This window comes from Euprymna scolopes, chromosome 32, assembly GCF_053919585.1.
Source record: "Euprymna scolopes isolate OS-2025 chromosome 32, ASM5391958v1, whole genome shotgun sequence".
Taxonomy (NCBI): Eukaryota; Metazoa; Mollusca; class Cephalopoda; order Sepiida; family Sepiolidae; genus Euprymna; species Euprymna scolopes.
This window is the reverse complement of record NC_136513.1, coordinates 20,263,824-20,324,771: the sequence shown is the minus strand read 5'-3', so window position 1 is coordinate 20,324,771 and position 60,948 is coordinate 20,263,824. Positions and strand designations below refer to the sequence as shown.

General features: G+C 35.7%; 1 protein-coding gene and 1 non-coding gene across 2 annotated transcripts; one reads left to right on the top strand and one right to left on the bottom strand.

Annotated features, from left to right (window-relative positions):
* Nucleotides 1-1,404: 1,404 nt before the first annotated feature.
* On the bottom strand, nt 1,405-28,157 carry LOC145256242 (signal recognition particle 14 kDa protein-like). Its single transcript, XM_080114891.1, has 5 exons — nt 28,003-28,157; nt 18,182-18,254; nt 11,753-11,871; nt 5,928-5,960; nt 1,405-1,674 (listed from the first exon to the last, which is right to left on the bottom strand). The coding sequence occupies exons 1-5, from the start codon at nt 28,024-28,026 to the stop codon at nt 1,579-1,581; spliced, it is 345 nt and encodes a 114-aa protein (XP_079971017.1). The 5' UTR covers nt 28,027-28,157; the 3' UTR covers nt 1,405-1,578.
* LOC145256609 (U2 spliceosomal RNA) lies at nt 5,656-5,851 on the top strand. The gene has a single exon (XR_013864005.1). It is a non-coding gene; the product is annotated as a U2 spliceosomal RNA (small nuclear RNA).
* Nucleotides 28,158-60,948: the final 32,791 nt, after the last annotated feature.

Genomic DNA, 60,948 nt, shown 5'->3' with positions numbered 1-60,948 from the left:
TTCTGATTCTCTCCTCTGATCTTAAGTATGCAGTACAATGGAGAAAAATTGGCTGGTTATTTTCAATGCATCTAAAACCAAGCTTCTATCTTTTTACATCATCAACGTTCTGATCCCCATCTGGCATCAATTGAAATGAATGGCTCTCGTTTTGGGGAGGCCTCATGTTTTGACAAGCTTCTGGGCTTGACCATTACTCCTGATCTTAAATGGAAGACATACATCAAATCCTTTGGAAAAATGGTGGGATCCTTCTATCGATCCAGTAGAGTGATACCTGCTGATACAATTCTCTGCCTATATAAGAGCCAAGTATGTCCAAGGATGGAGTATTGCTGTCACATCTGGGCAGGAGCTGCTTGTAGTTTTACATTACAAATTACCCCCCTCCCCACCTAAAAACGCTGACCAAGCAAACGAGTCAATGATTACTCATCCCTCATACAATTATTTTATTACAAAATTAAGTTTTACCATAATGAATTTCAGTTCATTCATAACATACATCAACCATTTTATTCTTGTGTTAAATTGTTAAAAAAAAAAAAAAAAAAAATTTTTTTACTAGCATGCTGACCCGACGTTGCCTGGAATTGAATTGAATGCTGATCAACGAATGTTTCACATACCCTTGTCATTGAAATTGGTGAAATCGCCCATTTTTCAATTAAATTGATTGATTACCTGCTTTAGCTGAGGACCCATCATGATGCACCAGGAGGAAGCTCACATGCCTCTTGCTATGACTTATTTCACAATACACTGTAGTCTACATTGCACTGTAGAGAATCTACTTCTGACTTTATAAAATTTATATATATAATGGCCTGAATTAAAGTTTAAAATGAAAAAGTCAAGTATCATGCTCCAATTGTGCTCTAAACAGAAACATTCATTTGGAATGCGCCCTTGTCATATTAAAGAACCTACTGTTAATTTTATATGTCGAACCTTTCGGTTTGTGTGGTAATAAAACTTCTTAAATGCACTTGTGATGTTAGGCTGTATAAGGTGTTAACTTTGGTTAAAATCGCCAGTTCTTTCTTTTTTCCAGATTATTTCAATTATAGATACTTATCGAAGACATTCTGACACAAAACCTATTTAAGAACACTGCCAAACACATGGAGTTCCTTCCTGTAGAATTTCAGAAAAATTGGCCCTGTTGTTTTAGAGTTCATAGGGAACAAACTCAAAGTTTATATAATAGTAGAAAAGAGATTAAGATATTGAGGATAAAAGTTTTGCATTTTGAGTGAAAAAAAAAATTCTTTCTGGTTAATTTACTTTGTTATTCTTGCTATTTTCTCAATTTTTCATTGGCAACACCAGTAGACAAGTCTTACACATTTTTAAATCGGAAAAAAATTTTTTTTTCTCTCAAGAATCAATTAAAAAAGAAAATGAAAACTTGTCAATATTTATTAAATATTGTAAAAATAAAAGAAAAACCAAAAAAGTTTAATGAATAAGGATTTCTGAATATTTAAAAAAGATTTTTCGAAAAAAAAAAGAAAAAAAAAAAAGAAAAATGTAAATCAAAGTCTGGAAGAATGTTTTGTTTGTTGAACTTTATATTTATTGAGTTGCCTTAGATTTTGACTTTCCTTTTGCTGTCTTTTTATCCCGTTTCTTCAAACCGTCCATGTTGCCTTTCAAGACACTTGTGTAAGCCTAGGCAAAAAGAAAAAAAAACGTGAAAAGTTAGTCACATCAATAAAAGAGAGGGGGTTACCCCCACCACCCTTTTAAATACATCTTTTGAAACACATCTTAAATGTATATATATATTATAAAATTATTAAAAAAGGAAAAAAAAAAAAAAAAATTTCAATTAAGCCATGGTCATAAAACCGTTAGTTATAGACAGAGTCTACTAAGCTAATAAGGGAATACATAAACCTTAGGAACATCACGATAGTTAGTCAATACAGAACTCTGTAAATGTGACCGTGATACATGTTCATTCACACAATTCTAAGGCAACATGTTTAAGACCGCAGAACACAATGCGAAAGGAGATCGCTGGTACATCTGAGCAAAGACCAGTGTGACTATGCAGAGGGTTTAACGTGAATTTAAATTGTTGCAGGTTTGGTCTGTTCAGCCGCAGCACAGAGTGGTATTTAAGCATTGCAGTGCGGCAAGAACCATAGAAGTAACTGTTACATTCCAGCGAGTAGACAGCAGAACTAATTCAAACAGATTATATACTCCTGAAGGAACAGGGTTGCGACAGGGAATATGTAGTATATATCTGATGGTTTGACGCTGTAGATGTTCAAAAGAATCAGAGATCACCCTGCCAACTCCCGCGAATAATAGAGGCCCGTATTCCAAGCAGGGGAGAAATCATTGTCTTGTAAATCCAAGGCAGCAAATGTCATTCATGAGGAATTTGTTAGCTCAGGATACGCAACACGTAAAGCTCCTTATTAACCCTGTTTGATATATAAGACAAGTGGTCGTCAAACTTAAGATTGCTAGATCTCCCAGATAGTTATATTTCCAGAATGGTACAAATGTGTTGTGAATCCAAATCCCATGGACAGGAGATATCTAGAGGACAATAGCACAAATGTTTTTGTTGGGTTGAACACCATGCCCCAGTCCCCTGCCCACTCAGATGCAAAAACAAGCAGCAATTGCAGGTATACTGATGCTATGTAAGAGTCTGGGCGACACAGAAATGTGTCATTGGCATAAGAGCTTGAAGACAGCCAAGTTGTTAGTTAAAATGAGATGTTGCACTGCTCATTAATGTCAGTAGGTTATTGATGAAGAGCAAAAATAATGGCGCAATAACACTTCTCTGTGGCATCCCAACTGAGACAGGAAGCTCGTCCGACAACCAGCCAGTGATCAAAATAGCCTGTGGCCGATCAAACAGATAGTTGCAGATCCAAGAGAAAAGCTTCTCTCAGATGCCAAATGAGAGTAGTTTTTGCTGCAGGCCCAGTTAAGAAATGGTTCCAAATGCATTGGCAAGATCTAAAAATACAGAAATTGTGCAGTTCTTAGCCTCACATTCTGAAGCCAAGTGCAAATAAAGACAGCTTGTTTCGCGGCAGAGTGCTATTTTAGAAAACTGAGATGGATGAATGAACTTATTTTATATGAGATGTGAAGTAAGGTAGATGTTTTTACAATGTGCTCCATAACCTTGCCAAGAGATCAGAGAAATTGGGCAATAGCTAGATAACTTTGATCTGTTATCTATGCGTTTGTAGACCAGAACCACGGTGGAGGTCTTCCATAGAAGAGGCATGTACCCAAATACAAATGACAGATTAAACAAACGAGCCAGAGGCTTCGATAATGAGTGAGCACACCGACTGAGCAGAATATTGGAATATTATCTGGCCCTATACTCTTTCCAATGTCAAGTTTATTCAGTTCCGCAAAAACAATGTCTGGCGTAAACTGAATATCAATAAGGACGAACCTATTGATGCATTTATACAATGACTGAAAATGGCAAAACTACTAGATGATCATATGACACCATCTTAAAAACAGTCTGAAGGAAGAAAGGAGCTAACTCAAAATAATTCAAACTTGAGATTTTTAAAAAGCCATTCTTAACATATGGAGAAATTGAAAAATGCCAAATGACTTTAGAAAAATAAAACTGATCAATTTACGTGATTGGTGGACATATCTTCTTTCCATCAATGGTTACATGGATCATACAGATTTTTCATTACTTTTTTTTTTTTTTTTTTATATATAAGATTTTTTTTTTTGTAAATTTTAGAAATTTATTAAAAAAATTTTTAATTAACAAATTTTTTTAAATAAAGTGTAGAAAAAAACAAAACAAAAACCATTTAAATACATCTACAATTTCTTTTTTATCTCTATCAGATGCCAAACATTCACTCACCAACTCCAACCAAGAGATCTTTTTAAGATTTTGACTGTTCCTTTAAGTGCAATTGTTTGAATCTCTTGCACTTGGTTCTCCAGGTATATTTATATATAACTGGAATGATAGATCCTAAGATTCCAGTTTCTTTTCAGGTTAAACATAAGACCTTGATATTTTGTTATTTTTTTCCTTTCAGCTTTTTTAAAATCAAAATAGTTTTATTTATAAAACTTTTTACAACGAATATAAAAACATTGCAAGCGTTCCTATTTACTTACCTCCCCATATGGACCAAGTTAGACACAAGGTCAGTTTTTAATGTAGAGAAAATTCAGAAGACAAAAAAGGTATATTTTAGTTTCACGTATGGCCCAAAGGTGACTTTTTTTTTTTCTTTTACATTGTGTCCTCAGTGATCGGGAGATCCTATTTATTAAAAAGAAAGATAGAAAGTAATAACATACTACAAATATTAAATTAGTATGTATATATATATATATATACTAATTTAATATTTGTAGTATGTTATCAGCTATTCTCCATTTTAATAAAAAGGATCTTGCAAATTTCATAGCCTTTCATAATCTAATAAATTCTACCACTGTATTACAAGTGAAGATCACTTTTCCGGAGAGGTATTAGAGCAGACCCCATTGGAAACCATTTGTTCGGTGCCTATTTTCACTGAGAAAGCCAAGTTCCATACGGCTAATGAAGAAATACAGAAGGGTTTGGAGCCACATTCGTTAAAACTTGAGGAACGTATTGTTCAAGAAAATGGTTTCCTTATAGGATGGTTGTTGTTGGTCGCCGAGTCGTTCACCCTGGATCGGTTGGTCCGGCTCCATCCAACAAATTCACTGCATCCTGTATAATAGCCGACCAAGCGCAGCGGTCAGAGGCTGTTTCTGCTACAAAACACGAGCCATTCGTGGTTCCATTGGCTGAGCCTGTGTAGGCAGGGGCCAAGGATGATTTCAGTATCCCGTTTCATCGTCTTGAGTTGGCATTCGCAGTGTTTCTTAGTCTGATGATTGTGTTAGGTTGATGACTTCATGAATGAGGCCACCTGGGTTTCAGCAAAGCGCATGGCCAAACCAGAAAGACAAGTCTACTTGTTTGAAAACCCTTCTCCGAAGTTTGTCATTTCATATAAGCAGAAGACTTCCAGCACAAACCAATGAAAAACAGATTCCTATGACAACCTCTACACAGCCTAATCCAGCTCTAAAAGGAATGAATACTTTCTCATCTACAATGAGTTTTCCAAAAATAATGTCTCTTATTTCTATTCTTCCATCAAAAGGAGCCAAAAGGGGATTGTAAGTTGCATTTTAATGATGACAACTTATACATTCATTTCTCTGTTGCAGATATTGATGGTTAGACTTTAAGAAAGCAACATTGTCATGGATGCAAGTCAGAAGCAGAGACGTATCATTAGATTCCTTCATGCAGAAAATTTTAGTCAATCAACATTCGCTGGCGCCTGTTGAACGTTTATGAAGCCAATGCAGTTGATGTCAGCAAAGTTAGGAGATAAGAGTTGCTGATTGAAGAGTGGTGACAGATGTGATTGACAAAGTGTGCTCCAGACTCCCATGCACAGCCATCATACCATTGTTGGCAAAAGTGCATTGAGAATGGTGATGACTATGTAGAAAAATAAATTATGAGCACAAATAGATCACTAATTCTAATGGTACCACTCCAGTCTTCGTAGCTCTTCAAGGTTTTAATTTGAGTTACAAAAATTACATGCATTATTTATGAACAATCCTTATATATCCTCTTGGCCTTTTGGCGAAGAACAAAGTGTAGTATCTGTTCTGATACTACACTACACTTTTTCTGTCCTGGGTCGGCGGAGGGGGGGGGGGGGGGAAAGAAATCTTTCTAGACCGAGACAATTATTTTTGTCCCTATCAAGAGTGCATTTTTTGGGGGGAGCTGGATTTTCCCCACATTAAAAAACCAATTTTGTGTCTAACACTGCTCTTATGCGGAAACAAGTAAATAGGAACCCTCATATATCCTGCCATACTCGGAGACTTACCATTTGAAACCTGTTCACATCTCTTTGGTTGATCTGAAAAAGAAAGAAATATAAAATCAATAAAAGTGATTTTATCCTCAGATGGTAGTTACTGATGATCAGAAAACGTAATGATATTGTCGCTTATTATTTAGAACTAGCAGAGTGCCTCGAGGTGCGTGTTGAGCGAAAAAAATGGTAGTAGGCAGGCTTTAACCCGTACCGTGAAGGAAGAAAAGAATGTGAAAAAAGTGATGTCTTTGCTATTGAATCCATCGCCAAACCGGAAATGACAAAGGTTTAAATTAAGGCTAGTCAAGTGAAAAAAAAGGAATGATTTTCGAAAATATCAGAAAAAAAAAAAAAAAAAACTACACCTCCCTACAGAAAAATGCCCAGTTGAAGATGAAAGAATTAATTTTTTTTTTAGCCAAATTTTCAATATTTGTCATCCGAAGGGTCAAGCTTCAAAACGATACCCATCTTGTGAAAATCCGTCACGTCTGTCGAAAGTTTTAGGCAGACATACAAACATACATACATACATTAAAACAGGCAGGTGAGATTTATATTGTAGACTAGCCTGGGTGTTTGGAGGTGTGTGTTGAACAAAAGAAAGTCATAATAGGCAGGCAGGCTTGAACCGCGAAGGAGAAAAATAATGTGAAAAAAAAGCGTGACGTCTTTGCTGTTGCGCTCATCGCCAAACATACACATACATTTAAACAGGCAGGTGAGATTTATATTATAGATTATGTAATAAAATTGACAGGCTAGCACAAAAGAAATACCCAGGAGAAAGAAAAACAAACCAAGCATGCAGGGCCTCCCTCCATGAGTGAAAATTTATTTTTACCATGACTAATGTTTGCGCCAAATTTAAAAAAAAAAAGAAAGAAAAGTGCGAACAAACGAATTACTAAGTCGATAAGTCCAGTCTCCTTTAACGGGGGACCAAAGAAAGGGTTAAAAAAGGAAATGAAGGAGACTTAATTGCTCACAGAATTCATAAATAATGTCAAGGCAGAATGACTCTTGATAACTCAGAAGATTTAAGTAGTCATTTTTGTTTATTTTGCTACCAAATTATGAACTGATCATCAGATTCTCAAAATGATTTAAAGTTCTTGCAAAGAGAGTGACACTTGATACTTCAGAAAGATAAAGTTGCTGATTTGTCCTTTAACTGTTATCCAAAATCCAAATTATGAACTGACCATGATCCGCAATAGGACTCAATTGACCAGATTCTCAAAATAATGTCAAGCAGGTTTATATACCGCTCCAGAAGATATCTCACTGCTGATGCAATTCTCTATCTATATAAGCCAAGTACGGCCAAGGATGGAGTACTGCTACCACATCTGGGAAGGAGCTACTAAAAACAGCTTATACAGAGTACAAAATAGACTTTGTGGCTGAGTGGAGGATGTCCTTTTCTCTTCCTTGCAACCTCTCTCTCACAGAAGAGACGTTGAGAGCCTGTTTTTGTTTTAGTGTTACTTCCATGGCAAGTGCTCCTCTGAGCTCCAATCTCTACCCCCCCTTGCCAATCTTTCACGATAAACACCAGTCTAGCTGAAACCACTGTCAAAAATTTTCTCCACTCTTTATCTGTGCCAAAACCAAAACGTACATTCCATGAACAAAGCTTCTTTCTTAGAAGTGCACGCCTGTGGAACTTTCTTTCATTTGCCTGTTTCCCACCTGACTACAACTTGGATGTCTTCAAGTCCAACATAAACAAATTCCTGATGAACCGCCCCCTTAAGTTAGACACTTTAACAAATCTCTAATACTAACGACTGCTACGATACTATCTCATTGATTGCTGTACACGCAATAACGCTTATCCCTGAGTGGCTTCTGGGCCTTGATAAGTGGTGACTACCATGTAAAAAAAAGAAAAAAAAAAAAAAGAAAAAATATAACTTGAAAAAAAGATTTAAATGAAGAATTATGATTAGGAGGGCTGGCCCAAAATGGGAGGAGAAACCTTCCATTCATGGTAATGAAGAGAGGTTAAAAAAATGTAGAAAAAGGGAGGCGACCCTATTGGCTCCTTTGATAATGTATTTCCCCACAGTTAAAAAGTGTACAATATTATCAATATTGTGTTGTCGAGAATTGAATTCGATTGGTGGTCACCTCACAGGAATTCTCAATATAAGTCTGCGCATCGAAACAGAGAGAGCCAGTCGGACAAGAGAGCCTCTCTTCACGTTATTAAAAGTCTGATCAGCAAACTGAAGTTCAATAACTGAACTTGTAAATCACCCACTTTCTTCCCACTCTAGGCCACAACACTCAGAGACTGCCCTGCAGATTTAGGGTTATTGATCAAACTTGAAAACCGTCCAGACTTTAAGGAGAACCGTTCACACAAGAATAATAAGGGCCTAAGTTGATGACCACAGAGTGTATAATTTTTCTACAAATAATTTTTATGTTATCTAAAATGACCAGCTGTTGAAGTGTTATTCTTTCTTTTGGATTAAAATAACCTTTGCTCCCCAGCGATACAGACTTTGGTGACCAGTGCCGGATGATTTACCCTCCTGATCTTTGATCATATTCCAAAAATCATGTAAATTGATCAAGTAGTTTTTTTTTATTCAAGAAAATCAAATTTTATAAGGAGCTAAATGGTAGGTGCCATATTTTTCTTTAGAATGCATTAAGATTCAAGGGTGGACAAGTCAATCCGATTATAGAGATTTCTTCCTTCTCTAGAAATCATCAATAGCAGCCAAATAATATTAATCGCTAAAAAAATTGGTAGATTTGATTTGGCGCTTCTTAAGATATAGATGACAAATCGATTTTTTAAATATGTTGTTTTAAGCAAAAATAATATGTACTGTCATGTCGAAAATAGTAATATATCCAAAAATTATGAAAATTCATCGAGTAGAATTGCTATTGCATTTTTAGTAAAAAAAAAAAGTCTAGTGCTATAGACAACAAATATTGCAGCCATCAACTAAAATATTCGTTTCTGAGTTATGTCCACTGTATGTAAACTCCTGTTTATTTTATAACGACTAAGAAAAATGCAATTTTACCCAATTGTATGTAAAAATTACTTTTAACTTTCTACTCAATGATTTTTCTTAATTTTTGGATACATTATTTTTAACATGACAATCAAGTATGTAATTTTATTTTTGTTTGAAACGATATCTTTTTAAAAATCCATCTGCTGACTGTATCTTAACAAGTACCTTTGATTTTTTTAAAAATCAAAAACATCTTTTCGTGATGAGTACATAAAGACATAAAGTTTTTTTGTCTGCATGTTTTTTTTTTTTTTAATAAGTGTAATTCTAAATAAACACCATTTTTTTTTTTTTTTTTTTTTTTTTTAAATCTGTTCAATCTAAGATGATCTCTGCTTTATTAACCAAGGAAAGAAAAAATATGAAGAGTACTGATGTATTTGAGAAATCTCAAATTACTGGACTCAAAAACTTCAGTTCACATATTTTTTAAATGGTCTAATCTTAAAAAAAAAAAAAAAAAAAAAAAAAAAAAAAAAAAACTAGTCTGAAATTACCAGGCTCTATTTTATCAATGGATTTTAAAATGAATAAAAAAAAAAACCTGTTAATAAATAGTTATAAACACATCTTTAACTTAGTATTTTCTTTTATATGAAAATCTGTTTCCTGATTGTCAGGTTCCTTAGGGTTTTTACATTTTAATTATTATAATTGCAGAAAAAAAAAAAAAAAAAAAAAAAGCAGCAACTTTTTTTCAACAAACAATTTAAAACATCTTTAATTAAATATAATTTTATTTAATTTTTTTTTAATATCAAAATTCGTTTCCTGATTAATCAGTACTAAAATGGATGACTATTAAGAAATACCAGGTACTGCATGTGTTCTCCATTTATTTCGGCATTGTTTCTAGTTGTCTCGGGCTTCTTGCCATTGGAATCAAACTAGATTCCGATCCGTCAAAGAAAAGACGGTGGCTGGGTGCATAACCTGTTAAGTTTTGAGACATTTGTGTTGAACAAAGATGGCGGCGTAGTTCAGATCAGTAACCAAGATGGCAGCCAAGAATCAAATGCGGTCCGTCGCGTAGCAAATGGCGAACTGATTGAATCCAAAATTTGACGATTTTTATAATAATTTGGCGATGTTTTGATTGGTTGTTTAGCACAGCCGTTGGTTATAAAAATGATTGGCGAATCCATTCGTCTCATACCCCCCATCACAAGTCAAAAACATTTTACACAACTTAAGAGATTAAGGATTTCGAAACACTTTCTTCACAATTTAGTGCATGTCATGCATTATCCTTCTAGGATCATCAGGTGGTCCTGGTCATTCTGACAGACCAGCATCAGATTATTTTATTTTGACCGATATAGTATAGGATGTTGATTAATATTGGATAAAATAGAAATTGATGCATTGATTGTGCAACTAATCTAAGAGAAGAAAAAATCTTTTTTTTTTTTTTACCCAGCGATGATATAGATGGTTTTCTGTAATCATTCTTTTGTAGACCGTTATCCTCATTTTCATAGTTGTTTCACCACGTTTCAGCCAACTCATCCTCTGGCCTTCTTCAGGTGATTAGGAAGAGCTATGTGAAAAAACACATCTGCTCTCCTTTAAATCCAAACATCAGACCAACTAATTCTGCCATGGAGAATTCATGTTCATTACATCACTTCTCAAATGTATCAATTTAAATTCTTAATTTCTAGTGGATTTTAGGTGGGGTGGGGGCATAATATACGCACAACCTCGCATTTTAACATTCAAATATTTCCGATCAGCATTGAATTTCATCTACAGTCAATCCACACCGATTAAGAAAGATTCCCTGAATTTAAATATCTTAAAACCTCTTAATCTTTAACCTCAAATCTTCATTTTCTAGAATCAAAATTATGTAAGGGATTTTGATTAATATTGGAAGGAGAATTCTAGATATAAGGTTTAGTATCAAATTAAACCTTGATTTTAAGCTTCCTGAAGTGGAGTAAAACTTCTGCTGAGGAAATTACTTTTACCCATTGTAGAAGAGGTACATACACTTTTTTTTTTTTTTCAAATTTGTTAACTTATTCTCATCTTTTATAGTTTTTAACAACGTTTTTACCAATTATTCCTTTGGCCTTCGTCAGGTCATTAACCGCGACGGGATAGGAATGCGGACTCTCCAAGTGTATCTTTAGTAATTCCCATTTTCCATAGTTGTCGTATCACCACGTATTGGCCGACTAAGCCTCTGGCCGGCTTTGGGTAAGATTGAAACCGCTATCTTCAGACAATGCTCACCAGGAACTGTAGAAATTCAACATCTATCTACAGCAAAAGGCGATCAAGGTTGGATTTTTTGGTATCTGATCTTCCATTGTCAGGTCTCTACCGAATGGTATATATTATTTAAACATTGGAATTCTTTTGAGATGAGTAATTTGTATTTATTTTATTTTTTATTTGGGAACTATTATCCTCATCTTTTATAGTTTTTTTTTTTTTCATTAAAAATTATATATCTCAAAAGAATTCCAATATTTAAATAAGTTTTTTTTGTTTTTAAATTTTCACACCTTTCTGTTGATATGAGAACAATTAAGATCTCGCGAAATGCTGAGGTTTTGTTTAGCATATATTCTTTTTCTATTTTTTAAATAAGTGTAATTCTAAATAAACATAATTGTAACAAATTTCCAAACAGTTGAATATATATTTGAATTTGTATTATAGAAAGACTAAAATAAGAATCTGAAGATTGACATCTTTTTTCTGCTCGTCTGAAAAAAAAAAAAAAAAATAAATAAAAAATAAATAAATAAAACAAATAAATAATGTTGCACTTACCACTGTCGAGATTTTCTTACTACCTAACGTAGCTCTTAGAAGACATTTATATTCAAGCGTTTCATGAGATGATTGTCCAGGTTTTTCTGTTTTGGGTTTTGGCTTTGTTCGACCATCATCTTCAAAAATAAAGATGGAAAGAAATATTTGAATGAATAAGATAATATAAAAAAAAATTAGTTTTGTTCAAAGATAATAATTAGGCATTTCAAGATCCCTCAGCTGGTTTTAAATTAGAGAGCGGATTGAAGAGTATTAGTGTTGCGGGGGCGGTCAAAAGGGTATTAGTGTTGCAAGGCGGTCAAAAGGGTATTAGTGTTGCAAGGCAGTCAAAAGGGTATTAGTGTTGCAAGGCGGTCAAAGGGTATTAGTGTTGCGGGGGCGGTCAAAAGGGTATTAGTGTTGCGGGGGCGGTCAAAAGGGTATTAGTGTTGCGGGGGCGGTCAAAAGGGTATTAGTGTTGCGGGGGCGGTCAAAGGGTATTAGTGTTGCGGGGGCGGTCAAAGGGTATTAGTGTTGCGGGGCGGTCAAAGGGTATTAGTGTTGCGGGGCGGTCAAAGGGTATTAGTGTTATGTGCATCGGCCTACACATTGTGCCAGGCCAAATTGTTTGTTGACGCAACCAGCCAATTCTACAATGAAGCCCTCCAAAGCAAAACAAATCCTATTTATAAATAAACAAATCTATATATATATCTATAAAAGTGAGAATGTATGTGTCAGGACACTTCTCAACCTATATACTCAACAAATTTTTGATCTACAAACTTAAAATTTGAGCATTCAGATATGTGGAAAACTTTTTAATCGGTTTTAATTTGGAATAAAGGGTTGCTAAGGGGTCAAAATTGAAAAATTGGTACTTTGGGGTCATCGGATTTTTATCTGTCAACTATTTCACAAAGTTTGAAAATGCGTTTTACAGAACGTGGCAAGCTGGTCTAATGGTTATTGTACTTGACTCACTGTCATTATATTTTGGTTTCGATCCTAGCTCTAGTATTTTTTTGTTTTACTTACAAGAAGTGAACTGTTTAGAAAAAAATATAATAGTTACATATCTCAGTTACTTTCTGTTGTTTTTGTTTTAAAGGAATTTAGTGTTACGTTTAATACTGGGCAATGCCAGGTACATTTAGTAATCTATCTAATATTCTGCTTGTTCCTTTCTTAGTCCGTACATTATGCTTAAAAAAAAAGACAATTTTTGAAAGAGTTTGGCTTAGTATTTTATAGAATACAATTTTTGAATGTTAAACTGCTTCCAAAATTGTTTCCTATACAATACTAGGCCAAACTGCTTTAAAAAAAAAAAAAAAGAAAAAAAAGTCAAATTCACAAAATTTAGCCATAAAAAGGCCAACATGACAACCGTAGATAATATGAGAGCGACCTCCCTTTGATGTAGCTTTATTTTTAAATATCAAAATAATATACGGTCATTGTTGTAATTGTGTCCAAAAAGAACTTGTAATTCAGGCATGCAGTGATTCTTTAAAGTCAGCGAAATGTTATGTAAAAAAGGAGCATTCGAAAGAAACAAGGGGGGGGGAGGGGAAGAACATTGTCTGCCAAGAGGTGTTAGACTGAAGGAGTAAATTAAAGATCGTCTCTTACAATGCGAGTTTATTTGTATTGAACTATGTAGCACAATATTACTTTCTGAGTATTTATTAGTACTCATTAATTTATTTCGTTTGAGTCAGTTCGATATTTAAAATACAATGGGCACAATTTTCATAGAAATGTTAAACTCATATTTGCTACATGTTATTGGTTTTTCTGTCCAAAAAACTAAGTTTTTGCACTATTCAGAAAAATCAGTTTTATCAAAACATTTGTTGATTAAATATATTTCATTCCGGGGAATTTTCATGGGTCCTGCTAGTGTTTATTATTTTGGATAACTCCAAACAGACTCACATTCCTATTACAGAGTCCCTTGGCTTGAGAGCCTCAAAGGGAGCAACCCAACCTAGATAGACACACTGACTCAACTGACCGGTCGCTCTCATTAAGACGAATAGACCTACACCATTCTTTTTTTTAGAAAATTGGCTATAACTGCTACCCCTTCCATTCTCCTTAGAGCTCTTCATCCTTGACCGATTCTGATCTTTCAGGCTGACAACAGCATATTCTTTTTATTGTTTTGACTCTAGAGTATATATCCGACACAGACACAGTTAATCAACTGAGAACCACACCACTCTATATAAAAGCATATAAGATATCAATGGATACACACGAGAGAGTAAAAACAATGAAGAGAATATGCTGTTGTCCTAGCCCTAGTGATCAGTATTTCAACCACACACAGATTGATCAGAAGACTGTCTCCATTGATAAGCATTTTATCTGGAGTCCATCTGGAAAAATTACTTTCCTCCACATCAACGGTCGATATCAGACTGACATTGCCATTAAATGAGGCACTTACTTTTTCAGACAAAGAGAATATCTCTTGGGTGGTCTAACTCTGGCCAGAGATATTTTCAGCTCTTTGTGCCACCTCCTTTTGGCCAAGCAACCATCATTGCAATTCTTGCCATTCACAATGTTACACAGTGCATCTTCATGAGTGACAAATATGGCAAGAAATAAACACTGCTTGGACATTCAAGGTTGATAAGAATTACTTCCTAAATATTTCTTAGTTTTACCCAAATTGTCAGTGCGTCACAAGTGAGGGCACTTTGATCAACAGGCAATTAACCTGCTCCCCTACATTTGTTGAGGTACAGGCTTCTAGGATTGAGAATATTGATTGAAACCGGACCTAAGATTGCATCGGCATCTTCTGGCAGTTTAAGGTAAGCTACCGCAAAAAACTGTGCTGATGAGCTGATCAGCAGACACCGTTTTCGTTAATAGGAAGAAAAATTTTTTTTTAAACACTTAAAAATTTGTTTCCATAGAAACAATTTTGTCAGATGATAAAATTGTTTCCATCAAAAAAAATTTTTTTTTTTTCTTTCATTATTATAAAAAAACAAGGCCGATAGCCATTAGTCGCGTGCTCTCGTGTAATGAATGAATGCACGAATGCAGGATTGACATGAAATTCTTAAAGATAAACTAAAATGACCGAAAAATGGGCTGAAATGACTTAAATAAAAAGTAAATGACTTAGAATGACTTTAATTAACTTAAGGATGAATTGAAGGACCTTAAGAATGACTTGAATGCTTAAAAAATAACTGGAATCCTTCAAAAACAACTTGAATGATCTGGAGAATGACTTGAATGACTTTGAGACTGACTGGTTGTAAAGTGGGTGATCATTTTACCTTAAAAAAATACAGAAAAGTGATCCCCCACTTTATATCACAATAAGTACAGCATGTAGTAAGAACATACTACACTTTGATCTTGGCCTTTTGGCCAAGAAAAGCTTAAAAAGCTAAGAACAGCATCTACTAACAACAGACCTTTGATCTTAACCAAAAAGGCCAAGCACAAAAGTGTTACGGACTGAGCGACTTATAATCGCTTGCATACGACCAACAAACAAAAAAAACTTCTTAGATACTTTCTAAAAATCTACCAAAAATATCCAATGTTTCATAGCATAGCCATAACAATTATATCAATATTTAACAAAGAGAACAAAGCATTTTGCAGATTTGTGATAAAAAAAAAGGGAAAAAAGAAAGAAAAGGAAAACAAGACAATAATCCAAATAACAAATCCTAAAACAATAGATTTATTTAATCCCAGGCAATTTTCTATAGATTGCCATATTGATTATAATCTGGATTATTTAAATTATTCGGACTACTAGTCACATCTTGTTAATGTTTTTAATGCCAGTATTATGGGGGGGGGGGTTGAAGGTTCAATTCTTACTACACAAACAAGAACAGGTTAACACCTGTCTGAAAAAACCCCCCAAAAAACTCAGGCGTGATAGTTTCAGGTAACATAAACTGAAATAAATACATTGAAGATATTGCCAAAAAGGTAGGCTTCCTCTATCAGGCAGGAAACTTATCACGTGCCAGTATCCTATATCTTTATACAGCCAAACAGTTGTCTGTGCATAGGGTATTGATGCCACATGTCAGCTAGTACACTGACCATATATGGTTTCCTTTTGGATAGAGTGCAAACAAGAATTTCTAACATAGATCTCACACTGTCTGTCACAGTCCTAGTTGCATCACTGTTTTACAAGTACTTCTGCAGAAAGTGCTCCAATAAACTAACTATCCATCTATAGCCTTGAGCCCCTTAGGGCTTTTTGTAGATGCTTTTGTAGCAACCGAGATTTTTTTACGGGGTGAGGGTGCTGGCCCCACGCCTAACCTTCCCAGAAGGTACATACAGCGCCTAGCCTTCCCAAATGGTCACCCATCTGGTACTGACCAGGCTCAATGTTACTTAACTTCAGTTATCTGGCGAGAACCGGTGTGTCAACGTGATTGTGCCACACATGAGCTAATTATACTTGACTGTATTCACCCCTGTGAATGGAAAGGAAGAGGGAGTCTAGCCACTTCCAGAGGAAATCACTGCATCTGGCCAATTGGTCGCCGAGTCCTTGACATATATCAGACATTTCTAGTTCCAGTGATGAACACCAGAAATGTAAGGCCCAGTCACCATCTCCAAGTCTATCATCACAGTCCCTAGCAATGTCTTTAATTGGTCACCTTGATACTTCTTCCATTCGATAGGTGTGATTGGGGGGCTTGCAGAGAACATGACTAAACAAGCAAAATAAGTACATAACTAAAAATATTGCATTTTGTTTTGTTTAAATAAATAACTAAAAATATTGCATTTTGTTTTGTTTAAATAAATAACTAAAAAAAAGAGGATGCTTTAATCTTTATCATTAAAGTAAAAGTAAAACAAAAAAACATGAGCCGGGCATTAAAACAATGTTTTGATTCTGTGCTTATTGAGAATTAAACCTATTAAAAAAACTTGCAGAAAAATATTTGATATACGTCCTCGTCACGGAACGGAACGGAAATATCATATTTCAAAAATCACGTAAATTGACCAAGTACATTTTTATTTCTGAATTTTTGAGTTGAGGATTGGTTATATACATTTGGATTCATCGGACTACTGTTCTCATCTTGAGTGTGATTTTCAGAACGTTTCAGTCAATATAACCTCCGATCTTCTTCGAGTGTATCTTGTCGGGAATGTTTCTGTCGAACTCGGGAATTTGGACGGAATTTCGAGCGGAACCCTTTATTTACTTCACGAGGGTAGCGTGCTCTTGTTCCGTCTGCCATGACTGGATAGAGGTCCTAAGTAATTCGTAAATGTATTTTTCGGTCGCCACCACTGAGGATTGAACCTTCAACTTTTAAGAGAATATCACTTTTACAATTGATTTTTCCCAGTACTGCGCCACAGGTCTAAATTCCCGAGTTTGACAGAAACATTACCGTACATTAAGTACATAACTAAAAATATTGCATTTTGTTTTGTTTAAATAAATAACTAAAAAAAAAAAAAATTGAATATTTTTTTTGTATAAATATATAACTAAAAACATTTCAATTTCTAAACCTAAAAAAAAAAAAAATTTATATATATATATATATATATATATATATATATATATATATATATATATATATATATAAATAATTTTTTCTTTGAGTTCCAGAGATCCTATTTATTCATGTCTTTACAAGGGCAGAGTTAGTAAGACACAAAATTGGCTTTAAATGTAAGGAGGAAAAAAAATCTAGCCGCCAAAAAAGGAGCATTCTGGATTGTGACAAAATGAAAAAATTGCCTCAGCAAATAAAAGATTGAGCAATTTGATTCTAACCAAAAAGTTGAGAATGAATTTCAGAGTTAGGATGTCTGAACCTAAAATATTTCAGTTATTACTAACTGTCGTTTAAGTTTAAATAGAATTATAGTGTGTGGTAGGATGCAATTTTGGTGGTCGGTAATAAAAATACTAACAAAATAAAAATCTTAGAATGTTATTACCACACCTTGATTAACAATCTTATTTCAGCTCTCCATTGTGTGCGTTGGTGAACAACTTTCTATACCTTTGTTGTACTGATAAACTTATTTCTCCTTTTCTATATAAATAAAACAGTAGATGCATGTATGCATGTGAGTAATGTGTAAATATTTAACCGATAAACACTTAACCTAATAATCACATAATATTGAAATTAACAATCCTTTTTTAATTCCCCTTTGTATGTATTGGTAAGCAACTTCCTATATCTTTGTTTTGCTGATAAACCTTTTTATACCCCACTTTTTTTTTTTTTTTTTTTTTTTTTTTTAAATACTTAACACTTTTGTGGGGGGGAGCAGACATTTATAGAACAACAAAAGATGAAATTCATTTTTTATTATCTCCTGCCCAAGTCTGACAGAAGGTTGCTGATTCATCTTACTGTCTATATTGCATAATATAAGAAAATATCTACTTACATCTTTTCATGGTAATATTTAAAGAACCTGATGTCTTTGATCTCCGGAACAAACGGGTCAGTTCACTAAGGAACTGGAAAAAAAAAAAAAAAAAAAAAAAGTTAAAAGAAAAAGAGAGAAAAAAAAGAAAAAAAAAAAGGACATATATATTCGCAGAATACCCGCCATCGCCCCCGTACTGGACGAGAGAGGTGAAAATATATACTAGAAGAATACTCGGCATTGCCCAGGATTCAATAAGGAAGATGTTAATATATACTAGCAGAATACACGGCATTGTCGGGGATTGGATGAGATAGGTTGAAATAGCAATAGACATGAAAAAATTTAAATGGCTTAAATATTTCAATATTGGTATATATAGAAAGAGCTTGATACAATTAAAATCAAGGAAGTTATGACTATTTTTATGCCCTGCGTGTTTGGATATTTTCCCTCTTTAAGACCATATGCATTTTGTCACATTTTTTGCACTACCTTTTCAGTAAAAATGCTATATCTTTGTTAAAACACAAGACTAAGCAATGAAATTTGTCATATAAGTGTATTTTTGTGCAAGGAAACTGAATATGCTCTTGAAAATCTCCAGAAATGAGTGGTTTCCAAATAATCTGTAGTAAATGCACATAAATATGCTGCGATTGTTTAAAAATGCCATGTATTCATTAAAAGAAAAGTTAGAGAACTCAAAGTTGAATTGTAATGCATTTTATGTGCCAAAAACTGAAATCGAAATCTAGGATTGGTTAAAAATGAATATATTGCAATATTTCTTTGGTATTATTGTAGATTAATACCTTCTGTTACCCCTCCCCATCTGACCACCTCTTGAAAATGTGATTCTACCTTTATAGACAATTGCATGTGAAAAACTTGAAAAACTTTAATAAAAGATAAACAAAAATTATTTTAGAATTTTATGTAAAATGATTTCTCATTTTGAATCATTCGAGCCCCTCTCTAATCATGAAGGTGCGTTTAAGTTACTATACGGATACGAGCATTTTAGGCCAGTTAGAGTGGGGGTTGGTTTCACATAAATGTAAAATAATACAATTTCAAGACGATCCTAGCGTTTTAGGACAGTTGAACAATCTTTTTTTGGGAGGGGATTAATCATGTGCACTTTAAAACGTTTTTTATGCTTTTTTTTTACGTTTATATGGGCTCACAGAGGAAGTTTTAGTGGGGAGCTCTGCCACTTGTACTTAACGTTATTGTTAAGGCTAAAGGTTTTAGGAGGAGGCTTGCCACTCGTACGTAGGATTAGACATAGAATTAAGCGAGTTTTTTTTTAAGACGGTGTTTGATACCCATTGTGAAACTTTACAAGAATTATAACAAACAGACAAAAATAAATGTTATTTAAAAAAGTGACGTGCCTCTAACTGAAAACATGATGCTTGGAAAAATATCAAGTATTTAAATTCTATTTAAATATAAAAAAAGAAACAAGTTTTTGCTAAAGCTGACAAATTGTTAAAAATTTTGAATTAATGTTATTTTGATTTTTAATTACATTTCATGTCTTTTCCTATCGTTGTTATTTTTTAACTGAGCACCTCCTACAAATATTTAAATATTGATTATTTTTTTTTTAATTTTATTTTTAATAATCGGGTAGATTAGTTTCCATTCGATAATAATTCACTGAAAACATTTTTTAAGGGACGAAAATTAGAAGTGTGTGTACCGTTCGTACACGTGAACCAAAACTTCATATTAAACATAGTAAAAAGATTGTTTTATTTAATAGTGAGTGTCCGAAGAAAATTATTTTTCAAAACTTTCAATACTCATCATTTTGAAATCTTTTTTTTAACAACAAAAAAACGAGTGGTCAAATGAATTTCGGACACTCGAAACTATTAAAAATGACATCACTTTTGGCTAATTTCCAAATTTCATTAAAAAATTCTTAACAGAAACACTGTACGAATGTTTAGAAATCGGGGGGGGGGGGGGTCGTTACAAAATCTTACCGAAAATGCCGTTTTATGATGTTCACATTTTTATCACTTTATTTGCTTAAAACTCTAAAAATATATAATGTATGTTATTGACTAATTCATTTGAAAGTATATTCATTTCTGAACAAAACTGGTATTTTGAAGACTTAAAGTGCTTTGGTTTTTAAAATATGACTATTTTAGCAGAAACACATTGAAATCTGTGATTATCCAAAACTTTTTAACGGCCATGTGTATTGCTAGTTGAAATTTATATTAGCAGATTACCAGACGTAGCCCAGTATTGGATGGACAAGGTTGAAATATGTACTAGCAGTACACCAGGCGTGGAAATATGAACTAGAAAGGTGGAAATATATACTAGAAGAATACCTGGCGATGCCCGGGATTGGATAAGATAGGTGAAAACATAGATGATTACCCAGCGTCGAAATTAGTAACATATCCAAGAATTATGAAAAAAAATGATGAAATGGGAGTTATCGGATTGATGTGTTTGTAATGAAATAATCAGCCCAGACAATATATCAAAGTTATTATTTTCAAAAGTAAAAGGGAGGGGGGGGGATAATGTGGGTTACAATTATGAAAAATAATTATCAAAATTAGTAACATATCCAAGAATCATGAAAAATGATGAAATGTGTGTTGATTGGTGAATTTGTAATGAAATAATCAGCGCAGACAATATATCAAAGCTATTATTTTAGTAAGAGGGGGCGCGATAGCACGGGTTAAAATTATGAAAAATGATTTTCAAGATTAGTAACATATCTAAGAATTATTAAAAATTCTAAAATGCAAGTTATCAGATTGGTGTGTTTGTAATAAACAATCAGCCTAGAGAATATAGCAAAGTTATTTTAGTAAGGAGAAAATGGAAATGTGGGTGAAAATTATGAGAAATGGTTGTAATTAGTAACATATCCAAGAATTATGAAAAATAATGAAATGGGAGTTGATTGGTATGTTTGTAATGAAATAATCAGCGCAGACAATATATCAAAGTTATTATTTTAGTAAGGGGAAGGAGCGATAATGTGGGTTAAAATTATGAAAAATGATAGTCGAAATTAGTAACATATCAAAGTATTATGAAAAATGAAGAAATGTGAGTTAATTGATTGACGTGTCAATGCATTTCTGTAGTTATTTGGAAAACCTGCCGAGTTCAAGAAATGTTATTACATAAAAATATTGTGTCGATCGTCGAGAGGTAAAGAACACAGTAATGTGGAATTTTGTAGTGAAGCAAGGATCCCCTAATCCTTAAACTTAACATATTTGCGTATTTGTTTGTAAAACCTGCTGAGTAATCTTCCAAAAATGACGTCTTTTTTCAAAAAAGATTTGTTGTCGGTAGTAGGGAATGAAAATGAAACAGTAATGTGGAATTTGATAATGAAGCAAGGGTTGTCTAATCACTAACTGTGTCAATGTATTTACGCATTAATTTTAAAATCCTGCTGAAGAGTCTTTAAAAAAAAAAAAAAAAATTACAATCTTTCTTACAATTATAGTGCCGATAGTGAGGAAGGAAAGAAATCCGGTAATGTTGAAATCTATGGTGAAGCAATGGTTACCTAATCATCAACCAAGACAATGTTTTTATGTATTAATTTGGAAATCCTAATGATCCATCTTCTAAAAATTATTTCAGTTTTCTTAAAATTATGGTATCCTAAGTGGGAAAAGAAATTATTTTACATATGTTGTACAATAACTGTCGAGAGTATGTGAAACTGTTTCATATATTTAAATTACCCGTCCGAAGGTAAGTAAAATTATTTTAAATATGTGTTGTATATTACCTGTTCTCACAAAAGGTAAAATTATTTCATATACATGCTGTAAATTACCTATCTTAAGTAAAGTACAATTATTTCATACGTGTAATGCCTGTCCTAGGATAGGTAAAATATTCTTTTGCTCGAAATAGAAAATGATACATAGACATTAAAGTTTCTCTCTCCTAAGAATAACAAATATGTTCAAAATACACTTTAATTTTCTCATCGTTTATACGGTCTCGAGCAACACCGGGTAGTCCCGCTAGTACATATAAAAATTATTTTTCTCTTATAATCTTTTTTAAAGCTTTTAGTTGAATAGTATTTTGAAAAAATTTTTTTTTTTTTTTTTTTTTTTTTTTTTTACTCTCGTCGATTTTTCTCATTAATCTTGTCAGTAATTTTGATAATGTCTCCACTTATCCTTTTGAAAACTAATAAAATTTTGTACCACTAAACACACACACACAAACATCTCAAACAATGCATTAGATAGGAATTCTCTCCCTAATTAGCCAAGTTTTAATGTCTACTAGCAGGTGTGGAGAGGTTTTATTGTATAGGTATTGATCAGCAGAGATCTAAAAAAAAAAGTAGTAAGCAGGCAGGCAGGCTCAAACCTGTAATGCTAAGAGGAAAAGGAAGTGTGAATGGTTTAGTCTCGTGACATGTTTTTGGGTGCAATCAGCCAGAAGCGAAACCGAAAGCAAAAAAAGCATGGATATTGAGCAAACAAAATCCCTATCAAAAAAATAAATACCCGCAAGTACCTGTGCGAGCGCAAAGAAAGAAAGAAAGAAAAAAATTAGCCGTAGTAGCCAGGCTGAAACGTGTAATGCTAAGAGGAAAAGGAGGTTGGAAAAAAAAAGAAAAGAAACCGTTTAGTTGTCTTGCCCATGTGACTTGTGATGTCACGGGCATTTGAAATAATGTTTTATGCATACGTCGATGTTGCGAGGCATGAATGACTTTGCAAAAATGTTGATGAAAAAAGTGACCCCTCCTTGTACAAAACGGCTAAGTTGATGGTGAAAGAATGAATGTGTTTTGCCAATTTTTGCATATTTGTCGGTCAAAGGACTGAGCTTTCAAATGATACCAGTTTTGTCAGTGTTGGTCGCATATGCCAAAAGCTTTTAGCGGACATATGCACAAACGGACAGGTGAGATTTATATAGCAGACTAGCAGAGGTACCCGGTGTTGCCAGGGTGTGTCAAGGTGGTGTAGTAAGGAACCCAGTGCGTTTGATATAAATTGTATTTTTTTAATGAGTTACAGTGTTAACTACTCTGGATTTACTAGTTGGTCAATTACACTATAAAGGTGCTGGAATATCTCCCTACCCAATGATTTTTTGTGTTATAAAGTCCAAGGTTTTTTTTCTTAATGTACAATGACATTTTGAAAAAAAAAAATTGCAAAACAAAATATACTCTCTCTGAAAAACAAAACTAGCTGATAAAACTTGGAAAACTTCTGGGGAACTAATTGCTTTAATATAATCCAAGAAAAAACACAGGATATTTTGTATATCTATATATCTATAAAAGTGAACGTGTCTGTCTGTCTGTCTGTACATTTCCCTACGCAATAACTCTGTCAATTTTTAGTTTATAGACTCGAAATTTGAAATACCGGGTACTGAGATTTGGGAAAATCGATGTGACTGGTGTCAGCCAGAAATTTGGCTGTTAAGGGGTCAAATTTCAACGATTTGACCTTTAAGAACTCTACCAAACTCCTCCGACAATTTTGCGTCTAGACACTTGAAATTTTAGATATAGGTTCCTTGAACCTGGATCTAACTTAATAAAGTGATTTCAGCCCGAAACTAAATTTTAAGGGGTCATAATAGGGGTCAAAGTTTTAAAAAATTAACCATTTTTTTGTTTTTTTGCACAGCATACGCCTCCAAACACCCGAGCAACGCCGGGCACCCCTGCTAGTTTGTAATATTTCTTATGTAGGGTAGGAAGTTAAAAAATAGGGTTTTTCTTTTTCTTTGGAGATTTTTTTTTTGTTTCGAAAATTTCAGAGAGCTAAGTTTGGCGGACCTGAACGAGCTTTTCCCTCCCTGCCGTAAAATTAATTCTTTTTTACTTTTTATTTTTTTTCTGCAGATTATTATTGTTAACAAACTTTTATATCAGCAAAAAAAGGTCAATGTGCACTGGTTGTCCAACCTCCAAAAGGTGTTTATTCCGAAAGCCGTTCTTAACATGGGGAGGTTGGCAGTGCTTATTCAGAAAAGCATTTTCTTATTTTCAACCCCCCCCGTAATCAACTTCTTAAAAGGTAAGTCTTTGGGTGGCCCACAGTGTACTTCAATTGTAACGTTTGAATTTAATCTGAAAAAAATAATTTAAAAGTACATGGTACGAAAAATGCAGAAACATTTTTTTAATTTATTTTTTTACAAAAACATTTAAATTATCTCATTTTACACCACAGCGGACATGTGAAACCTTAAGGAGAGTAGTGCTGGTTGACAACAAAGTGGGGTTTCAATTTATTAGAACGCTATAATTGAAAAGTGATCCCCCCATGTTAAAAGTCATTAAATAAACTTTAAAAAATTTTCTGCTAATACAAAAGTTAAGTCTTATCGACGATAATCCGCAGGAAAAAAAAAAAAAAAAAAAAAAAAAAAATTAGTTACGATGAGGGTTGGAGGAGGAGGGGGGGGGGGTCATTCAGGTCCGACCAAAGTCTAAAATCTAGCTATTTTCCGTATATTTCTTTTCCCTGATCTAGCGGATTTTAAAAATCTCAGTTGGCAACATTGGTAACCAGTGATGAATTTTAAAGATGGCAGACAGAGACACCATATTCTGTTAGTCATAAAATTTGATTTTCTCATAAAAAGTCAATTTACATGATTTTTTTTTTTTTTTTTTTTTTTTAGATATTACATCCTAGTCCCATGATGGATACACATGCATGCATCATAACGATTTTTTTTTTTTACAATTTATTTATTTTGAAATAGGTTTTATTATAAATAAGCAACTTTGTTCATGTTTTTGTGGACCAAAAAGAATTTTGGAAAACTCACCACTCCACTGGAGTGGCACTCCAGTAGCCCGTGAGAAACGGTGAGATTTATATTTAGAACAATGTACGTGTACGGGTACGGGTAAGATGACCCTTCGCATGTACACCTGGCCATATGTTAATTTTGAATTCATCGAAAGAAACGACTTTATCGAGTAGGATATTTATCACACTCTTGGAATTGTAAATTTTCAATTAAAATTTTTAACGATAAAAATGCCCCCTTCCTCTCAAAAAAAAAAAAAAAAAAAAAAAATCCACAGCAAAAATAATTCTTGGAAAAAAATCTAAGCTATAGTTTCTTTTTCGTGTCATCAACAAATGCATCGTACAATTTTACAGAAATCTTTAAAATGAAAAAAAAAAAGAAGATTACTAGTCCATATTTTCTTGTCTACAAATGAAGGCAAAGTTCATTCAATGGTTTCTCCCCTGTCAAACTTTCACAAAAAGTACTCGCCACTACTAACACGTTCCCCTAATCTTTATCAGTGCCTAAATCTAAATGCACATTCCATGAACAAAGCTTTTTTCCTAGACCTGCCCGTCCCGTGAAACTGTTCCACTGGCCTACTCCCTAGCTAACTACAACATGGTCGTCTTCAAGTCCAATGTAAACAAGTTCTTGTTGAGCCGTACTCTTAAATTCAATTCTGCCCAATTCCCACTAAAAACGATCACCGAATTGTCTCACTGACTATCTCACACTCGTTAACCCTAATCCTCGAGTAGCCTCCAGCCCTTAATAAGTTGGGGGTTTGTATTACTATACACAGAGGTACGAAAAAGTTGTAACAAATATATAACAAATAAATGTTACCGTGACATTTATTGGGTGGATTTCTATCATTGTTTGTTTTATTTCTTATTTTGAAGTGATTATCGAGTCTTCAAAGACATCGCTATCATCTTTTCTTCTCCAGTAGCGTTCAACGTCACCAGTTTTTCGAATCGATTAAACATTTTACATTAAATAAAAACACTAAAAACTTATCCAGTTAGGTAGAAAATTCACTTATCTTGCCTTTGGTAACATTTATTTGTCACATATTGTTTTTTTTGACAACTTTTTTTGTATCTCTGTGTATAATAACAAACCTATAAGTGGTAACCCTTGTCAAAAAAAAAAAAAAAAAAAGGTGGGCTTTTTATGGGATGGGGCATATCCACCTCCCCAAAATGGGAAACCCTGGGTGGAGATAAAGAAAATCGGGTTTGTATTACTGTACACAGATTCGAAAAAGTTGTCAAAAAACAAATATATGACAAATATTATCAAAGGCAAGATAAGTTACTTTTCTACCAAACTAGATATATTTTTCGTGTTTTTATTCAATGTAATATGTTTATTCAGCTCGAAAACCATACAGTGTTTAGCGATGTAATTGGAACATTCAAGATGGCGTCTTATTCTCTCTTTAACACGGTAAGTGTGGGGAAAGATGTTATAAATAAAAAACCGGATAAAATACTGTTAAAAACTCGCTCAATATATGTCACCGTGACATAGGTTGACATATATTCGGTGTGTTTTTAATAGTATTTTGTATAGTTTTTTATTTATAACACCTTTTTCCATACTTACGGTGTTAAAGAGGGTGTGAGACGCCATCTTGAATTTTCGAATACATCGGTAAACACTGTTTTTCGAGCTGAATAAATATGTTACATTGAGTAAAAAACACAAAAAATATATCCAGTTAGATAGAAAAGTAACTTATCTTGCCTTTGATAACATTTATTTGTTATATATTTGTTTTTTGACAACTTTTTCGAATCTATGTGTGCAGTAATACAAAACCAGAAAATCAATATAGTAACTTAAACGCACCTTCATGATTAGAGAGGGGCAGCGAATGGTGGAGATAATGCCTAGGTTAATAGCCTACTCATCTTTCTAAAACTATACACTTTGATTTTAGCCTAAAAGTGGTTCCTATTTATTTTTCTCGCAACTAAAGCAAAGCTAGAAAAGTTGTTTGATAATACTGCCGAAACACATTTCACTGGAAATAAAATACACGACTAAAATAGAAATTTACCCAAGAAGCAGTAAACACGTATGTTTAAAATAAAACGGTTCGTATAACTTAAATCTAAAAATTAGTAATTATATCCTTGGGTCTACAACAACAACAGAAATGATTATAAAACGTGTGCGTGTGTAATATATAAGAAAAGGTGGTACGTATGCAGAATACGGACCGTGCTGAAATAACGTTATTATTTAGAAACTCATTCTGAACATAGGGAGGGGAGAGAGTTCTGTAACTATTATGTACTTTCACTTAATTTGATAAACAAACTATTCAGTAAAAATCGAATTTAACTTGAAAATCCTATCTTAAAAAAAAAAAAAAAGTACAGTCGGTATTTTGCATAAGTACCGAAAACGGTCAATGTGGCCTGATTGTCCCGCTGAAGATTTACCTGCAAAGAGTTACTTTTTAGGGGTACTACCCAAACCTTTCCATGTTAAGAACGGTTTTCGGAATAAACACCCCCTCAACCAGCCAATTTTAAGAACGGCTTTCAGAATAAACACCCTTTGCAGGTAAGTCTTTAGTGGAACACCCAAGCTCCATTTTACCCCGAAAAGTTAACACGGTGTTAAAGGTTAGGGGGGGGAAGAGGGGGGATAGTAGTCATGCAGACATAGGGTTTCTCGTTTGAGTCATATATATATATATATATATATTTTAATTTAACGAACATGTTTAAATAAAAAGGGGAAATAATATACAAAAATGGAATAAAAGAAAATTAAATTGCACCAATTATTAATTTTTAAATAATAAATTATGCTGGTGAATAAAAAAAAAACACGTGAGTTTTGTGCAGTAAGTAAGACTATGAAACGAGGTTTTTGTAGCTCGCCAGACGTAAATCTTATTCAAACAATTAGCATATTTTAAAAGTGACATAGAAGATTGTCGTGTGGTGTATTAACAACATAAAAACATGACGAATACTGGATTAAAAATATAAAAACGAAGCCGTACTGACCGTCTCATTCTCAAGAAGCACCATATTGTTCGCGTAAACGAACTCTTTAAAGAAATGAAACCAATTTTAGGATTAACGTCTTGTTTCCGCCTTCGTAAAGGGGAGGTAACTCTCATTCGATAACGTGAGCTTTGCTTTTTCACAAATACACCGGTTTTCAGAATATCCCCCTTGTGGCAAATGTGTATTTCGAATTTGTGAAAACTCGTCTCAGGAAAACTCGGCCCCGGAAAACTCGTCCCGTTTCGCTAGGTAGGAAAACTGGTCCCTTATTGAATAAATATCGATTGAAAACACATTTTATGATCGTTCTTGAAGGAGATAGTTTTTTTTTTAAATAGACTATAGCAGTAGCACCCCCATAATATTTAAAAAAAAATATTTTTACTTGTTTAATGTTTTTTTTTTTTTTTTTTTTTTTTTTAAATAAAATCGATTTTCTAAGTGTCCGTTTTCTACCTAACTGGCTAAGTTCTTAGTGGTTTCACTTATTTTAAAGCGTTTATTATGTTCATAAACGAGACCGCATTTTTTTTTATATTAATATAAAAAGAATTTACTTATTTACTGTTATTTATAAAAGGGTAAAATCGATTTTTCGGATAACCTTTACGGAGATGGTCCCAACGTCCGCCTCGTTCTGAGTTCGGGGAGAGGCCGTCTGACGTAGGCGATGTCGAGGCAGAAAATTACCCCTTCACTAAAGTGCCCAGTTGTTAACTTAAGAAAAAAACCCGTTCCAATAATTAGAATTTTTATTTTTATTTTATTTTAAACAGTTCAAATAATTAGAATTAAAAAAAATAAACAGTTCAAATAATTAGAATTTAAAAAAAAAAAAAAAAAAAAAAAACAGTCCACATGATTAGAATAGTTCCACCCTGTAAAATTCTGCGATTTGTTTCACAATATTTGTAAAAGCATCTGTCTGGGACATATCGCATATTTTAGGGTTAGGGTAATTTTCTGCCTCGACACCGCCTACGTCAGACGGCCCCTCCCCGAACTCAAAACGAGGCGGACGTCGGGACCATCTCCGCAAAGGATAAGCGATTTTTCGGTATTATTATACAAACACCGTGACAGCGTTAGGGTTAGGGTTAGGGTTAGGGTTTAGGGTTAGGGTTAGGGTTTAGGGTTAGGGTTAATTCGCTGTCACGGTGTTTGTATAAATTTACCGATTTTTCTACCTCGCCGACTATGTTGTTTATTGTTTAATTTATTTGGAATCGTTTATTCGGTAAAGAAAAAAAAATAAAACACAGAAAACAAACAAAAAACATGTCGAGTGTTACGTGAGAATGAGAAATAATGTCCGGTATATCACATCTTAGGGGTCTTGATAATCGCTAAAAAATAGAAAATTAAAGAAATTACTAAGGGAGATTTGGTTTTAAAAATAAAATAATAAATTTTAATATTTTTTAAAATATAATTTAGAGAGAGAGGGGGGGGTGTAAAAACTATATCTCCCTCCAAAAAACAACCAACAAAAAATGAAATTAAAAAGATTCTTGATAAACGATAGCGGAGTTTTCAATAAAATTGATTAATAAATTTATTTAATGATTACTTTTTCTCTTAATGATTGATTTTAGAATTTTGAAGTAAAAATTAAAAAAAAACTTAAAAATGAGTTAACGAGAGATTGTTAGCACAGGGGACAGGGCATGGCATCTCTCGCGCCAAAAAATATTTCGTTTTTAATTTATTAATTAATTTTTGCAAAATATGACAGGACGACAATAAATGTTGATAATTGATAAAATTATAATTTTAAATAACGCATGAGTGCATTTGGTATGAGAGAAAACAAAAACATAACAACAACAAAAAAACTATCATAATTAAAAAACCAAAACAAAAATGTAACGAAGAATCGAATCGCTCCCTGTTTTTTTAATTTTTTGGTTTTGTTTTTTATTATTGTTTTTATGACTCCAAAAAACATCGTTAAAATAAGAACAAAAAAAAAAAAATTGTACTTAACTTTGTATGAACATAATAAACGCTTTAAAATAAGTGAAACCACTAAGAACTTAGCCAGTTAGGTAGAAAACGGGCACTTAGAAAATCGATTTTATTTAAAAAAAACAAAAAAACATTAAACAAGTAAAAATATTTAAAAAAAGTATTATGGGGAGGAGCTATAGTCTATTTTAAAAAAACAATATCTCCTTCAAGAACGATCATAAAATGTGTTTTCAATCGATATTTATTCAATAAGGGACCAATTTTCCTACCCAGCGAAAGGGGACGAGTTTTCCGGAGATGAGTTTCCCGAGACGAGTTTTCCCGGGACGAGTTTTCCGGCCACCGTATATTTCAGCAGCGTAAGTTGTTTGCCAGACAAAAATTTATTTTTATATGAAACACAAGACCCTTAGGCTGAAATAAAACCTGAAAAATTTAAATTTTTATTACTTTTTTCAACATTTTGTATTAGACTAACTGTACAACAACTGAGACCGCCATCTTGCTTTGAAAATTTGTCCTTTCTAAGGCTTCCTTCACAGACCTTTTGAGACCAAATTTGGCCTTTTTTACACTCTTGCGTGGAACCATGGTCCATGCAAGAGCGTAAAAAGGCCAAATTTAGCCTAAAAAAGGCCAAAATTTCAAAACAAGTTGGCGGCCTCAATTGCTGAACATTTAGTCTAATCAAAAATGTTGAAAAAAATAATGAAAATTAAATTTTTTCGGGTTTTATTTCAGCCTTAGGGTCTAACAATGTGTTTTATATAAAAATAAATAATTTTTATAAATTTTTGTCTGTCAAATAATTTACGCCGTTGAAATACACATTTTCCCAACTTGTTATTGTTAACTTCGTCTGATTCTGTTGAATTTGTTAACAATGTGCCAAATTCATATACAGCCGATTGGTACATATACAGTTTAATCAAGGCATTAAAAAAAAAAAATGAAAATATTGAAAAAAGTTATATTGTGTTATGGAATGATTCTCCGAAAAAAAAAGGGTTTTTATTACTGTAATGTACAGTGTTTACCGATGTATTGGAAAATTCAAGATGGCGCCTCACTCCCTCTTTAACACGGTAAGTTTGGGAAAAGGTGTTATAAATAAAAAACTATACAAAATACTATTAAAAACACACCGAATATATGTCAACCTATGTCACGGTAACATATATTGAGCGAGTTTTTAACAGTATTTTATCCGGTTTTTTATTTATAACATCTTTCCCCAAGCTTACCGTGTTAAAGAGAGAATCAGACGCCATCTTGAATGTTCCAATACATCGGTAAACACTATGGTTTTCGAGCTGAATAAACATGTTACATTGAATAAAAACACAAAAAATATATCCAGTTTGGTAGAAAAGTAACTTATCTTGCCTTTGATAACATTTATTTGTTATATATTTGTTTTTTGACAACTTTTTCGGATCTATGTGTACAGTAATACAACCCCCCCCCAACAAAATTAAATAAATAAAAATCATTTAATTTGATCAAGTAGTTTTATTTATTTATTTTTTTATTACAGAGGAAAATCAAGTTTAATGAGATCGATTGTATCGTCGCCATTTGCTTATTTACAGACACGAGGAGAGGGTGCCTTTAAAAGAAAAATTGATTAACAAAGGACAATTAAAAAAGGACATATAAACTCTTTAAAATAAATGAACAAAAAAAAAACCCCTAATATATTTATCTATGTATGTTTCAAAATAATCTCTTCAAATTTTGATAAGCAATAATTGGAGTTATCTCCCCTGGCGCTCTCTCCTCAACAGCAAAAAATCGAGATGGACACTAGCCGATCGATCTCATTAAAATTTGATCTTTCTCCTTAAAAAAAAACAAAAAACAAAAAAAACCCTACTTGATCAAGTTAAGTGATTTTGGTATTTTTTTTACGACCTGCCCCAGCATACTATAAACACCCCCAACCACCCCATGTTAAGAACGGCTTTCGAAATACCCCCCCCCAACCTCCCCATGTTAAGAACGGCTTTCGGAATACCCCCCCCCCCCCAACCTCCCCATGTTAAGAACGGCTTTCGAAGTTGGGGTTATTTATTCCGAAAACCGTTCTTAACATGGGGAGGTTGGGGTGTTTATAATACGCTGGGGCACACCGTAAAAAAGTTACCATAATTTTTTTGTATGAAAACTTTATTCCATAACGAGCACGTGCTGGAATCCCTATTAAATAAAGAAATAGTCAACCACCTCTGCAGAAATAACCTTCTTAGTGACATGCAATATGGTTTCCGCTCCACAAGATCTACAGCAGATGGGATTGGTGAATCTCTCGACAAAGGCTTCCTTTCTAGGGCAATTGCTCTTGATATATCAAGGGCCTTCGATAAGGTATGGCATAAAGGCCTACTTCACAAGGTTTCCAGCTACGGTATAACTGGAAATGTTTTCTCAATTATTAAATCGTTTCTCTCTGATAGACTCGTAAGAGTAGTGGTTGATGGGCAGAAATCAGAGGCCCACAGTATTAATGCTGGAGCCCCTCAGGGGTCCATCCTGGGCCCAACTCTCTTCCTGATCAATGATCTCTCAAAACACATACTTAAATCATTCGTTGACATCTATGCTGATGGCACAACTATCTATGGCAACACATCAAAGGCTGTAAATGACAAAGTTCTCTCTGATTCTCTCTCCTCTGATCTTGAGCGCGTGGAACAGTGGGGAAGAGGTGGCTGGTTACTTTTAATGCATCTAAAACCAAGCTTCTATCTTTACATTATCAACGTTCTGATCCTCATCTGGCATCAATTGAAATGGATGGCTCACGTCTTGGGGAGGCTCCATGTTTTGACAAGCTTCTGGGATTGACCTTTACTCCTGATCTGAAATGGAACACGTACATCAAGTCTGTTGCCAAGGTCACTGGAAAAATGGTAGGATCCATCTACCGCTCCAGAAGATATCTCACTGCTGATGCAATTCTCTATCTATATAAAAGCCAAGTATGTCCAAGGTTGGAGTACTGCAGCCACATCTGTATAGGAGCTGCTAAAAACAGCCTATCCTGCCTTGACAGAGTACAAAATAGACTTTGTGGCTTAGTGGAGGATGCCCTTTTCTCTTCCCTGCAACCTCTCTCCCACAGGAGAGACGTTGTGAGCCTGCCTTTGTTTTATCGTTATTTCCATGGCAAGTGCTCGTCTGAGTTCCAATCTATGCCCCCCCCATCGCCAATCTTTCTCGAAAAACACCTGTCTAGCTGAAACCACTGTCAATAATTTTCCCCACTCTATCTATGCCTAAATCAAAACGTAGATTCCATAAACAAAGTTTCTTTCTTAGAAGTGTACGCCTGTGGAACTCTGTTCCATTTGCCTGTTTCCCACCTGACTACAACTTTGATGTCTTCAAGTCCAACATAAATAAATTCCTGATAAACCACCCCTTAAATAAGACACTTTATCAAATCTCCATTACTAACGATTACTACGATATTATCCCATTGATTATTGTACACGCAATAACCCTTATCCCCAAGTGGCTCCGGGCCTTGATAAGTGGTGACTACCATGTAAAAAAAAACAAAACAAAAAGAACGTGCCATAACGAAATTAGTATAAATTAATAAAATTATGAAAGCCTTGCACGTCTTGAAAATTTTCATGATTGTTAAGATAGAGTTGAGAGGTCGATGTTTTTTTTAAAATATGTTTTTTAAGCAAAAACATTACTTACTTAATTCTAATGTCGACATAATATATCCAAAAATTACGACAATTCATCGAGTAAAAAATTATTTAGAGTTAAAAGTAATTTTTTTACAGAAAATCGGGGGAAATTGCATTTTCCCTAGATGTAAACACTGTTAAGATTGCAAATAGATTGGACATACTTACCTCCCTTCTTGCCACTTTAATGGTACCTATTTACAATGCCTCCCCACGAGACAGAGTTAGACACCAGGGTCGTTTGTTAACGTGGGGAAAAGGTACAAAATAAAAAATTGTCTCAGTCATGAAGGACTGCTCCTTCATCGAAAGAGAACAAGAAATGGAAGTGCAGCATCTGAAGAACAGATGGTATTTATTTGCTCCCCCACCAAGCAAATTAGGCACTAGGCCGATTTTTAATGTGAGGAGTGAAGGGAGGGGGAAGGGGAAAAGGGGACCAGCTCCCGAGAGGTGGGAAATGGGAGCTGGTTAAAGGTCAGGCATGTGGGGCTGCCCCCACATCTGGTCTTTGCTAGTCATAGCTAGTCATAGCTAGTCATAGCTTGCAGCATCTGCCGGAACAGATACTACACTTTGATCTTGTCGCCCGTGCCGCACAAGGCGGCGGGCCTGCATCTGAAGAACAGATACTACACTTTGATCTTGTAATTGTAACCAACATTTTAGACGGTACTAAACGAGAGAGAGAGAGAGAGAGAGAGAGAGAGAGAGAGAGGGGGGGGGAAAATAAAAACTGGTGTAGATAACCTTGATGCCGTAGAATTTTTGTTTTATTTCGGCAGAAAAAGAAATCTAAAAAGTGTGTGTGTGAGAGAGAGAGAGAGAGAGAGAGAGAGAGAGAGAGAGAGAGAGAGAAAGTTGGGAAGAATATATACAGAGAGAGAGAGAGAGAGAGAAAGAAAGGGAGAGAGAGATAAAGAGGAAAAAAATACTGTTGTAGAAAATGTTGACGCCGTGAAATGTTTGTTGTTTTTTCTTCGGCATAAAAAGAACATTACATGGCGAAAAATATCTACACCAGTTTTTATTTCCTCTCTCTCTCTCTCTCTCTCTCTCTCTCTCTCTCTCTCTCTCTCTATCTATCTATCTCACTCTCTCTCACTCTCTTTCCCTCACTCTCTCTCTCTCTCACTCTCTCTATCTCACTCTCACTCGCTCTCTCTCTCACTCACTCTATCTCTCTCTCTCACTCGCTCTATCTCCCTTTCATAGTCAAACCCCTATACAGACAAGATAAGTAACATGATTGAAATCTAGATAATCGTAGGAAAATATCTAAATAATTTAAATTGTCAACATTAAAATTAAATGTAAAAAATAATTATAAAAAAGATTAAAAAAAAATGTCCTGTTATAAAACAAAGTAAAAGAAAAAATAGCATCATGTAAGGTTTGCCAAGCCACTTTGAAATCAAAAAAATAAACAATGGTACCCGTACATTTTTTTCAGGGTTTGTTCTTTTTTTTGGGGGGGGGGGGAGGATAGTGGCGTGTTGTTAATGTATGCATAGGTAAGTATAAGCTTGTCAGTATTTAATTTTCTGTTTATGAGCGGCTATTATGTTTGTATTTGGTGTATTTTTTTAAATAATTGCCTCTTGTAGAGAGTGCCGCCATATTTGAAAAGTTCTGGACCGTTTGTTTATGTATTGAGAGGTAGATTCTGTAATAATCGAATTGTCAGCTCTAAGCTCATGAGAATATGCGGAATTCGAGAAGGGAAAAGTTATTATTTTTTAATCGAAAAATGGAAAGATTATGTTATGTCTATGAATTTATGATCCAGTTACGAAGGGAGCAAGCAAAACATCTGTAGAATATGTATATCTCCTCCTGGTCTTGACTAGGGGCGGTAGGAAGACTTTAAAGGGGGGAAAATAGGAACTACTTTCTCTAAAGATGCTGCGATTGTGATGGTGTTATTCCTATTATTATAATGTCTAAAATGTCGTTTTAACGTTACATAAAATAGTGGCTAATGGTCTAGACATAATAAATTTGTATGTGGCATCTGTTGTTGCAAACCTATGGTACTTTGGTCCGAAGAGGAATTTCTGCAATCAAAATATTATATATGGAGATTATTCCATTAACTTCATAGTGTTGTTCTAGAAGTGTAAGCCATTTTGAGTTTCAGAACAGTTTCAGATGGTTTTCTGTTACACACAAGTCCTGGGAGGTGACTTGTTTGTAGTAGACAGTTCCACAGAACAAAATATTCTTACCGTGTCGAGACGGAAACGAACATGTGAAATTGCTCCAGAAAAGGTTTAACATTTATGAAGCAATTCTGGTTTCTGATTGGTTGGTAGCAGAACGTGAATTAATCTGATTCGTCAGTTCTTAGCAGCATCGTTTATAAATAGAATCGTCCAACTGTGTGGGATCATACCCCATTAAAAACATTACTGTTTTGATGGGATGTGTCTCCTAGCGGCTTCTGCTGCAGGGAGACAGGGTAGTACACGTCAAGGATTCGTCACTTGACACTCAGCCCAACAGATGAGGGGCCGGGAACCGGCCCAGCACCTGTTGGACTGAGGTACACTGCCTGGGTAATACCTAGGAGGTCCACCCTCCCAGGCCTTGCCACCGGGCTTTCCGGTGGGGCAAGTTTATTGCTTGCTGCCTGAGGCGCCCCGACCGGGGAATGCCAACGGGGTTACTCAGGCAATTTTTAAAATTGCAGAAGTGCCCCTCCTTTAGGGGAGCCTGCAGGGTTCCCACTTTCCAGGCCTTGTGCCAAATATTGCCGATGTGGGCGGCAATTAAATAACTACCCCATTAAAAACACCAAAATATTGCAACAGTTGTGATGTTTTGCACCGTTTTCCCCCTCTCAAGTGCGGGTTCTTACACCAAAGCTAATGAGAATAGTTAACGAGTCAATTAGATGGAAAGCACCTGGCGCAAGGTTTTTGCTGAGCCAAGCAGAACTGACTTCTGGAGTACGGTGATGTTGTATCTGATTCCCAAGGATTTCAGCTGTTTCATAAAATCATCAAAAATTGAGCAAATCGCACCTATGATTATTGGCACGATGGAAGTTTTCTTATTTCACAATCTAGCAACCTCCACCCTCAGTTTCTGATAGTTCCATAGTTTCCCATTCTTCTTGCCTGTTAAGTTGATGTCGTTTGGCCAAGTCACATCAAAATTTGGCAATCATTTTTGTTCACAACTTCAATATCCGGTTTCCTGCGAGTTATCTCTATAATCTCCAGTGGGGATTTCTACAAACTTTGTCATGGCGACGTTTGTATTTTTTTTGAGCAAGTATAGCACAAACACTAAGAATGTGAGACACTGTTTCAGGAGATATACCACACAACCTTCACTTATCAGAATAGTCCTTATTTCTTATGGGGTGGTTTTGTTGTCCTATTCTGCATTCTTTTCTAATGCGATGGTAAATATCTTTTATAAATAAAATTCATTTTAAACCATCGGATTTATATTAAGTAGGGTAGCTGATAGAGTAAATGTGGTATTGTGGCAACTGCTGAAGTGTCAAAATACATCTTTCCCGGCTAGAATATAGCTGGAACAGTATAGCGAAAAAAAAAAACAAAAAAAAAAAACAGAAAAAAACAAAACAAAATGTCTAGTGTTAAATTCGATCCTAAAAGATGCCATAAAATTTGAAACTGAAGGCAAATGCTTTATCCATACGGCCACCGATCAAATGAAATATTTTATTTTCATATGGCACTTACATTGTTTATGAGTTCAAAAGATATAAATAAAAAATTTTTGACCAACCAAAAGGCTCTGTGCCCAAATTTTTCCCAAGTCATCCCAAGCCAACCAGTAGCCCTCTCAGGGTTATAAAAATGCCCAAGCAGAGGCTATGCTGTCTCAGTTCACAGAAACTTGTCTATATAGAAGCACCATTAACCGACGCACAATAGATAACCAGTATAGCAAAAAAAAAATAAATAAATAAATAAAGAAAATATAACAAACAAAAAAAAAAGAAACATAAAACAAAATGTCTACTGTTAGATTCGATCCTGAAAGATGCCATAAAAAATTGAAACTGAAGGCCAATGCAAATAAGCCAACAAGAAGGAACTACTAACATCTTGGTACCAAACCGAGAATAAAAGTACATAAATTAAACCCCTTCGTTTGTATTTTTCTTACGACCATACACATATTTATAACAATATTAAGTTTTAAAATAATTCTAGAACTTTTGTCATTGATAAGGACATTTGAGGTACTGATGCCAAATCTGTAATTAGTTTGGCACTTAGATCAACCGTCAAACTGTAATGTTGTTAAATATTGGTTGAGTATGATTTTGTCTGTTGAGATTGTTTAGTTTTCTCCCACTGCAAGAACTAAGACACCAGGGCCAGAAAGTGGGATTAAGAAGTCAGTGCCCCTGAGGAGGGTCACTCTGACCTGCAAAAGGTGCCTGGGCAGCTCCGTCGGCATTCCCCGATGAGGGCATCTCAAGCAATTAGCAATAAACTAACCCCTTCTCAAAGAGAGAAGGCAATGCCTGGGAGGTTGGGCCTCCTAGAACTGCATAGACCTAAATTCCCACCGCAAAATCAACAGGGTCTGAATCATTACAGGAATGGTCTAATCTCTGTTGATTTTGGGGGTCTGAATCATTACAGGAATGGTCTAATCTCTGTTGATTTTGGGGGGTCTGAATCATTACAGGAATGGTCTAATCTCTGTTGATTTTGGGGGTCTGAATCATTACAGGAATGGTCTAATCTCTGTTGATTTTGGGGGTCTGAGGATAAAAATCCCTGAGAATTAGGGGGCAACTAGTGTACTTTGATGTCACCTTGACTTTTTGTGTACTACAAGTGGATGTAACGTCATATAGCTGAAAGAGCCCAAATGAAAAGATTAGTGATCAGTTACAAAGCAAACTTTTTTTTAATATACTATAGAGTTACCGCTTATCAAGGCCTGGAGGCCACTCAAGTATAAGGATTACACCACTCTCTTGATCTAGATAAATAAAACAGTAGCTGCATGTATGTGTGTTTGAAAATATTTAACCAATAAACTCTTAAACTACTGCAAAATTTTCATTTTAACTTGCCCACATATTTCTATTACTTTTGCGCATACGCAAATTCATTCATAGCTTGAAGTGGTTTAATTTTAAATCTTTCTTATCTGTCGATAGCTCAAACAATAGGGAACACGACTGGAGCACTAAATGTTTTGGTTACGATTCTAGCTGATGGTACTGGAGTCATTTTTTGAAAAACTTTTGAAATAAAATTATGTTTTTAACTCTTTTTCAAAGTGTTTTTTAACATGTTTTATTAACTATTTGCTCTTATATATATATATATATATATATATATATATATATATATATATATATATATATATAATATTCAATAGAAAATTAACTCTGTAATAATAAATATGAAATCTGCACGACTTAAAACATATTTAAGCGTATTTTATGACCAGGCAAGCCTGGGCGCTTCCCCACTAATAATACAGGGTAGAACGATAAAAGTGTCACCCTATAGAAAATAACACAACTTTTGCACTTTTATTGAAAAAAAATCAATGCAGGTAACTTGATTACGTAGTAGAGACGGCATCTATTCAATGTGGCAGCCTTCAGCCTCAATCACTGCCTTGATATGGGTCCGGAATTGGGAGCATACCTACAAGTGCCGGCGAGAGCTCGGTGAATACTCAGCAGATGGTGGCGATCAGGTTGGCTTTGGTGTTGTGAGAGGTAATGTTGGTGATGTTCTCGACATATGACCAAACAAAGTTGTCCATTGGGTTCAGGTCGAGGGAGGAGGGGGGTGCAATGAGAAAAGGGTACAAAATTGTACCACTCCTTCTGAAACCAAGCCTAGACCTCTTTGGACTTGTAGGCTTGCGCTGAGTCCTGCTGCCACACCCAGGGTCTGCCAGTGGCCACCTGATTGCACCAGGAGATCACTACACTCTTACAACACATCCAGGTACACTTTGGTGTTGACTTTCAAGCCGACTTTGAAGATGTGAGGTGGCATGATGTGTCTCTTACTTGAAATCACACCAAAGACCATAACCGTGGTTGAAAACTTTGGTTTCATCACCCTGAGCACGCCCCTGTTATTTGTGGCAATCCAGTGATCCATTTTGAGCGTGCTAGCAATGGCCCTGCTGTCATAACTTGGATCGGTAAAGAGCATGAGTTGTACAATGGCACATCTCTGATCTCGCTCGTTGAACATTGTGTCACTTTCAGACACGATAGAAGGCTCCTATCTCTCTTGAGATTTGTACACAAGTAGCCAACTAGTAGATTGCCTGCAACAAAAAAATTAAATCGGTTTTCATCAAGTGGAAATGAAATCATGTTTTTTTTTTTTTAGGGTGACAATTTTATCGTTCCACCCTGTACTTATCAAGGCTGAAAGGCCACTGGAGTTAAATGAGTTTGTCAGACAACACCTTGATGATTGGAATTTGATTACACTGTGTCACATTAAAAAAAGTACAGGCGTACTGGTGCACTTAGTGAACCGTATTGAAATAATGCCTTTATTATTTACAAAGTCATTCTGAACATGGAGAGAGGAGGGTGTTTTGTAACTATTATGTCCGTTTACCTAACAACTTAATAAAAAAAGAATATCGTAAAACTTTAATTTAACTTGAAAATATTATTTAAAAATAGCATGGTTCAATAAGTGTACCAGCACCAATACAGCACATCTTTGGCCATTTTTATGTGGACAATGTTCAGATTTGGTATCAGAATATTTTTCCTACTCTGAAACAGGTTTTATGTGGCATGTACAATTTATTAACCTGAAATTTGTTGCATAGTGTTATTTAAGAGGACGGCTCAACAAAAATTTGTTAACATTGAACTTGAAAAACTACTATGTTGTAGTCAGCCGGGAAGCAGCCGCATGGTATTGTGTTCCACATTGCTTGTTTTACGTGCAGAGTGGAAGGAAAAAAAATATAACCAGAAGAGTTTTTTTTTCGTGTTAATGTTTCACAGAGGAGAACCATAGATTGGAGCTCAGTCGAGTACCTATCATGAAAATAATGATAGAGCAGATAAAGGCTAGCAACCTCTTTTCTGTGAGGGAAGAGAATTAGTTCTTCAGGGTACAAATGAAATCAATTTGGCCCAGGAAAGCTGATTGGGCAGTGTGTAACGAAATTGCCCAGCAGGGACTGTTCTCCATATGATGTCCCAGAAGTCTTATTACCTCGACTACAAACAGAAAATAATGAAGAAAGAAATACCACAATACAAAACACAGGGTGGTACAAAGAAGGTGGGATCCCTCTACCATACTAGAAAATTACTCACACTAGAGAGTACCCTAATCTCTTCCTCTGCTGGTACTTGGTTGGTTCTTCCCCCAAAGATTTGTGTTACTGATGGTAGTTGGCCAGTGGGTCTTTAGCATTCTTCGAAGGCATGAGTTGATAAAAGTTTGTACTCTTTTGATGGTGGTCTTTGTTGTTATCCACGTTTCTGCTCCATAAAGTAGGACTGATTTGATGTTAGAATTTGATGTTGGAATTTGATGTTGGAATTTGATGTTGGTGGATTTTGGTGCGAGATGTAATGAGGTTGGATCGCCAGATGTTCTTGAGGGCTATGAATGGAAGAGAATAGAAGAAGAAGATGGCGATGGATCAGGCACACCCTGAGGAAACAATCAACAGATATCACATGTTAGGCCCTGACCTGGAACCGTCAGGGGAAGAGGAAAAGAGGCTGACCAAAGAACACCTGGAGAAGAGACATGGAGGCGGATGCCAAGCAGACTGGCTACTCCTGGGGGGAGCTGGAGTAAATCGCCCAGGACTGTTGACATTGGCGGGCGGTGATGGATGGTTTATGCTTCTCCAGGGGCTCAAGACTATGATGATGCTGATGATAAGAGTACTCTATATCTTTACAAAGCCACTATTCTCCCATGCATGGAGTATTGTTGCTACATCTGAGCTGGTGCTTCTACCACTAGACTTCAAAATCGTTTTTTATTGATGTATTTAGTTACAAACATTCTCAGTAGGCTGGGTCCCTCTCTTTGGATTGGAGTGAACTATCGTTCCATATGGTCCTAGAAGACGAATCTCCTAAGTTTTTTTTTTAGACAAGGATTTATTTTTTTTCACCTAAAACAAGGCATATTAAACGTAAAGAGCTACTATTTGGGGTCATGTCTAACAGGGAACTGTGTAGAGTTGAGCAGGAAGATGTCTGTTCACATTACATTTAAACTTCTGCATGTTAGTACAGTCAGGAAAGCAGGGAGGGAATTCCAAAGTCTAGCAGTTTGAAGCAAGAAACTATTAAAGTAGAAAGTTTTGTGGCATCTAAGGACCTTAACAGTGACGAGATTTTGCTGCTTGCTGGATTGGTTTATTAATCTGAGAGCAGGATTTGTTTACCAATGATCGCCTGAGGCAACCGTACTGGAGAATGCTGATGGATCCAATTACTGCAAATTTTGCACTCGTCCAGATAGTCCCTTATTTGGGGGAGCTGGATTCCCTATTATAAACTGACTCCACATCTAATTTTGCAAAATGCATGTAAATATATTTTGCAATCAACTTATTTATGTGCTTGTACCAATCAAGGATACGTCCTTAACAATCAGTCCAACAGAGAATGGGTTGTTATAGTTTTCTTCTGGCTCTGCTCTGTCTGGCTGGTGCATGGCTCTGTTCAGTTTCAGGAGGACCATCTTTCCAGGCTTTACCTTCTCTTTAAGAAAGGGTTAGCTTGTTGCTAATCACCTGTGCTGCTACTGGTGAATTCTGACAGAGTTTCTACAGCCTCTAATAGTTTTTTCTTTTGGACTGCTAGATTTTGGAATTCTTTCCCTGTTTCCTGCTTCCCAGACTGCACTAACTTACAAATGTTTAAATGTAATGTGAACAGACATCTCATTGCTCAACTCACAACAATCCCTTGTTATACACAATCCTAAATAATAGCCTCTTACGTGGCAATATACCTTGTTTAGAATGAAAAAAAAAGAACTGCTCAGGCATTTTTTATTGGACAGAATGCGCTAATCCTAATACTTTAGTTTTGTAACTTAAAACATGACCTTGTGTCTCACCTGCTGAGAAGCTAAATAAAATAAGCTGATACTGAAATATTTATTATAACCCAGATTTAAATTTCAGGAAGATTGGTAAGAGTTATTTCCCTTAGACTGTGATGTTTTTAAAATATTTACTAGTGTTGGACTGTTGGAATAATTAATCGGAATCGGGGATCAAAAAAATCGGAACTTTTGAGGTATCGGCATTGGAAAAATGAATTAAAACTAGTTTTAGCCACCACAATATTCGTATTCACACTATGGGCAATCTTAATCATCCCTTCGTTTTGATATTCATGGTCATATGAACAAACGCTAAAATATGATCCTGATTTATTAACCGGGAAAATTGGTATGAGTTATTTCCCTTGGACTGTGACGTTTAAAGGTATTTAAAAATCGATTTGAGCAAAAGATATACGCGTCCTACGGCGTAGTTTTACAATCGTTCACTGTGCAGAGGGAGACAACACTCTTTTCCTAAGAAATTCGTTAATTTTTTCATCCCATAATTTAGGACGCTCGGTGCAACGATATTTTTTTTTATTAAATTAAAATATTAAAAAAAAGAAAAAAAAGCTGCTACGAATTTTTTGAATATAACAAATTTGATAACATTAATAATACATAATGTACTCTTTCTAGGTGTGTCAGAAACTTCGTGAAAAATATTGAATAATTCGACCCCCTGTCTTTCCAAGCTTATAACTACTCGAAAAATGTAATTCAAACCCTAATTTTTTTCAATTAAAGGAGCAAGGACCAAGGTTTCATTAAAAAAAAAAAAAAATATAAACGATGTGTTTAAAAAAAAAAAAGGTTTTAAACTTTGGACTTTACAGGTAAATTTCCAAAAAACTGTTCTTTTTTTGTTTTAAATTAGAATATATACTTATTGATCTTTTATCTTCAATTTGTGATATATAAAACTTTGGTACATAAATTAATTATTTACTTTTTAATAGACATTTCAAAATGGGGGTGGGCGTGAATTAATTCGACCCCCTGTCTTTCCAAGCTTATAACTACTCGAAAAATGTAATTCAAGCGCTAATCTTTTTTTCAATTAAAGGGGCAAGGACCAAGGTTTCATTTAAAAAAATACAAACAACGTGGTTTAAAAAAAGAAAAGGTTTTAAACTTCGGACTTTACAGGTAAATTTCCAAAAAAAAAAAACTATTCTTTTTTTGTTTTAAATTAAAATATATTATGTATTGATCTTTTATCTTCAATTTGTGATATATAAAACTTTGGCACATAAATTAATTATTTACTTTTTAATAGACACTTGAAAATGGGGGGGGGGCGTGAATTAAAAAAACAAAACATTTGTCTAAAATATTATATTCAGTTTATTGGAAAGAGCATTGACCCTGAAAATATCGTAAAAATAGAATCAATAGAAAAATTTTGATAGATTTTTAAAGTTTAAAAATTGAAAAATACTGAACTCGTAAAATTCAATTAATTTCATTACTGTTTTTAAAAAAAAAAAAAATGATATTTCTATTACTTTTTATACAACTTTAATTTATTTTGGAAGTATAATCCATAAAGAAAATAAACAACCCACTTTAAAAAAGAAATTACGAGTTTTTTTTATATTTTATTTGCAGTTTCGTGTTAGGGGTGTCAAAAATTCCTACAAAAATTCTGATGCACCTAAACTCTTTACACGATTATCAAGAGAAAACCAACGAACCAATGATATCTTCATTAGATGAAAACATTTCAAAAAGAAGCTGTGGCAAATTTTTAATTAAAAAATAAATGTTATGGTAAGGTTTTAAAAAATTAATCTTTAACCTTAAAAAATACAAAGAATGACACTCTTTAATAAAGCAAGAAGATGCGACGACTTTTTTTTTTAACTGTAATAAATAAAGCTTATAATATTAATAACCCCGACATCTAATTTTTAACATCACAAAAAATGAAAATGCGACGATAGTTGTAGAAAAATTGTAATTTTTTAAAAACAAAACTGCGATTTATTTCATATGAAATTTACGTAAAAAATTTAAACAAGATATTGCTCCCTGATACAAGTTGATATTCTTGGGAATATTTTACCAGTTTCTCGTTTTTGCCACAAAATTATCATGCAAAAATTTTTCTATAAAATAAATCGCAGTTTAATGTTCAAAAGTAGATGTTGGTGTTATTTGTTCAGTAAAAAAAAAAAAAAAAAGAAAAACGCTGCAGCATTTTTCAGTATTTTCATCCTTGTTTTATTAAAAAAGTTTTGTTTAAAAAAAAAAAATTATGATTTCCTATTGTCGCATTTAATTTCTTAGTAAGTCTTAAAAAATGTAGAAAAAAAGTTGTAAAAACTGCATTTTTTATTATTAATTTTATCCACTTTGCTTACAGTTCCTTTACCACTATCACTGCATTTTCATTTTTTGTAATGTTAAAAACAAGATGTTGGTATCATTAATATTATAAGCTTTGTGACAGTAAAAAACAAAGTTATTAAGGAGTTTCAATCTTTGTATTTTTTAAGGTTAAAGACTAATTTCTTAAAATTTTTAACACATTTTTTGAATGCTCTAACGAACTGCAAGCACTTGTGCCCCCTCGATGTAAATAACCCCGACAAACCCGACAAGCAACTAAATCCCACCCCTTCACGGTAGAGATCCCTAAATGTAAGAGAGCCTTCTATTCCAGCAGTTTCTTCCCCAGAACTGCTAGACTTTGGAATTCCCTTCCGGGACCCTGCTTCCCCAACTGTACTGACATGCAGAAGTTCAAGTGTAACGTGAATCGACATCTTGCTGCCCAACTCCCTACACAGTATACCTGATGCTTATGTCCTTGATAGTAGCCCCCTAAAACAAAGTGGCAATGTGCCTTGTTTGGGGTGAAAATGTAATTAAAAAAAAAAAGTCTTACCATAAGATTGTGAGATGAAAAAAATGAACAAATTTCTTAGTAAAAGAGAGTTGTCTCCCCCTGCACAGTGAACGATTGTAAAACTGCACAACGCAACATCCCTGTCTCAAAGGTCGATTTTGATAATCTTACTTACAAAACAACTTGTAATTATATTAATTTATTTATTGCGGACTATAATTCTCGTCTTTATTAGTTGTTGTTTCATGACGTTTCGGCCAACTATTCCTCTGGCTTTCGTCGGGTGGTAACCGCGACGGATAGGAACTTCGAATCTCCTAACTGCATTCTCAGCAATCACTGCCATCCGTAGTTGTTGTCGTCTCACTACGTTTTGGCCAAGTAAGCCTTTGGCCGGCTTTGGGTAGGATTGAAACCGCTATCTTCATCTGAAGCCGTAGAGATTTAACATCTCTATCAACTGCGCCAATTCAAAATAATATACAAACTTCTAATTACTATTGTAACGGTTAAAATGTGTGCGTAATGGTCGATATGCATGATAACGAGGAATGACCGGTCCTCATCAATGCTAGCATCATTAGGTGTACCAGAATAAGGTGGCCCCAAAATGCTAATTTTGGTTTACAGCATGCAATAGAGACATTAATTGTGGCGCTTCAAAGCCACCGTAAGATAAACTGGAAGAAAGTCAGACGTTTGTCTCCCTTTATTTGAACAGTGAAAAACATCTGAGTTCGCGTTTTTTTTTTAATCCTTATTTAAAAAAGTATTTTATTTAATAAGGACATGGAATATAAGTATAAATATGGATAAATTCTTAACAATGAACAATGGAAGTACCCATTGAATAGTATTTTTTATAGGTAAGTGATTTTTGGAATTTATATATATTTTTTATAATCGAAGTAAGTAAAATTTCGTTGATTTTCTTTAAATCTTTTTTAAAGAAAACCGATTTAAAAAAACAAATATTGTATAATTTGCTATTAAACCTGCTATTTTTTTTTTAAATTTTGGTCTTTGCTCCTTTAATTAAAAAAAAATTAGGGTTTGAATTACATTTTTCTAGTAGTTATAAGCTTTGAAAGAAAGTAAGTTGAATTATTCAAGTTCATATACAGCATTTTTAATGGCGGCTTCTGATACACCAATAGCATCATATCAGCGACGTGCACATGGATAAAAATCGCTCACATCTCACCACATTAACAAAAATAATAAAAGTGTCAGATTTAACATAATAGTCAAACGAATTTTAACGTTTATAATAAGGTTTATTTAACAATAAGATAAATCATTTTGTTTTATTGGGGTTTGATATACCTGTGCGGTGTCCACACACAAGCGAAAGTTATTAAATGATTTACGAGATGTTCGTAGTTCTTGGATTTAAGTGTTCAGATTCTTTTTGAATCATGCATAATCATGAAGACTTAGTATGTATTTCTAACAAAGAGTCAGATAGGACTTAAGTAAAAACTGTAACAGATGAAAAGAGAAAAACCTCCTCCGACTGAGGAAATCGTGTATTTTTAGATAAAATACTTCTTTTATTTTAACCATAAACCAAAATTTGTTATATTAGTTAGTTCCAGTAATGTAGTAATTTTTCTCCATAAATGAGTCTGATGTGACAAAAAGTCATGGGGGGGGGATTAATCCAGTGAGATTTGAGCATTAATATTAGCTGCAAAAACATATTTTCCCCTTTGTGTTTTCACCATGTTGCTTAGCCTGGGGTAAAAGCCCGCAGATGGTATGCAACCAGCTCACATAGAGAAAAGAGGCAAAGAGGAAAAGAAATCATACTGGTGGTTTAAAGTCACACATAAGGACAGAGTCAGATGGCGGCGAGTTGCTTACTTGTGGTACTGCATCCTAAACTAGTTCGGATTTCATGTGCTGTGCCTTTTATACCTTTCTTGGTTGCTCCCAGCGAAGGCTGTCAGCAACAAATTCTAGAAAAGTGTTTTCTTTGAGCGTTGATTGGATAGAAAGTTGACATCCTGTCACGTGGTATTGTCTTGTCTTATGTCCGCGCACAGAGGTACAGTTTTACTTTTTTACTTCTACCGAATTTGTGTGGGCGGATACAACAAATGTATGCATAACTTAAATGTTCTTTATCCATCCATTATAATGTCTCTGGTGTATTGCTACACTATTGAATAAAAACAAATTTCTTCATATAGACACGTGTAAAAAAATATGGCGGTAGCTTATAAAGAGGCTTATATATTTAAAAACAATTATTTTCTGATTAATTGTGTTTAAAAGATAAAGACCTAAAGTTAATCCCTGAAAAAAAGAATTGCATGTGGAAAAAATTAAAATTCTTATGAAATATGTTACTATGGCGGATAAAAAAAAGCAAAAATTCAGCTAAATTTAAAATGTGAATAAATTAATTGTAAAAATTCCTTGAAAAATAAATATTAGTGTTTTGCAACTATTTAACAGATAATAAATTAAAGTCTTGAAATTCTGACTTTAAAAAAAATTGTTTTTACTTTTTTACTAAAAAGTTGTGGGCCATTCATACAGTGTTCTAAGGGAGGTAATTCTCTTTTACTAAAGTTGAAAAACATCAGTTTTCCTTACAATTACTCGGGAAGATCAAAGTGTAGTATCTGTTCTGATGCTACACTTCACTTTTTTATCTGTTAGTGGAAGAGAAATTCTTCACGACTGAGACAATTTTTATTTTTCATTCCTTTTCTGCATGTTAAGAAACGACCCTGGTGTCTGACTCTGCCCTCGGGGTGAGGCAAAGTAAATAGGTACTTGAATGTTTTGTTTAAAAAAAATTACAATATCATCGCATTTTACATATTTTTGTTATTAAGGTTGTAAAACTGGGTTACATTAAATAAAGTAGTTACAAAAATCGTTTCTTTTTCGTTATTGCAGCAAAATTTGAAAAATGAAATGAAGCATTGAATTGTAATGTCGCAGTAATGAAAATATCCAAAAATTACAAAAACCGATAAGGTAGAAAATTAGTTACCAATGAAATAGTTTTGGAAGATAATTAGTGAAAATTAAGTTTTGTTAAATTGGCCAAAGATTTTCAGTTTTCAGAAAATATTTACCCTCCAACCCATTTTTTTTCTTGCAAAGACTCAAATTTTGCTAAGTGTTATCGAAAACTATTTTCATTAATAATTCATTTTCTATCTCATTATTTTTTCGTATTTTTGGATATTTTCATTACTGCGACATGACAATTCAGTAGATACCATTAGTTTCACTTGAAATCCAATATTTCAATTTTCAAATTTCACTACAATAATGAAGAAAAAGAAGCAAAAAATAATTTTTCTTAGAATTCTTAGTAAAACAAAGTTGCCTCCCCTTAGAACAATGAGTTAATATTCCAAATTGCCAAAAATTGCATGTTGACATTTATAATTTAAATACAATTTTGGGCATATGGCCCCCATGGCTCACTTTTGTTTTGTACGCTGTTCTTTGATTTGTTTTTCATTTCTTGAGTTGCTGATGATTTTTTTGGACTTTAAAAAGTCTTTTAACGAGCAGATCTACTTAAATGAAACCATGGCATATCTCTGAAATATGTAACATATGGGTTATGTATATCTATATAATTGAACAAGAGAACTCAGTCACATCTGTAACACTATTTATCTCTCCAGCTCCATTTATCAAATAAAATGCGATTGTTTTTATAGTCAGAAGAATTTGTCATTTGTTTGATAAACACAGCATTACTTTAGATGCGATTTGGTGTCATTAATTAGAGCACAAAGATAAAACAGAGGCATATTGAACAAACATACACCCGTATGTAACATGTGTGTGTCTATAAATTTGTGTACATCTGCGTTTGTTTGATGATATGCATGTGCTTCACTGGTTATAAAGTAGTTTGTGAATGTATTTCACTTCGGGTTTTGAGCGATTTCTCCTCAAAGGGAACCGAGCAGGATTGTGTCATATTTTTGCTTGTATTCATATTTTATATAAGTCTATAAACGGCTTTTTATTTATTTATTTATTAAATGCTACCCTTTTATTAATAGGGTTAGGGTTAGGGTTTTATTAATAGGGTGTGGCCATGTTCACAACCAGGGGACATTCTTTTTTTTTGAACTGGGAGTATGCTTTTTCAACAAATGCCCGTGGGAGCTCGGTGAATACTCAGCAGATGGCAGCAATCACGCTGGCTTTGGGGTCGTGGGAGATCATGTTGGTGATATTCTCGATGTATGACCAAATGAAGTAGTCCAGCGGGTTTAGGTCGGGGGAGGAGGGGGAGTCATTGTTGAAAAAATATTTGTAAAAATGACCCTGTCATTACCTTTTCTCTACATCCGTATTCATGTGTATCTTGCCACGTGTAAGTGTAATCTTTGCTTATCTATCAAGAATTGTCATATCATGTTAGCACCTGTCAGGTAAGACGTAAATAGTATTTTATCTAAAAATCACAGGCGACGAGTTACCTGCTTCTGAAGATAATTTTGATAAGTAATCGTTTTTTTTTTATTCAAATGATAAACATTAAATAATAAATGAAGGAGGCTCAAAAGTATGTCCACATTTCTGAAAGACATGTACAGAGGAAAGTGCTCAGGTCCAGTGGCCTTGAGACCGACTAACTCAGATGTAAAACGAAAAATAAAACAAGATGAGATGGATCTTTATAACATCAAATAAACATGAAGACTGGAAATTATACTTGAACAAAACAACTTCCTGAATGCCCTCTTCACATGATATGGACGGCTGCAAAATCCTGGTCTGGCTGATCCTGGAGCAATCTGGAGAATAGACTTAATTAAGGACAAAAACCTTTCCCTCAAATATCTTTTAACACAATAGAAGGAACGGGCCCCAATCCTGGTACATACATCTCTAACATTCCCCTTGGACGTTGGTAGTATTGGGTGCAGTGGCCACAACATAAAAGAACTGGTAATATTAAGCGTTGGCATCCTTTTGCTGGAGGACTTTGGAACCAAGTGCGACATTGCTTATATAAGTAAATCATCATGTTTTTCAACTTGGCAAGTCTGAATATGTTATGGGGTTATTTGGTGATAAATGTAAGAAACACAGGATTTTTAGGAAACAAACATGTATTCACATATATTACAGGCAAAGACGGGTTGAGAGTACCATTCTTCAACTGTGGGCATGTGCACACGATTGGCTTGGTCGCGTGTCAATCTCAGACTGCCAGGCACCAGTCTCGTTACCGGAAGTGCGTCACCAACGGAAGTGACGTCATGATAGTCCATTAATCCCAAGCTTTTTGTTCGTAAAAGCTGTCAGTACCCTTCATTTTAGGGTTTACCATCAATGGCTCGGTATACTTTCTCTTACGGAACAACCGCCGTAATTCAAGTGTTGGTTGAGGAGGTTCAAGATCAAAAGTTTCAAAGGCAGTGTCTATCGGCTCATCTTCCAATAGTGAACTGTCACTGGTTTCAACTAATTGACATCTTCTTAGTTGGTTCTGGTGACATTTGTGGGTATATGTTGGTCCTTGGATGATACATACTATCTCACCGACTCTCTTAGTAATTGTATCAACCTCCCAGAATGATGTGTTGTTTTTATAACTTTTGAAAAACACCTTTTCACCTGATATGAAACGTTTACTGGGTACATAAGTGGTCATTAGTGACCTTGACTATTTGAGTAAGAGCTTGTCAAAAACGGGTCTCACTTTCTGCGTAAATATCGTTTCTGAAGGTGAGACTGCTTTTGGTGTGTTCGGGTTGGGTGTAATCCTATAGACATGTAGAAATTGTTGCTTTGGTTTGGGGATTTCTTTTGGCGCGGATTTTTTTAGCTTCTGGCTTTTCAGTTTCAGTTTCTTTGCCTCCTTTGGCTGATTCCGTTGAAGCTTTCTTTTTCGATTTCTCTGTTGCTGCAAATGGGATGTTTCATTTCTTCTTGAAAAAGGGCAGAGTGTTTTCTTTTAGTTCGAATCTTGCTATAGACTTTGTATATATTCCTAGTCCTGGTGAGAATACTTCAGGAAATTCCTCTTTTAACTCTTCCTTCAGTTGTTGCTCCTCCGTTGACGAGTCTTCTACTCTATGACAGAATTTATTCATAGGTTGGTCCCACAATTCAAATCGTTCCGTCCAACCAACACCGAACAGGTTTTCGGATGTCCTATGTACATACACTTTCACTTTTTTAGTAATACCATTTAAGGTCACCGGGAGTTTGAGCTCTCCCTCAAATTCCACTTCATCACCGGTAACAGCTCGAGCTGATTTGTTCGTCTTCTGCATGGTTGGTTTCCTTAGCCTTTTCCATATCTTAAGGTCAATGATGGACAGGTCTGATCCGGAATCCAATTGTAGATGCACAGTTTTATTTGCGATATTAACTGTGACATATTTGCGCCGGTTGTTATCCGAATCCAAGTCAAATCTAGTCTGTTGGATGCTGTTCATGACCTTGTTCTTCCTGCGCTGGGTCGCTTTGTGGCCCTTCCTGCCACATTCGTTGCAGTACTTATATTTATAAAAACATTGACTCGACCAATGTTTCCCACCGCAGCGATACCATGGGCTTGTAGGGGATCCGGGTTTTGTGACTGGGTGGTACATATTAGGTGTAGCTTGAGTTTTCTTACTTCCAGCTTTGCTTTTTCGGGGTGAGTATTTTTCCGGTCTGAAGGTCGTCCTTCTAATGAATGTTGCGCCTGACTCCTCGACGTGTCTTGAATTGTTCCTTACGCACACTACCCGTTGACAATCCTCGGCCAACTTCTGGAGGGTGAGGCCCTGTTTGCTCTCAATCTAGAGAGAACACATTGTCTAATCTCAGTGTTTTTGGATGAGACTAGATCCTGCGCAAAAATTAAACACTTGAAGTCATCTGCCGATAAGTCAGATAGACGAGAATCATCACAGTGTTTATTTACCACGGATGCAAAGGTTAGGTAATCGTTGTCGTCGCTTTTTTGCAGGTTCAAGCACTTCCATCTTCTATGAAAGAGTGTAAAATTTGGGCTGAATAGTTTGGATAAAAGTTTGACTGCTTTTGGAAAATTCCAATTTACTCGTCTTCCTGGGGAGAATATAATCCACAAACTTGCTATGTTCTGTAGTCCTTAATTTCCTCAAAAGTAGGCGAACTTTCTTAGCGTTCCCCCACTCTTGACAATCCATGGTGAATAGGTCCTCATATCTCCGATAGAAAGCGTCAAATGTCCCCTCCAACTCTGGTTGGTAGTTAAACATTTCTATAGCGTTCCATATTGTACTTTGGGAAAAAGCAAAACCGTTGTCCCTGTGTTCTGTTCTATCGAATATTTTTAACAATAGCTCTTCTTGTCTCTATTGTTGAAGTAACATTCTCTCCTCCAACGCTTGTTGCCTTTCTTGAAATTGTAACTGGAGTTGTTTATCACGTTCTTTTAAATTTTCCTCAGCTTTCTGTTACTGGTCCATCTGAGCTTTGATTAACTGTATTAATACTGCTTTAACGTCCTCCAACTTTTAATGGTTTTTCTAAACGCACGGAAAAAAAACTTGTAAAAGCAAATAAACACGGACAGCTGGAGTAAGGTCGAAGGGCATTTATTTAACATGTGCGTATCGCTCGCGCTATATATTTCAAAAGTCCTTTTTACACCGTCTCCTGTAGGGAAGTTAACTCTCTGTTGTGGAGAGTGTTCAAGGGACACAACTGGGTAAAGTTAACAATACTTCTCTCTTTTTCTTATCTTTTAGATGACCACTGAAAAAGAAAGAAAAAATTTTTTTTTTAAATATCAGTTTCTTTGGGTTCAGATACGAACTCAAGTATCTTAAATAAAGGGACTCCCTTCTTGGTTAAGCAGTCAGCTACCTGTCTATTGGTAAGTATCCAAGAGAACTCTATTTCTTTTCTTTCCAGCATTTCTCTCAAAATAACCATCTCAATACGAAGCCTTTTATCTAGTATTGGGGTGGATGAATGCACGGAGTCAAAGAAACAGGAATTGTCTGTTTTGTAGATTATTTTTATATTTTCGGGTTCATCCTTTAATTGCAGTATTTCTAATAGTAGTTTCCTATAAAATAGACAGGCCTCCGACATGTCAACCATGGCTAGGGTTTCAGCAACCAGTGTGCTTTTGACGATTCTTCTAATGCGCTTAGACTGCCAGGTTATTGGTGTATACGAGGGGCGTGCAATAAGTAATGCCCCTGACCCACTTCCAGTTGTCTGATCTAGCTGATATTTTACATGTGCACTGATTTATATCTCTACGGTTTATGTGGCAAATTACAGCTCTGAACTAATTGTAGTTTATGTTTTACAGGTGTTTGAACTGAGTCAGGTGTGAAATGGAGCCTGTTGAATGTTGAGCAGTGATCCAGTTTTTATATTTAAAAGGACGCACACCACAGGAAACTTTTGATGAAATGAAAGAAACTTATGGTGATAATGCCCCATCAGATGACCTTGTAAAACACTGGCATCGTGAATTCAAATATGGCCGGAAGTCTGTGGAAACAGCTCCCAGACCTGGTCGCCCCCCCCCTTCTGCCATTGATGAAGCATCTGTCCGTCAAGTTGAGGCTGCCATTTTGGAAGATCGGTGCATTACTATTCGCCAAATAGCCCAAGATGTCAAGATTAGTGCAGGGTCTGTGGAAACTATCATTCATGACCATTTGCATATGCATAAGGTGTTTGCCAGATGGATTCCCAGGTTGCTCACACCATTCCAGATGTGAGAACGCATCGAGTGCTCGAGGATGAATTTGGAGATTTGCCATACATAGAAACCATCCAGAGTTATGCATTTCTCCCATCGTTTGATGCAACTTTGGAGACTGTTTTTGTAGAACACCTGACTTCAGAAATCAAGGCTGCATCATCTAGGAAACGCTTTCCTTTCAAAAACAACTTCGTAGCTGAGATCAGGTCTGGTCTGGGTAGCCAGCCAGTTAAGTTGGCCAATAACTTGCCTGATTTCAGAAATTTCCGCTGTGGATATTTTGTTGTTAATATTCCTGCCAGTTTCAATTTCTTTACTCATTCTGTCCGAGTTTAATATTTTCCTCATTCTGTTTGATGTTTAATCCTATGTACTGAAACTCTGCAATTTCTTCACATTTAACTGCAAATACTTGATGGATTTTGCCAATAACTTTTCTATGAAAAATCTCTGACCCTGCAAAGCAAAACTCATCCACATGGGTAGCAATTATACTTTGCAATTTGTTTTCGAAATGCCATGTAAATATAGCCTGATCATATTTTGAAGCTATAGCTCCTGACTTCATCAATTCCTCCCTAGGTGTGAGATACCAGGACCTAGAGGCATCGGTCAAGCCATATACACATTTGGAGAGTTTCCAAATATAACCTTGGGGTACATTAGCTTCTTTGGGAGGATTCAGATAAACCTGTCGGTCCAACTTCTTGCATAAACCTTCTTTGGAGAATGTAGGAGAATCATTTCTTAGATTCTCAGCATTTTTATCCTGAGAACCTCGGGCAACGAGTCTGGTCTTGAATTTTTGTTGGTTATTGGAATTTTTGCTTGTGTAAATCCGTTTGATGGATATTTTTGGTTGGCCTTGATCCGGTACTTGAACATAGACTTTATTTTTAACCCAGCTCTGAAGTTTCTTTTGTTTAGTTTCCTCTAGTTCCAGGCTATCATTGGCAGAGGTGATCATTACTTCTTCCTCAGTGCAGGAATCATGGTGCTCTTTATTTTCTTTAGTCTCATCGGTTTGCCAATTGAAAACTCCATCCTGTTCCATAACTACATTTATGAAATTTTTATTTTTACCAGTGGCTTTGCCTGCTCTACTTATGACATTTAACTTCTTCCAGTGATTCTGTGTCATTAGCAAGCTTGTATTTGATGATTTGTCCAGGTTTGGGAAGTTTGACTTTCCTGATGGTGTCGCATTTATTGGTTATGTCTTCACAGTAGGGCGTTGTTCAGTGTTATCTGCTATTTCTAAATCTTCTAAAATATTCTCTTCGAAGTTTGACACTCTTGGAGATCCTTCAGACTCTTCAGGCTCAATTCCTCATTGTTACTCTCATTGTGATTCTGGTATGTTTCGGGGTAGAGAGCTAAATTAGACGGATGTACTCTAACATACGTGCCGCCATGCTTGACAAGTACCTGTTTGTTCTCCCACCCTAAAACTGTCCCAGGCTCGAGCCACTTATCACACAAGTTCCTTTTGTAGAGAACAGCATTTCCATTTTTATAGGATTGGGTGATACCTGTTCTAACTTTGTGGCGGAGTGCTTGTCTAAGCTTTTCTGAAGATTCACCCGCTATGAAGGTTTTCCTGGCAGCATGCATAGCGTTAAGGTTATTTGCAACAATTTCACTGGTAGAGACACGTTCTAGTTTCATTAAGAAAACCAGGTAGGTTGGAATTTCTGCCAAAAACGAGTTGGTTGGGACTATATCCATGGACACTTTCAAGCGTATTTTTGGCACTCACTGCCCATGCCAGTGTAATACCTTCTCTTATGAAGTTACGTAAGGACCCCTGATCTTTGAAAACTTTGTAAAACTCGGCTCATATCGTCTCGTACTTCTGGAGGCATCACATTGAATCTGGTATGCTGAAAACGGATAACAAAACTCATGCAGGCAAGAAGGACAACAGAAGCTTGAATTCTATTCAACCTCACAAAATATATTGCAGATTTTTTTTACAAATTTCAGTTCTTAGTAAGTTTTTAAAAGTCTCAAATCTCTTCTCTTTGCAGATGGGTCGGAGGAGGGGGTCATGTCTCAGGGAGCGGTATTGTTACTTCGAGTTCCATGCACAAACTCTGTCTGGAAACTGACTAATTTCGCGTGGCACTAGCATTAATAGGAGTGTCAGTGTTCGGGGTGGAAAGTTTCCTCAGCCAATCAAATCACACCACGCACTTACAGAAGAACCCAAACTGTGGGTGTGCAATTCAGCCATGTCACTAGCTTGCAATCTGAGATTCAAAGTCAACATCTAATTCTCATGACCCCATGGGTCACCAGCTGTCATTCAGAACCTCCGCCACTGAGTTCGTCGTGCCAGATGATATCAATGCTATGGTTCCAAGTTTCCTGTCATCAATTTTGAATAACAAAATATATATCTCTGACTTCCAAACAATAAGCAAATAAATCTATTTTGACAATGAAATAAAATATATCTCTATATCTTCTACTTGAAGTCTTTGGGATATCCGCTGTTACCCGGGATTGATTAAAGCTATCTTAGCATACCCGGCTCCCCAATGAGAGGCAATTCGCTCCCTCAGGTTAATCACGTTACACGAGAGCTACCTCGAAACTGCAATTTGTTTCTTCTTCTAGGGTTTTGTTCACCGTTTCTCCTAAAATACCATTGTGACTTTCATTTAGCCCATTATTTCATGGGCTTTCAGCAGCAGTGGTACGAACGACAACATTCATATTTTGTGCCATGTCCCTAAACGCCTGGTTGTTGAATTCTCTGCCATTGTCAGTGAGAATAAATCCACAGGTACCAAAATAAGTAATCCAATTTTTGAACATAGTACTAATAATATCGGAGCTCTCTTTACCCGGAATTTTAGCTGCAACACTGTACCTAGCACCATGATCAATAAGGTGTAATACTTTGTTACCATTAATTTCTTTTATGTCCATGGCAATGCTCTCATTAAAATATGTTCCCAGTGAAAACCCCACGACAGGTCTGAGTTCAATCCTTTTGTATCTCATGCAAATTTCACAAGAATTGGGAACTTCCTGAAGTATCTTAATGAATTGCTTGTCTTTCATTTCGGTGCTCTTGACTAAGTCACATAGCTTTTTTATCGCTAGGATGACTAAATTGTCTATGAAGTTTGGTGGCGATTTTTATTTTTTCTTGCTTATTTTTGTTGGAAATTTCTTTGGTAAACAAAATATGTTTGAACTTACCTCGGTCTGGTGGAGGTCTTGTTATGGAAATGTGGTAGTACCCTGAAGAAGTACATTGCAGTGGGTTTGTTTTTCAAACATGGTGACACTGCCGTTCTCGAACTTGGAGCTTGTGCTGGCTCTTTTCATTGACTTTTTGCTCAATAAAAGCGGTATTTCAGCGTCCACCACGTCAGTGATAATACTGACTTCAATGCCAGCAATGACACATGGTAAAGTTGCTGTGTGAATGAATTTAATGGTGTCCCCATCACCAAATTTGTAGCTTTTCCCCCCACCTGGAACTTATATTTTTTGTTTTTCTGGTAGGGTTTCTAGAAAACACTCAAACCATTTTCTTCCACAAACTGTCCCAGATGCACCATTATTCAAGACAGCGGAGCCAAGCGTTTCTCCCAAAAACGTGCTGGTGCCGCCATATTCTTCATGCTCGTTCATGAGGACAATGTTTCAGTGTTATTAATTTTGTCATACGGACAGTCGCGAACCGAGTGGTATTTACACCCACACTTGAAACAAACACCGCTGCTGCTGTCGCTTTCAACCTTGTAGTTTGAATTTCTTTTGATGTTGTTGTTGTTGTTGTTGTTGTTGTAGTGTCTTGAATTTTGGTTGCTACCCCATCTGTCAGCACCACGGCTGGTGAGACTGAAATTTTTATCACCATGGCGGCATCGTCAACCATGACTACTGGTGTATTAGGTTTCTTCAGTTTCATCAGTTTCGTCAGTGGTGAAAATAATGTCAGATTCGGTTTTCACAACAACCGGAGGAATTTTTGGCGAGTAGTGAGCTTCAAAGTCATTAAGAATTTTTTTCAATTGTTTGGACATTTCTCCGAGTGTCAGTTCCCGAATGGTGGCTATTATTAAGCATTCATTTTCGGGGATGAGGTTGGTGCTTTTGAGAGCTCTGAACACCAGCTCAGGCAGAATTATGTTAAATTCTTTCAACTTGGCAATGTAACGTTCAAATTCGATTAGAAAAGTATCTATTCCCATGCAGCTCCTTCTTCGGTGACTTTCGAATGCCTTATACACCCTAAATGCTGTCTGGTTTGTATCTTCTAAAAAGAGGGTGTCCAGCTTTTGATATAATATCTCCATTCCGTTTTCGGCATTGAGTGAGGTAATATCCAATTCAAGCAGTACTTCTCTCGCTTTTTCTTCCAGAGACAAAAGCACGATGGGGACCTGTGGAGAAAGTGGCTTAGCGTTAAAGAGACTGTGCGTTTGTGTCTGCAGAGCACAAACTAAGAATCAAGATGGCGCCTGCATGCGTTTATGTGGAAAAAAGTCTTGTGGAATCTCGGAGAATCTCGGAGAATCTCGTACCCTGATTTCAGAAATAACGAGGGGAGAAAAGCGGGAAGAGAGACGATTTTGAGTCACGAAAACGAACGGACGTGTGTAAAAGAAGAGGTAGAAGAAAAGAGTGCGGTGAACGAAACAAACAACGACTCGGTTGAAAGTAGAGTTGTAACGAACACAAGCTATTTCGGCATGACGTCAGGATTTGATCCCAAGCTAATTCCCCTGTTTGATGGCAGTAGCACTGATCACTCAGTGCAGGAATGGGTGGAAAAAGCAGAATTAATATGTCAGCTCAGTGGGGTGAAGCGTATAGAATGCGTGGTCCCAATGCGCCTCACTGGGGGAGCATATGCAGTATACCAGCAGTTGGCTGATGAGGAAAAAACAGATTTTGCCTGCATCAAGCGCGCCCTTTTTACAGCATTTGCATTAGATCCAATTACTGCATGGAAGGAATTCATGGCCCGAAAATTACATCCCGGGGAAACGGTGGATGTGTATCTGGCTGAGCTAAAAAAGCTATCGGTCCTTTTTGGAGGGATGTCAGACAAAGGCTTGGTGTGCACCTTTGTTGCAGGATTACCTAAGAGTGTGGAAGATCTGCTCCGTGCCTCATCCCAAGTGGATGAGATGGACCTATCGGAAGTATTGGCGCGGGCACGAGCAATACTAAAGAAAAGTCCTAACAATATAGACCAAGTGGCAGCTGTACAACCATCACAGGTTGGATTGCAGGATCTGGGCGCAGCTACAGCCTGCTATAAGTGTGGAGGACCTAACCATTTGGCCCGTGATTGTCTTTTGTCACGTCAACCAACTCGGAAACTTGACGGGCCGCAGTGCTACAAGTGCAAAAAACGCGGACGCCTGGCCCGCACCTGTCCGGGAAATGGGCAAGGGGAAGAAGCTACAGCGCCAGTCTTCTCCCCAGATCGTCATTGAGCAGGGCGCTACGCACTGTAAGCATACACATTAATGGAAGCGAGCGCCTCGCGCTTGTGGACACTGGGTGCACCCAGACTCTCGTAAGCAAGATATGCTATGCCACTTGGAAAGCAGAGAGAATTCCGGTACTAACTGTAGGCGGGAGTTCACTAGCCTCTTGTGGAGTGAGCATTATCCGCGCAAGCATCAACGACAGCCTGCAGTAGCCGTGCAAGCCCTGGTGATGGAGGGAGAGCTTCTCGGGTACGACCTACTCTTGGGTATGGACTTGATAACACACAACTGGGTGGAATTACCGTGGACAGAACTGGCAAGGTACAGTTCTCCGATGTGAGGAACATGTTTGTGCTGCCATAACTCTCGACGAGCCTGACTTTCATGCAGAGTATGATAGAAACACCAATGCATGGACGGCGTCTTGGAAGTGGTCAAACGATCAGCCACCAATATCCTTGCGAAACAGGTTATCGGAATATCCCCCACCCATGTGGCTAAGGGAACAGTATGAAGAAGAGCTGCAAACGTGGATCGACAATGGCTGGCTTCTTCCATACCCAGAGGATGAGCTTGGCCCCCCCCCCCGCAAGGGCTGATTCCCTTGATGGCCGTCGTACAAGAGACCAAACAAAAGGTCCGCCCCGTCCTAGACTACCGTGAGCTCAATGAGCATGTCGACCCATATACAGCAAGGGCTGATGTGTGTGCACTCAAATTAAGGGAGTGGCGACAGCAGGCATCGAACGTGGCAACTCTGGACCTACGCAGGGCCTATCTGCAAATACACATTGAGAAGAAATTGTGGCCATTTCAGACTGTGGAAATTAGAGGAATCCGATATTGTCTAACCAGGCTAGGGTTCGGTCTAAATGTGGCCCCAGGCATTATGACAGCAATCATGCATGCTATCCGGCAGCAAGATGAGGCAGTGCAACAGGCAACATCCTCATACATCGATGATATATTCGTCAATGAGAACCTTATGTCAGCGCAATCGGTTAGAACACACTTTGAAAGCTTTGGACTGACATGTAAGGAACCAGAACATCTGTGCGATGGAGCAAAGGTTCTCGGCTTGCACGTGCACAATAGCAAGGAAGGACTTTGCTGGAGAAGAGGAAGTCACGTTCCCAAGGTCCCAGCAGACATCACTCGA

What these genes read in the sequence shown, in the direction of transcription:
- LOC145256242 (XM_080114891.1), bottom strand. Translation starts at nt 28,026, where the DNA reads ATGGTGCTTCTTGAGAATGAGACG. An exon ending in TGCTTCTTGAGAATGAGACG is followed by an intron (nt 18,255 to 28,002) that starts GTCAGTACGGCT and finishes TTTTTTTTCCAG; the next exon opens with TTCCTTAGTGAACTGACCCG. An exon ending in ATGTGAACAGGTTTCAAATG is followed by an intron (nt 1,675 to 5,927) that starts GTAAGTCTCCGA and finishes CTTTTTGCCTAG; the next exon opens with GCTTACACAAGTGTCTTGAA.